Source organism: Hemitrygon akajei, unplaced genomic scaffold (genome assembly GCF_048418815.1).
Source record: "Hemitrygon akajei unplaced genomic scaffold, sHemAka1.3 Scf000046, whole genome shotgun sequence".
Taxonomy (NCBI): Eukaryota; Metazoa; Chordata; class Chondrichthyes; order Myliobatiformes; family Dasyatidae; genus Hemitrygon; species Hemitrygon akajei.
In genome coordinates, this window is record NW_027331932.1 from 4396332 (window position 1) to 4468420 (window position 72089).

At 48.7% G+C, this 72089-nt stretch overlaps 1 protein-coding gene across 1 annotated transcript; it reads right to left on the minus strand.

Annotated features, from left to right (window-relative positions):
• Nucleotides 1-19542: 19542 nt before the first annotated feature.
• LOC140720734 (NACHT, LRR and PYD domains-containing protein 3-like) lies at nucleotides 19543-40678 on the minus strand. Its single transcript, XM_073035564.1, has 14 exons — nucleotides 40459-40678; nucleotides 39316-39768; nucleotides 35277-35373; nucleotides 32950-33309; nucleotides 32208-32374; nucleotides 30231-30402; nucleotides 30066-30131; nucleotides 26806-28540; nucleotides 21970-22056; nucleotides 21644-21814; nucleotides 21318-21488; nucleotides 20993-21163; nucleotides 20670-20837; nucleotides 19543-20505 (listed from the first exon to the last, which is right to left on the minus strand). The coding sequence occupies exons 3-14, from the start codon at nucleotides 35284-35286 to the stop codon at nucleotides 20418-20420; spliced, it is 3366 nt and encodes a 1121-aa protein (XP_072891665.1). The 5' UTR covers nucleotides 35287-35373; nucleotides 39316-39768; nucleotides 40459-40678; the 3' UTR covers nucleotides 19543-20417.
• Nucleotides 40679-72089: the final 31411 nt, after the last annotated feature.

Below are 72089 nucleotides of genomic sequence, written 5' to 3' on the forward strand. Positions count from 1 at the left end.
GGGTGTTTGACGGAGTCGTGGATGTATTTTTAGATGGTGAGTGTTATGCACACAGCGATGAGGTGTGTATAGGTGAGGGGGTGTGTGACGGAGTCATGGAATTATTTTTAGAGGGAGAGTGTTATGCACACGGCGATGGGGAGTGTATAGGTGAGGGGGTGTGTGACGGAGTCATGGATGTATTTTTAGATGGAGAGTGTTATGCACACGGTGACGAGGAGTGTATAGGTGAGGGGGTGTGTGACGGAGTCGTGGATGTTTTTTAGAGGCAGAGTGTTATGCACACGGCGATGGGGAGTGTATAGGTGAGAGGATGTGTGACGGAGTCGTGGATGTTTTCCTCGAGGGAGAGTGTCATGCACACGCCGATGGGGTGTGTATACGTGAGCGGGTGTGTGACGGATTCGTGGATGTTTTTTAGAGGCAGAGTGTTATGCACACGGCGATGGGGAGTGTATAGGTGAGGGGGTGTGTGACGGAGTCGTGGATGTATTTTTAGAGGGAGAGTGTTATGCACACGGCGATGAGGAGTGTAGTATGTGAGGGGGGGTGTGACGGAGTCATGGATGTATTTTTAGAGGGAGAGTGTTATGCACACGGCGATGAGGAGTGTATAGGTGAGGGTGTGTGTGACGGAGTCGTGGATGTTTTTTAGAGGGAGTGTGTTATTCACACGGCGATGGGGAGTGTATAGGTGAGGGGGTGTGTGTCGGAGTCGTGGATGTATTTTTAGATGGAGAGTGTTATGCACTCGGGATGAGGAGTGTATAGGTGAGGGGGTGTGTGACGGAGTCGTGGATGTTTTTTAGAGGCAGAGTGTTATGCACACGGCGATGGGGAGTGTATAGGTGAGAGGATGTGTGACGGAGTCGTGGATGTTTTCCTCGAGGGAGAGTGTCATGCACACGCCGATGGGGTGTGTATAGGTGAGGGGGTGTGTGACGGAGTCCTGGATGTATTTTTAGAGGGAGAGTGTTATGCACACGCGATGAGGCGTGTATAGGTGAGGGGGTGTATGACGGAGTCATGGATGTATTTTTAGAGGGAGAGTGTTATGCACACGGCGATGAGGAGTGTATAGGTGAGGGTGTGTGTGACGGAGTCGTGGATGTATTTTTAGATGGAGAGAGTTATGCACACGGCGATGAGGAGTGTATAGGTGAGGGGGTGTGTGACGGAGTCGTGGATGTATTTTTAGATGGAGAGTGTTATGCACACGTCGATGGGGAGTGTATAGGTGAGGGTGTGTGTGACGGAGTCGTGGATGTTTTTTAGAGGGAGTGTGTTATTCACACGGCGATGGGGAGTGTATAGGTGAGGGGGTGTGTGTCGGAGTCGTGGATGTATTTTTAGATGGAGAGTGTTATGCACTCGGGATGAGGAGTGTATAGGTGAGGGGGTGTGTGTCGGAGTCGTGGATGTATTTTTAGATGGAGAGTGTTATGCACTCGGGATGAGGAGTGTATAGGTGAGGGGGTGTGTGACGGAGTCGTGGATGTTTTCCTCGAGGGAGAGTGTCATGCACACGGCGATGGACAGTGTATAGGTGAGGGGGTGTGTGATGGAGTCATGGATGTATTTTTAGAGGGAGAGTGTTATGCACACGGCGACGAGGAGTGTATAGGTGAGGGGGTGTTTGACGGAGTCGTGGATTTTTTCCTCGAGGGAGAGTGTCATGCACACGGCGATGGGGAGTGTATAGGTGAGGGGGTGTGTGATGGAGTCATGGATGTATTTTTAGAGGGAGAGTGTTATGCACACGGCGACGAGGAGTGTATAGGTGAGGGGGCGTGTGACGGAGTCGTGGATGTATTTTAGAGGCAGAGTGTTATGCACACGGCGATGAGGAGTGTATAGGTGAGGGGGTGTGTGACGGAGTCGTGGATGTTTTCCTCGAGGGAGAGTGTCATGCACACGCCGATGGGGTGTGTATAGGTGAGGGGGTGTGTGACGGAGTCCTGGATGTATTTTTAGAGGGAGAGTGTTATGCACACGCGATGGGGAGTGTATAGGTGAGGGGGTGTGTGACGGAGTCGTGGATGTATTTTTAGATGGAGAGTGTTATGCACACGCGATGGGGAGTGTATAGGTGAGGGGGTGTATGACGGAGTCATGGATGTATTTTTAGAGGGAGAGTGTTATGCACACGGCGATGAGGAGTGTATAGGTGAGGGTGTGTGTGACGGAGTCGTGGATGTTTTTTAGAGGGAGTGTGTTATTCACACGGCGATGGGGAGTGTATAGGTGAGGGGGTGTGTGACGGAGTCGTGTATGTTTTTTAGAGGGAGAGTGTTATGCACGCGGCGATGGGGAGTGTATAGGTGAGGGGGTGTTTGACGGAGTCGTGGATGTATTTTTAGATGGAGAGTGTTATGCACACGGCGATGGGGAGTGTATAGGTGAGGGGGGTGTGTGTCGGAGTCGTGGATGTATTTTTAGATGGAGAGTGTTATGCACACGGGATGAGGAGTGTATAGGTGAGGGGGTGTGTGACGGAGTCGTCGATGTATTTTTAGATGGAGAGTGTTATGCACACGGCGATGGGGAGTGTATAGGTGAGGGGGTGTGTGACGGAGTCGTGGATGTATTTTTAGATGGAGAGTGTTATGCACACGGCGATGGGGAGTGTATAGGTGAGGGGGTGTGTGACGGAGTCGTGGTTGTATTTTTAGATGGAGAGTGTTATGCACACGGCGATGGGGTGTGTATAGGTGAGTGGGTGTGTGACGGAGTCGTGGATGTATTTTTAGATGGAGAGTGTTATGCACACGGCGATGGGGAGTGTATAGGTGAGGGGGTGTGTGACGGAGTCATGGATGTTTTTTAGAGGCAGAGTGTTATGCACACGGCGATGAGGATTGTATAGGTGAGCGGGTGTGTGACGGAGTCGTGGATGATTTTTAGAGGGAGTGTGTTATTCACACGGCGATGGGGAGTGTATAGGTGAGGGGGTGTGTGACGGAGTCGTGGATGTATTTTAGAGGGAGTGTGTTATTCACACGGCGATGAGGAGTGTATAGGTGAGTGGGTTTGTGACGGAGTCGTGGATGTTTTTTAGAGGGAGAGTGTTATGCACACGCGATGGGGAGTGTATAGGTGAGGGGGTGTGTGACGGAGTCGTGGATGTTTTTTAGAGGGAGTGTGTTATTCACACGGTGATGGGGAGTGTATAGGTGAGGGGGTGTGTGACGGAGTCGTGCATGTTTTTTTAGAGGGAGAGTGTTATGCACACGGCGATGAGTAGTGTATAGGTGAGTTGGTGGGTGACGGAGTCGTGGATGTTTTTTAGAGGGAGTGTGTTATTCACACACGGCGATGGGGAGTGTATAGGTGAGGGGGTGTGTGACGGAGTCGTGGATGTTTTTTAGAGGGAGAGTGTTATGCACACGGCGATGAGGAGTGTATAGGTGATGGGGTGTGTGACGGAGTCGTGGATGTATTTTAGAGGGAGAGTGTTATGCACACGGCGCTGAGGAGTTTATAGGTGAGTTGGTGTGTGACGGAGTCGTGGATGTTTTTTAGAGGGAGTGTGTTATTCACACGGCGATGGGGAGTGTATAGGTGAGGGGGTGTGTGACGGAGTCGTGGATGTTTTTTAGAGGGAGAGTGTTATGCACACGGCGATGAGGAGTGTATAGGTGAGGGGGTGTGTGACGGAGTCGTGGATGTATTTTTAGATGTAGAGTGTTATGCACACGGCGATGGGGAGTGTATAGGTGAGGGGGTGTGTGACTGAGTCGTGGATGTATTTTTAGATGGAGAGTGTTATGCACACGGCGATGGGGAGTGTATAGGTGAGGGGGTGTGTGACGGAGTCGTGGTTGTATTTTTAGATGGAGAGTGTTATGCACACGGCGATGGGGTGTGTATAGGTGAGGGGGTGTGTGACGGAGTCGTGGATGTATTTTTAGATGGAGAGTGTTATGCACACGGCGATGGGGAGTGTATAGGTGAGGGTGTGTGTGACGGAGTCGTGGATGTTTATTAGAGGGAGAGTGTTATGCACACGGCGATGGGGTGTGTATAGGTGAGGGGGTGTGTGACGGAGTCGTGGATGTATTTTTAGATGGAGAGTGTTAAGCACACGGCGATGGGGAGTGTATAGGTGAGGGGGTGTGTGACGGAGTCGTGGATGTATTTTTAGATGGAGAGTGTTATGCACACGGGGATGAGGAGTATATAGGTGAGCGGGTGTGTGACGGAGTCGAGGATGTTTTTTAGAGGGAGAGTGTTATGCACACGGCGATGGGGAGTGTATAGGTGAGGGGGTGTGTGACGGAGTCGTGGATGTTTTTTTAGAGGGAGAGTGTTATGCCCACGGCGATGGGGAGTATATAGGTGAGGGGGTGTGTAACGGAGTCGTGGATGTTTTTTTAGAGGGAGAGTGTTATGCACACGGCGATGGGGAGTGTATAGGTGAGGGGGTGTGTGACGGAGTCGTGGATGTTTTTTAGAGGGAGTGTGTTATTCACACGGCGATGGGGAGTGTATAGGTGAGGGGGTGTGTGACGGAGTCGTGGATGTTTTTTTAGAGGGAGAGTGTTATGCACACGGCGATGAGGAGTGTATAGGTGAGTTGGTGTGTGACGGAGTCGTGGATGTTTTTTAGAGGGAGTGTGTTATTCACACGGCGATGGGGAGTGTATAGATGAGGGGGTGTGTGACGGAGTCGTTGATGTTTTTTAGAGGGAGAGTGTTATGCACACGGCGATGAGGAGTGTATAGGTGATGGGGTGTGTGACGGAGTCGTGGATGTATTTTAGAGGGAGAGTGTTATGCACACGGCGATGAGGAGTGTATAGGTGAGTAGGTGTGTGACGGAGTCGTGGATGTTTTTTAGAGGGAGTGTGTTATTCACACGGCGATGGGGAGTGTATAGGTGAGGGGGTGTGTGGCGGAGTCGTGGATGTTTTTTAGAGGGAGAGTGTTATGCACACGGCGATGAGGAGTGTATAGGTGATGGGGCGTGTGACGGAGTCGTGGATGTATTTTAGAGGGAGAGTGTTATGCACACGGCGATGAGGAGTGTATAGGTGATGGGGTGTGTGACGGAGTCGTGGATGTATTTTTAGAGGGAGTCTTATGCACACGGCGATGGGGAGTGTATAGGTGAATGTGGGGGTTTCAGCGTGTTTGGGCTGCGCATGGTGATGCGCACCAATTTGACGATGCACATGGTGATGTTCGCTGATTTGTGTTGCCTTTTCGATCATGGTGAGTTGACGGATCAAAACTCGACATTAATGTCGAGGCTGCCATTTTCTCAATTGTTTTTTATTGATTGTTGCTCCGGGAAAATCTGATGTACAAGTGGCGGAGTCCGCTGGTTTAGGATGCGCACTGAACTTGCGATTGCGCAGTTTTATTTTTGTCGTCGAATATGGGTTGCATGTGGATCTGGGGTTATGCCTAGATTTAGGAGCGTTCTCTAATAAAGGGTTGCAAACTGATTTAGGGGAGTGCTCTGAAAAGGTGCGCACCTTTTTAGGGATAGCAAATTTAGGGTCGTAGTCTCCACGTCTTTGTGAGTGCATATCGATTTGGGCTTCACTGCTCCTCTGACCCAGGGACTGTGTGATGGGACGTTATGGAGTGCGCTTCACTGCTCCTCTGACCCAGGGACTGTGTGATGGGACCGTGTGGAGTGCGCTTCACTGCTGCTCTGACCCCAGGACAGTGTGATGGGACGGTATGGAGTGCGCTTACCTGCTCCTCTGAACCAGGGACTGTGTGATGGGACGGTGTGGAGTGCGCTTCACTGCTCCTCTGACCCAGGGACAGTGTGATGGGACCGTGTGGAGTGCGCTTACCTGCTCCTCTGAACCAGGGACTGTGTGATGGGACGGTGTGGAGTGCGCTTCACTGCTCCTCTGACCCAGGGACACTGTACGACCACGGTACAGGAAACGTGGTGACAGACAGAAAGGTGAAAGGGGGGTAAACAGCCAGAGCCACCTTGTGGCCAAACCGCTCAATAACAGGATACTTTGAGTACTTCTGGATGGGAGGAGAGAGGTGCAAATGATCAAGCAGGGGAAAGTCTCACCGGTCAGGTCCCTGGCACTGACTATGGTTCTGTGGCTCAGAATGGATTTGGGTGTGATGTGGTGAGCTGTCTCGATGGTGTTTCTTTGTTAGGGAAACAAAAAGGTGGTACGGTGGACGAGAACGAAATTTTTCGGTGATAGTGGTCATGATAAGCACCATTATATAGGTAGGAAGAGGGAGCTCGTTCTGCAAACTTATGTGTGTGCTTGTGAGGCCAAAATTATAAAGATCATTTAGTTTAAGAAGTGACTAAAGAGTTAGGTCTTCAGATACGTTCATCATCGGTCTCTCTTCTACGGAAATGCGACCTCTATAGACGGCACGGTTTCATATCAATTCAATTCAATTCCATTTAATTTTAATTCCATCACACAGGAATGACCATGAATACAGCCAGGATCAAGCTGCTAAACAGAACACCAACAGTCCCACACGGCACAAAGCACACATATTGTGTATATTATAGAAAGATAGCAAGCATATGGATGATATCAGTAAAATACTTTCACGCATTATGTACACGCACACACACACACACACCCGCACACACAGACACACACACACACGCACACACACACGCGCACACACACACACACACACACACACACACACACACACACACACACACACACACACACACACGGAATGCAACGGTAATCTACAATTGTTCACAACAGAGATTGTACTCTGCCTAGCGAACACTGGGGGGCAGCACAGACTCCTGCCTGGAGGCAGCCCCTCACCGTCCCCACCTTGCTCAGCTGCTTCATTTTCTCCCATCAGCAACTCTCTCAGTTTACACCTGAACTGGATTGGAACTAATATCCCAGCGGTAATGATTGCCATTAAAAGGGTGGAGTGGTGGTATAAACTAGAGTTGCAGGCAGATGGAAACAAGAACGCCATCACAAATAGTTGAGTGGTTGTTGGGACAGATGTTTTTAAGACCTCAGACAAAGTCAGGAAGGAAACGGTGGAGCCTGCCCGGACTAATTTTCTGAGCAGCATACGTTTCAATGCAGGAAGTATTGTTCGCAGTGCGCTCGGTTCAAGGGTCAACGCCTCTAATCCTGACACTGTAAATATTAGTGCGACTAGAAGCAGGCGGGACAGCACCGATTGCATAAGCTGTGAACGAGACAGAGAACCCTCCCTGTGACACGCAGATGTTCTTCAATGGGGCTCTGAAAGTGTTTCGGTGTCACTGCAACATCCCACGTTTGACACGAACACGCCCTCATCGCGACACTGACACACTGACAGGCTCTGCACCAGAGCAGGATCTCACCACTCAACGATACAAACACAGACTCAGGCCCTGCACTGTAACTCGAAAACACTCCTCCCCTTATGGATAACACCATCCCTCTCCAAAACTCCTCCCCGAATCCATCAAACTCTCCCTCTCCTACACTATTCCCCGTCACGGTCACACAGTCTCCAGAGTGCACCACTCTCGTCTCCCTCACCCATCCCTCCCCTACAAGCAACCCCGTCTCTGTGACCCACACCCTCTCCTGCACACTTCGCCGTCTCTATCATCGTGTACGTACCCATCTCCCCGTCTCCGCGATACACTCCACCCGCTAAACGCTCCCCTTCTTCGTCGCCCCTCCGCTCTCCCCCCACTCTGTGTCACAGGCAACTGAGGGGAGTATGAGGGAGAGATGACTGCTGTTGTTTAACCTCCCCCGTTTCACTGGGTATCTGTCACCAGGATCTGAGCCTCTCCACAACTCTGCATGCACAGGCCGGTCATGTGCTTCCACACCACTTGCATCAGTGTTTGCATTCTCACCACCCTTTCCCTGGCCTCCTCTCTCCTCCCCTTCCTTCAGCACACAATCCGCTCACAGACACACACCATCTCCGAGAGACACACACAGTTCGAGACTGCTGGAAAGCCGAATGCCTGGCTATCGGTGAGTGGGGAGAACGGAGGAGGGACAGGGTTTCGTACTTTTTCTGAGTTTAGAAGAGTGTGCTGCGATGTTGTGGGAGGTACTTTAAATGTCTGACCCGGGAGAATTATGGTATAATATATAGGGAGCTTCGCTGGTTATCTGACCTTGAAAGTGTGTGATGGGACGGTGTGGACAGAGCTGCATGCTTGTTGGGACAGTGTGTCTGACTCCCGCAGTCTGTAATAAATCGTTGCGAGGGAGTGTTACTCAGTGTATGTTTCCAGGAGTGTGTGATGGGATTGTATGGAAGGGTTTTCGCACAGTCTCTGACTCTTAGTCATGGGTCAGTGGATTTCGGCGTTTAAAAAACAAAAACAAGAGGCAAGAAAATGGTGCCTCACAAGTTCAGCTCCAACGGCTGCAATCTGAACACCCTTTCTGTGGCCCCACTCTCCTCCCCTTCCTTCCTCTTTTCTCAGCAAACCATTCCTTCTCTATGATTCCTAAGTGGGTGAGTGAGCAGCAGATATGTACCAATGAAATCGGTATGTATGGAAACGAGGTATTGCAAAGTGAGGTCAGGGATTTAGCTGTTAAATTAAAGGACAGGACCACCACCCGTCCCAGTGTGACAAGATATATGAAGAGCATACAGTTTACCACGTGGCTCAAGTGCTGGTGTAGTTGGGAGATCTCCAGAATTGAACTCGATTTGCGGGGAATGGGATTCAGAGTTTGAGAGCAGACAGCGGAGTCGATATGGAGACAGATGTTGTTGAGACCTCAGAGAAAGTCAGGAATCAGAAGGTTGTGCATCAAGCGACTGGTGCCCTGAGCTCCGTATATTTCAATGCAGGAAGCTTCTGAGAAGCGTAGTTGAGCTCGGGGTATGAATCAACACAGTGAATATGATATTGCAGCCATTATTGAGAATGGGGTGTAGGAGGAGCAAGCAGGACAGCACGATATTTCGGGTTTTCCTATTTTCAGACGGGAGAAAGCGGAAGGAATAACAGGAGGAGAGGTGGCATTACAGTGATGAGCAAATGTCACCACAAAACACAGTCAGAACAGACAAGACAACTTGTCAAAGTGAGTCTTTACGGGTGGAAACATAGAAACATAGAAAATCTACAATACCACAATGTTGTGCCGAACATGACCCTACCTTAGAAATTACTAGGGTTACCCATAGCCTTCTAGTTTTATAAACTCCATGTACCTATCCAAAAGGCTCTTAAAAGACCCGATCATATCCACCTCCACCACCGTTTCCGGCAGCCCATTCCACGCATTCACCACTCTCTGGGTAAAACACTTTCCCCTGACATCTCTCCGTACCTAGTCCACAGCACTTTAAACTTGTGTCCTCTTGTGGCAAACATTTCAGCCCTGGGAAAATGCCTGTGACTATCCACACGATCAATTCTTCTCATCGACTTATACACCACTATCAGGTCACCTCTCACCCTCCTTCGCACCAAGGAGAAAAAGCTGTGTTAACTCAATCTGAGTTCATGAGGCATGCTCCCCAATCCAGGAAAGTTCCTTGTGAAACTCCTCGGGACCCTTTCTTTTTTTTCTAATTTATGTTTTTGCTGAAGTTCATCATCAGTAAAAACATTGTCCACCCACAACGAGAGGACGTGACAGATCCGGATCTCACTGCCTTGTATGAACGGGCGAAAGGTGAAGCTACACGTGCACGTAGAGCAGTGACCCGCAGATGCTGCAGATCTGCGGAAAAACGTGAACAGGAAACGGGATCAGGTCACGGGTGGAGGGACTCCCACCTGAACCGGTGACTCTGTTCCTCTCCCCTCACACGCTGCCCGACCCATCTACCGCATTCCCCACATTATCCACATTTCCATAAGATAGCAGAAGGAGTTTAATGCTGATAAGTGTGAGGTGCTACATTTTGGTCTCCGATATCTCCTCCTTCCCCATCTTCTCCCCCGTCTCCCTGACCCGCTCCTTCCCCTACACTCCTTCCCGTCACCGATATCTCCTCCCTCCCCATCTTCTCCCCCGTCTCCCTGACCCGCTCCTTCCCCTACACTCCTTCCCGTCACCGATATCTCCTCCTTCCCCATTTCTCCTCCGTCTCCCTGACCCGCTCCTTCCCCTACACTCCTTCCCGTCACAGATATCTCCTCCCTCCCCATCTTCTCCCCCGTCTCCCTGACCCGCTCCTTCCCCTACACTCTCCACGGTCCCACCAACACTCTTTCTGCTCTACCCCCCTCTGTCCATCTGGAATTCTGGGGGAGGAAGGGGAAGAGCTGAGGTCTGGTGTTAAAACACCCAACCCGCTCCTCCGGATGTCGATCTCTCGGTTCTGAGCCTCGTCACAGTTCCGTGTGGACAGGCCGGTCTTGCGCTTCCACACCACGGGACTTGGGAGTCCTTGTGCAGGATACCCTTAAGGTTAACTTCCACAGTAAGTTGGCGGTGAAGAAGGCGAATGCAAAGTTGGCATTCATTTCTAGAGAAATAGAGCACAGGAGCAGCGATGTGATGTTGACGCTCTGGTAAGACCTCAATTGGAGTATTGTGTGCAGTTTTGGGCGCCTTATCGAAGAAAGAATCTGCTGACCTTTGAGAGGGTTCGGGGAAGATTTACTAGCATGATTCCGGGAATGATGCTTACCAGGATGCTGCCTGGATTAGAGAGGGTGCAGAGGAGATTCACCTGGATGCTGTCTGGATTAGAGAGGGTGCAGAGGAGGTTTACCAGTATGCTGTCTGGATTAGAGAGGGTGCAGAGGAGATTCACCGGGATGCTGCCTGGATTAGAGAGGGTGCAGAGGAGATTCACCGGGACGCTGCCTGGATTAGAGAGGGTGCAGAGGAGTTTTACCAGTATGCTGTCTGGATTAGAGAGGGTGTAGAGGAGATTCACCTGGATGCTGTCTGGATTAGAGAGGGTGCAGAGCAGATTCACCAGAGTGCTGCCTGGATTAGAGAGGGTACAGAGGAGATTCGCCGGGACGCTGCCTGGATTACAGAGGGTGCAGAGGAGATTCACCGAGACGCTGCCTGGATTAGAGTGGGTGCAGAAGAGATTCACCGGGACGCTGCTTGGATTAGAGAGGGTGCAGAGGAGGTTCACCAGGATGCTGCCTGGATTACAGAGGGTGCAGAGGAGATTCACCAGGATGCTGCCTGGATTACAGAGGGTGCAGAGGAGATTCACCAGGGTGCTGCCTGGATTAGAGAGGGTGCAGAGGAGATTCACCAGGATGCTGCCTGGATCAGAGAGGGTGCAGAGGAGGTTTACCAGGATGCTGCCTGGATTAGAGAGCATGTTCTCTGATGATACTTTGAGCGAGAGAGGGTGTTTCGTTTTGGACCAAAGGCGGAGGAGAGCTGACTTGATAGAGGTGTACAAGATGATCGTGTGGACAGATAGAGACTTTTCCCCGGGGCAGAAATGGTGGTTGTGAGTGGAAATAATTTCATGGTGAATGCAGCAAAGTACGGGGAGAATGGAAAAGTACAGAGGGGAATAAGTATAGACCTTGCGGGTGAGCATTAAACTGGAGCAGGGCAAATTACGAGAGATTAGGCAGGAAGGAGGGAGTGTTAACAGGGAACAGCTGTTTCTGGGCAAGTCCACATCCAACATGTGGAGGGTGTTTGAAGTCGAACACACAGAGGACAGGACAGGAACGTTCCAGTCAGAAGGAAGGACAAGGATGGCAAGGTAGAGAACCAGGGATGCTGAGAGATGTCATGGATGTAGTCCGGAATACAACAGAAAGTAGGTAATGCTTAGGAAGCTAGAATAAAACAGAGATTGGAGGGTGAATATGAAGACAGAAAAGAACTCCAATGAAAAAACAGACGAGGTGAATTAGGAGAGCCATGACGACACAACAAAACTTCTCGGCAAGTATGATGAAAGAGAAACTCAAAGCATTCTATGCAGACATCAGGAGGAAGAGGATAACAAGGGAGAGGGCGCGAACACTCCAGTGCAAAGGGGGAGGCGGGCATTTACCAAAGACATAAACATGGAGCATGTGGAGATCAAGGTAAAGAGTATTAATATGCTGGAGTATTTTGAAGTAATTGAGGAGATAACTTTGGACTTTTAAATAGCATTAAGGTGGATAAACCCCAGGGCCCGATGGGATTATTGACAGAGGTGCAACATCCAGAGATGGAGTCGTCTGTCTCAAGCGGTAATAACAACTTCCCACCTGTCCCCATGGAAAAATTAAAGGATGAAGTATCACAGATAAAATCTACCAATGCTGCTGGCACAGATGGGATTCTTAATGAATTCCTGAAACAGCTTGGACCTAAAGCACTCCACTGGCTTCTGTTCCTTTTGGACAGTGGCCTGAGATCATTAAAAGTACCTAAAAAGTGGAGAAGAGTCAAAATTGTTCTCCTAAAACCCAATAAAGACCCCACAATTCCTAAAAAGTATGGACAGATTTCCTTGCACTGCACCCGCTATGAACTCTACCAGAGACTCATACTGATAAGAATTTCCCTCTTAGTCGAAGTTCTTCTAACACCAGACCGAGCCGGGTTCAGGCCAGGCCGCTCTTGCTGCCGTCAAGTCCTGAACGTAACCCAGTATACTGAGGATGGCTTCGAAATGTGACAAATTACAGGGGCAGTATTCGTTGACTTAACAACAGCATAGGACACTGTGAATCACAGAGGCCTTCTACTGAAGTTATCTAAAATGTTAAAGAATGGAACCACACTGGAAGTAATAAGGACCCTCCTAGAAAATCTTCGACTTCTTGTAGACATGAATGGAATTAAGAGTAGGTGTCCTCCACAAAAGAATGGACTACCATAGGGATCAGACCTGGCACCTCTACTTTTTAATGTTCACACAAAGGACCATCCAACCTTTCCTAACACACGCAGGTTTATCTGTGCAGAGGACCTATGCTTAGCAACACAAGCTAATCCTCCCAAGAAGTTGAAGTACGGCTTACACCAGTCCTCGAGGCAATGAAGCAGTGTAATGAAAAATGGTCTCTGTACCCAAATCCATCAAAAACTCAAGTGTGTGCATTCCCCCTGAGGAATCGAGAAGCAGCTCGGAAACTCCAGATCTTCTGGTGTGGGAAGGAGCTCAAACACCATCCCACTCCGATTTACCTGGGCGTGACACTGGATAGGACGCTCTCATTTGCCACCCACATCCAAATTCTCCCTTGAAAAAAAAATAGCAGGCACCAAATGGAGAGCCAATGCTCACACACTTAGATCAACTGCCCTAGCACTCTGCTATGCACCCGCACAATACTGTGCACCTGTGTGGGGCAGATCAGCCCCTGTGAAGAAAATAGACCCGTTGCTTAACGAAGCGTGCCGAATAATCAGGGCCACACTGCGCCCTGCACCCACTGACACCATTTACAGACTCGCAGGCATTGCTCCCCCAGACATCCGAAGACACACTACAACAAAAATTGAAAAAGGGAAACTGAACTCGGATCCACGACACTCACGACACCATCAGGTGCCAGTTTCCAGCCGCCTAAAATCGAGGAAAAACTTTGCTGCAGCGGAGGAACTGCCTGACGGAACTTCACCCCCTTCCCCAGCCCCGACCCCAGACATACAGGTCTGACCTCTGGCCACAAACATACAGGGCTGACCTCTGGCCACAAACATACGGGGCTGACCTCTGGTCACAAACATACAGGGCTGACCTCTGGCCACAAACATACGGGGCTGACCTCTGGTCACAAACATACAGGGCTGACCTCTGGCCAAAAACATACGGGGCTGACCTCTGGTCACAAACATACAGGGCTGACCTCTGGCCACAAACATACGGGGCTGACCTCTGGTCACAAACATACAGGGCTGACCTCTGGTCACAAACATACAGGGCTGACCTCTGGCCACAAACACACAGGGCTGACCTCTGGCCACAAACATACGGGGCTGACCTCTGGTCACAAACAGAAGCCAGAATCCCACCAAACAAGACAGCGCCAGACCCACAGAAACGTTGCCAGACGGGGACACTGTTGGACAGACGGAGGCGGTGCAATCTCAACAGAGCGAGAGCTGGAGTTTGTAGGACGGGAGACAATACGGTGACAATACGAGGTTTAAAGACCAGCGAATCACTAGAGTGGTTGGCGGTCTGGGGTGACAGGCTATGATGATGACCGCCCATCTCACACTGGCTGGCGGCCATCTTGCGGTGGATAAGATGGACAACCCTCTTGAAGCATCGCCGACTGTCACACCCTTTTGCTCACCGTCCACTCACTTCCCTCCCTATTTGTTCCTTCTCAAATCCCCACCCCTCCTCTGCTTTCCCTCGCTGCCCCCCACACTTCCAGATCTCCATTTAAACATCTGCCTACAGCCATTTTGTGACAGAGTGTGACCCCCTATTACCTCCACCACTGTGTCACACCCTCACACTCACCTTTTGTCACCCTCATTTCCATCCCCATTTGTAAACACCTTCGCTCCCTCCCCTCGCTTTCCCCTCCCCACCACCTCGATGTTGTGCACCTTATGCTGGTTGGCTACCACACTGCGATGCCAAATTTCGCCTTTCCTCGTCGCCCTCTCGCTCTGTTACCCACTGAGCCACTCCCCTACTGAGCCCATCACTCCTGACACCCTCCCCTCTCTGACCCCTTGCCCTTTATCCCGCCATCCACCACATCCTGGGTGGTGAACATATTCTGATGGGAAACCTCGCTCCCCTACCCAACCCCTTCCCTCCGTCGTTGAGTCTCTCCCCTCTCCCTCTGTTGCAACACTCAACTCTGCGTCCCATCAGACCTGACCACGTCCCCAACCCTTCGCTCCCACTTTCCTCCTCGAGCACACGCCTCCCTTTTCTTGCCGCCCAGCTAATTTGCGTAGGAACTATAACCACCCACCCATCCTCCACTGTTGAGTAAGTCACAGCCCCACACTCTCCACTCTGCCCAATCATTCCCCTCCCTTCTGTCCTATTCCTTGACCTCTCTCCCCGTCCCATTAATTCACCTCCTTCTCTGTCCCATTCCTACCCCTCTCTCCTCCTCCCATACCTTCCTCTCCTTCCCTTTTCAATAACTTCCTCTCCCACCCCGCTTCATCACTTACCGTCCCTCCCCATTCCATCACTAAACCTGCCTCCCCGTCCCATCACTTCCCCTCCCTCCGTGTCCGGTCACTTCCGCCACTCCCCGAGCCATCACTTATCCTCACTCTCCATCCCATCACTCCCGATCCGTCCCAGTCCCATCTCTTCCCCTCCCTCCCCGTTCCATCACATCCCCTCACGCCACGTTTCATCACTTCCCCTCCCTCCCAGTTCCATCTCTTCCCCTCCCTCCCCGTTCCATCACATCCCCTGCCGCGAAGTTCCAGCACTTCTACTCCCTCCCAGTTCCAGCACTTCCCATCCGGCCCCTTTCCACCACTCCCGCACCCTTCCTGTCATTTCATTCCTCCTCACCCCGCCTTCATCTTATCCACGTCGGCCACCAGTTTGTGACAGGAACTTCCGCCCCTCCCCTTTTCGTCCCCTATTGAGTCAGTGACTTCCCCACGTTCACCGTCCCATCACTCCTCATCATCCCAAACCCCCACCCCCCTCCCCTAAACCCACATGTATGTGCGAATATCTGAGATATATACATTCTTGCATTTAACGACAAAGTTTTTAGACTGAAAACATATATGCAATACCAAAGACGACATAAAACACAAATTAAAGTGCTGGTATCGCAATCAGTAACACACTCGATCCCGAAATTGCATCCATGGGCACCGCCTGTTCCTTCGCCATAGATTCTGTGTGCGACAGCGGCCATTGTAAGTCAGCGCCTCACTCCATCCCTGGCGGCCACGTTAACTGACAATGTGCTGTGTGGACACAGGGAATCTCTCAGCCCGGGGACACGGAAACCATAAACCTCTCTCACACGCACCCCCTCCCCGCAGCTTCAGGAAGGCGTGCCGAAGTTCCTGAAGTCTGATCATATCCGCCATGTCCGCAAGAAGTCAGAACCTCGTCAGTTTTACAAAGTCGTCAACATCCACTCGACCCTCGACTCTCCTTGTAACCGATAAACCATTGGCGTTCTCGTCAAATTCCGTAAACGCAGCCCTGAGTTCTGTTAAACTCGGAATTCTGGCGTCCACCAAAATTTCCAGGTTCACAGACCCGTTGGAAATGAACTGGAAGGGATCTCATTGGAAGGCAGATGGTGCGAGTGAATGGGAAGGGCTGGGACCCATTGGGAGTGAATGGGAAGGGTGGGTCCTATTGGGAGTGAATGGGACGGGCTGGATCCCATTGGGAGTGAATGGGAAGGGCTGGGTCCCATTGGGAGTGAATGGGACGGGCTGGATCCCATTAGGAGACAACAGGAAGGGCTGGGTCCCATTGGGAGTGAATGGGACGGGCTGGATCCTATTGGGAGTGAACGGGAAGGGTTGGGTCCCATTGGGAGTGAAAGGGAAGGGTGAGTCCTATTGGGAGTGAATGGGACGGGCTGGATCCCATTGGGAGTGTACACGAAGGGCTGGGTCCTATTGGGAGTGAATGGGAAGGGTGGGTCCCATTGGGAGTGAATGGGACGGGCTGGGTCCCATTTGGAGTGAATGGGAAGGGTGGGTCCTATTGGGAGTGAATGGGACGGGCTGGGTCCCATTAGGAGACAACAGGAAGGGCTGGATCACATTGGGAGCGAACGGGAATGGGTAGGTCACATTGGGAGTGAACGGGAAGGGCTGGGTCACAGTGGGAGTGAACAGGAATGGGTAGGTCACATTGGGAGTGAATGGGACGGGCTGGATCCCATTAGGAGACAACAGGAAGGGCTGGGTCCCATTGGGAGTGAATGGGACGGGCTGGATCCTATTGGGAGTGAACGGGAAGGGTTGGGTCCCATTGGGAGTGAAAGGGAAGGGTGAGTCCTATTGGGAGTGAATGGGACGGGCTGGATCCCATTGGGAGTGTACACGAAGGGCTGGGTCCTATTGGGAGTGAATGGGAAGGGTGGGTCCCATTGGGAGTGAATGGGACGGGCTGGGTCCCATTTGGAGTGAATGGGAAGGGTGGGTCCTATTGGGAGTGAATGGGACGGGCTGGGTCCCATTAGGAGACAACAGGAAGGGCTGGATCACATTGGGAGCGAACGGGAATGGGTAGGTCACATTGGGAGTGAACGGGAAGGGCTGGGTCACAGTGGGAGTGAACAGGAATGGGTAGGTCACATTGGGAGTGAATGGGAAGGGTGGGTCCCGTTGGGAGGGAATGGGACGGGCTGGGTCCCATTTGGAGTGAATGGGAAGGGTGGGTCCTATTGGGAGTGAATGGGACGGGCTGGGTCCCATTAGGAGACAAGAGGAAGGGCTGGGTCCCATTGGGAGAGAATGGGAAGGGTGGGTCCTATTGGGAGTGAATGGGACGGGCTGGATCCCATTGGGAGTGAATGGGAAGGGTTGGGTCCCATTGGGAGTGAATGGGACGGGTTGGGACCCATTGGGAGTGAAAGGGAAGGGCAGGGTCCATTGGGAGTGAAAAGGAAGGGTGGGTCCCATTGGGAGTGAATGGGACGGGCTGGGTCCCATTGGGAGTGAATTGGACGGGCTGGGTCCCATTGGGAGTGAACACGAAGGGCTGGGTCCCATTGGGAGTGAAAGGGAAGGGTGGGTCCCATTGGGAGTGAATGGGACGGGCTGGGTCCCATTGTGAGTGAATGGGAAGGGTGGGTCCCATTGGGAGTGAGCACGAAGGGCTGGGTCCTATTAGGAGTGAACACGAAGGGCTGGGTCAAATTGGGAGTGAACACGAAGGGCTGGGTTCCATTGGGAGGGAACACGAAGGGCTGGGTCCCATTGGGAGGGAACGGGAATGGGTAGGTCACATTGGGAGTGAACGGGAAGGGCTGGGTCACAATGGGAGTGAACAGGAAGGGTTGGGTTCCATTGGGAGTGAAAGGGAATGGTGGGTCCCATTGGGAGTGAATGGGACGGGCTGGGTCCCATTGGGAGTGAATGGGACGGGCTGGATCCCATTGGGAGTGAATGGGAAAGGTGGGTCCCTTTGGGAGTGAACACGAAGGGTGGGTCCCATTGGGACTGAATGGGACGGGCTGGATCCCATTGGGAGTGAATGGGACGGGCTGGGTCCCATTAGGAGACAACAGGAAGGGCTGGATCACATTGGGAGCGAACGGGAATGGGTAGGTCACATTGGGAGTGAACGGGAAGGGCTGGGTCACAGTGGGAGTGAACAGGAAGGGTTGGGTTCAATTGGGAGTGAACGTGAAGAGGTGGGTCACATTGGGAGCGAACGGGAATGGGTAGGTCACATTGGGAGGGAACGGGAAGGGGTGGGTCACATTGGGAGCGAACGGGAAGGGGTGGGCACATTGGGAGGGAAAGGGAAAGAGTGGGATCCAGTTGGAATGTTCGGAAGACGGGAGAGAATGGGTGGGGGTGCGTCCCGTTAGGGATGCAAATGATAGCAGTGAATGGGAAGGGGTCGGGTTTACTGGGAGTGCGGACTGTGAGAATGAATGGGAAGGGGTGGATCATTCTCGAGCAGACAGTGCTCGGACGATGGCAGCGAATAGGTAGACGGTGCATCCCGTTAGGATTGCGGGTGGTGGGAATGAATGAGAGAAGATGGCCTTTGATTGAGAGCGAGGCCTGTAAGAGTGGACGGGAAGAGAAGGCGACCCGTTAGGGGTAGTGACGGTGAGAGAGAACACATAGGATTGGGATCTCGTTTGTGCGACGGGACGGTGTGGATGAAGATTCACTCTGTGTCTGACCCCGGGAGTGTGTGATGGGACGGTGTGGAGGGAGATTCACTCTGTGTCAGACCCCGGGAGTGTGTGATGGGACGGTGTGGAGGGAGATTCACTCTGTGTCTGACCCCGGGAGTGTGTGATGTGACGGTGTGGAGGGAGATTCACTCTGTGTCTGACCCCGGGAGTGTGTGATGGGACGGTGTGGAGGGAGATTCACTCTGTGTCTGACCCCGGGAGTGTGTGATGGGACGGTGTGGAGGGAGATTCACTCTGTGTATGACCCCGGGAGTGTGTGATGGGACGGTGTGGAGGGAGATTCACTCTGTGTCTGACCCCGGGAGTGTGTGATGGGACGGTGTGGAGGGAGATTCACTCTGTGTCTGACCCCGGGAGTGTGTGATGGGACGGTGTGGAGGGAGATTCACTCTGTGTCTGACCCCGGGAGTATGTGATGGGACGGTGTGGAGGGAGATTCACTCTGTGTCTGACCGCTTGAGTGTGTGATGGGACGGTGTGGAGGGAGATTCACTCTGTGTCTGACCCCGGGAGTGTGTGATGGGACGGTCTGGAGGGGGATTCACTCTGTGTCTGACCCCGGGAGTGTGTGATGGGACGGTGTGGAGGGAGATTCACTCTGTGTCTGGCCCCGGGAGTGTGTGATGGGACGGTGAGGAGGGAGATTCACTCTATATTTGACCCCGGGAATGTCCGACCTTCGTCAGTTGAGACGCTACTGTGTCAGTGTGAGGTGCTCCGACCCACTGTTACAGTGCACAGGATGCGGGGGGCAGCAGAAACCTCAAACAAACTCAAGTCCGACACCAAGGCAGGAAGTTACAGCGGTTTATTAATTTCATCATGATAAATGGAAATTAAACAGTATGTGAGCAGCTGACTTGCGGGAATAAATTAGCTGTTGTAACGATGTACTACATACAGAGCGAGAGACAACGACACGCAGTCGGTAAGTCTGTTCCAGACCAGTTTATTCAAACTTCACGGGGCTGGCATTTAATCTCTGGCTATTTGTGAGCCGGTGCGCCTGCGCAGAAAGAGGGTCGCCACACTGTTCCCAACTCACTCACAGTCACTCACAACTAACTGACCGGCGACAACGGGTGACCGGTAGATTAATCAGTCCCGTTTCTCACCGTCGCTCTGCATCGCGTAAGTGATACTTATAAAATCAGACTTCAGGGCGGTGTCCGGGTTCGCTGTGGATCCAAGGTTATTGCTGAGGTATTTGTCAATTTAACATCATTGTATCGGCCGGACAGCCGAATGCACCGTCCTCGGCAACGGGAGCAAAAGGATTCTCTCCCGGGACACCGGTGTCCCAGACTGAGCCCCGGCCCCCCCGGTCTCCTCCTGTCCGGGTAATTCCCCGGGGTGTCACGCGGGAGAGTCTGGAACCCGCACATCCGGCGGAAGCTGCGCCGCTGGACAACGGGCGGAAATACGTCACTGCGGGAAAGCTTCCGATATCCCCGAGCTCGAGACCGGAGCCGGTTCCGTTAAAACCGTTGGGAATTACCCCCGGCGCGCGGCCATTAAAGGTAAGGGCGGGATTTAAAGGGGAGGGGGAGTTAAAGGGGAGGGGGGATTTAAAGGGGAGGGGGTGTTAAAGGGGAGGGGGTCGTTAAAGGCGCGGGCGGGGAATCGGCTCCATCACGCGGACGGGGATGTTCACACATTCAGATGTTCACAGTTCCACAGTCAGTCCGGATCTGACTCCCTGTAGAGGTCTCAGTTCCTTCTCCCCGGTCTCAGTGAACCGATTCCCCACCAGCCTGAAACAGATGGGAGAATAAAGATGAAATAAACAGATTACACAACAGTGTCAGTAACAGGGGACCGGCGTTAATGTTTCAACAACACTCACAGACAAATATCACCAGAAAACCCGCGGATCCGCTGACATTTTATCACATTGGATATTAACCCAAACACTCACCCGATCCGCTCCAGACTCGGGAGTGTCAGTATGAGGCGGCGGAGAGCGGGGACAGATCGGTCTGTCAGCGAATTTGATCTCAGGTCCAGCTCCGTCAGTGATTTGTTTGTACTGAGAGCGGAGACAAGATCCTCGGCCCCAGAATCTGTGAGACCGACACTCTCCAGCCTGTAGATGAGAGAGAGTGAGGGTGAAGGGTACAGAGAGACAGGAGACGGTACAGATCCTCAGTGTTTATCAGTAACACAATTACTGATCTCATTATTGTTCAGTATCAGACACCCAGTGATTGTAAACACAATCTCCCACAGTCTGGTACTTACCACAGTTTCTGCATTTTACACTCCGGGTTCCTCAGAGCCCCAGACACCAGTTTCACTCCTGAATCTCCCAGTTCATTATAACTCAGGTTCAGCTCCGTCAGTGATGGTTTTGTACTGAGAGCGGAGGCGAGATCCGCGGCCCCAGAATCTGTGAGACCGACACATTTCAGCCTGGAAATGAGAGAGAGTGAGGTGAAGGAAACAGAGAGATAGGAGATGTTACAAATCCCCTGTGTTTATCAGTAACACAATTACTGATCACATTAATGTTCAGTGTCAGACACCCAGTGACTGTAAACACACTCTCCCACAGTCTGGTACTTACTCCAGTTTCTGTATTTTACACTCCGGGTTCCTGAGAGCCGCAACCAACAGTTTCACTCCTGAATCTCCTAATTTATTATAACTCAGGTCCAGCTCCGTCAGTGTTGGGTTTGTACTGAGAGAGGAAGCGAGATCCTCTGCCCCAGAATCTGTGAGACAGACACCACTCATCCTGGAGATGAGAGAGAGTGAGGGTGAAGGATACAGAGAGACAGAAGACGGTACAGATCCCCAGTGTTTATCAGTAACGCAATTATTGATTACATTAATGTTCAGTGTCAGACACTCAGTGACTGTGAACACAATCTCCCACAGTCTGGTACTTACACCAGTTTCTGTATTTTACACTCTGGGTTCCTGAGAGCCGCAGACACCAATTTCATTCTTGAATCTCGCAGTTTATTATCACTCAGGTCCAGCTCCGTCAGTGATCGGTTTGTACTGAGAGCAGAGGCGAAATCCTCCGTCCCAGAATCTGTTAGACCGACATTGTTCAGCCTGGAGATGAGAGAGAGTGAGGGTGAAGGACACAGAGAGACAGGAGACGGTACAGATCCCCAGTGATAATCAGTAACACTATTACTGATCACATTAATGTTCAGTGTCAGACACCCAGTGACTGTAAACACAATCTCCCACAGTCTGGTACTTACCACAGTTTCTGTATTTTACACTCCGGGTTCCCCAGAGCCGAAAACACCAGTTTCACTCCTGAATCTCCCAGTTCATTCTCCCCAAGTCTAAACACAAAGAGACAACTTGATGAAGAAAGTGATACAAACCGAGGGTCTGAGGGAATTTCTTTCACGCGGATATTTCAGGAAACATTAAACCCTTCCGTAAATCACTGATTGGATTTCCCATCACTGTCAAAGTCTCTCACTGCCCAGCTCCAGGGTATTCACCCAATGTCAATAATTTAGTCTGTTGCTGTGACCCTGTGAACCCCACATATTCCGTCTCATTCACCATTGGCAAGAAAAGTGAAGTGGGATGGGGAACTGAGTTCCCTCAGGTCGAAGGGGGATAGAAAAGAGAGATCCTACGGGAGAAATGGAACGGGAAGGAGAGATCCCACAGGAGGAAGGCGGATGGTGAATGGAGATCCGACAGGAGGAAGGTGATGGAGAAGAGAGATCCAACAGGAGGAAAGGGATGGGGAAGAGAGTTCCTACAGGAGGAACGGGGATGGGGAAGTGAGATCCTACAGGAGGAAGGTGGATGGGGAAATATGATCGCTTGGGAGGAAGAGGGATTGGTAAAGGAGATCCTTCACGAGGAAGGGGATGGGGAAGGAGAGATCTCACAGGAGGAAGGCGGATGGGGAAGGGAGATCCCACAGGAGGAAGGGGGATTGGGGAAGAGGTCCCATAGGAGGAAGGCGATGGGGAAGAGAGATCCCACAGGAGGAAGGGGCTGGGGAAGAGAAATCCCACAAAAGGAAGGGGGATGGGGAAGACAGTTCCCACAGGAGGAAGTGGGATGGGGAATTGAGTTCCCTCAGGTCGAAGGAGGATAGAAAAGAGAGATCCTACGGGAGAAATTGAATGGGAAGAGAGATCGCTCAGGAGGAAGGGAATGGGGAAGAGAGATCCCACGGGAGGAAGGGGATAGGGAAGAGAGATCCCACAGGAGGAAAGGGATGAGGAAGAGAGATCCCACAGGAGGAAGGGGATGGGAAAAAGGGTTCCTACAGGAGGAAGGGGATGGGGAAGAGAGATCCTACAGGAGGAAGGTGGATGGGGAAAAATGATCGCTTGGGAGGAAGGGGGATGGGTGAAGGAGATCCTTCACGAGGAAGGGGATGGGGAAGAGAGATCCCACAGGCGGAAACGGAGGGGGAAAATTGTTCCTACTGGAGGAAGGGGGATGGGGAAGAGAGACCCACAGGAGGAAGGGGGATGGGGAAAAGAGTTCCTACAGGTGGAAGGGGGATGGGGAAGAGAGATCCTAAAGGAGGATGGGGGATGGGGAAAAATGATCGCTTGGGAAGGAGGGGGATGGGTAAAGGAGATTCCACACGAGGAAGGGGATGGGGAAGAGATATCCCACAGGAGGAAGGGGGATGGGGAAGCGAGATCCCACACGAGGAAGGGGATGGGTTATCGAGATCCCAGAGGAGGAAGGGGATGGGGATGAGAGATCCCTCAGGAGGATGGGCATGTGGAAGAGAGATCCGACAGTAAGGGGGATAGGGAAAGTGATCCGACAGGAGGAAGAGGGATGGGGAAAAGAGATCCCACAGGAGGAAGTGGGATGGGGAAGAGAGATCTAGAAGTACGAAGCTGAATCAGGAAGAGAGGTACCACAGGAGGAAGGTGAATGGGGAAGAGAGATCCCACAGGAGGAAGCGTGATGTGGAAAAGTGATCCCGCATTAGGAAATTTGGATGGGGAAAAGAGATACCACAGTTATGGCGGGATTGGGAAGAGAGTTCCCACAGGTAGAAGGGGGATAGGAAAGAGAGATCCTGCAGGAGGAAGGGGGATGTGGAAATGAGATCCCATAGGAGGAAGGGGGACTGGGAAGACGGATCCCACAACAGGAAGGGGGATGGGGAAGAAACATCCCACAGGAGGGCGGGGATGCGGAAATGAGATCCCGCATGAAGAAGTGGGATGGGGAGAAGAGATTCCACAGGAGTTGGGGGATTTGGGACGAGAGATCCCACTCGAGGAAGGGGATAGGAAAGAGTGATCCTGCGGGAGAAATGGAATGGGAAGGAGAGATCCCACAGGAGGAAGGCGGATGGTGAATGGAGATCCAACAGGAGGAAGAGGGAATTGGAAGAGCGATCCCTCAGGAGGAAGGGGATGGGGAAGAGAGATCACACGGGAGGAAGGGAATAGGGAAGTGAGATCCCACAGGCGGAAGGGGATGGGGAAAAGAGTTCCTACAGGTGGAAGGGGATGGGGAAGAGAGATCCCACCGGAGGAAGGGAATAGGGTAGAGACATCCCACAGGTGGAAGGGGATGGGGAAAAGAGTTCATACAGGAGGAAGGTGGATGGGGGAAAATGATCGCATGGGAGGAAGGTGGATGGGGGAAAATGATCGCATGGGAGGAAGGGGGATGGGTAAAGGAGATCCTTCACGAGGAAGGGGATGGGGAAGACAGTTCCCACAGGAGGAAGTGGGATGGGGAACTGAGTTCCCTCAGGTCAAAGGGGGATAGAAAAGAGAGATCCTACGGGAGAAATGGAACGGGAAGGAGGGATCCCACAGGAAGAAGGCGGATGGTGAATGGAGATCCGACAGGAGGAAGAGGGAATGGGAAGAGAGATCCCTCAGGAGGAAGGGGATGGGGAAGAGAGATCCCACGGGAGGAAGTGGATAGGGAAGAGAGATCCCACAGGAGGAAGGTGATGGAGAAGAGAGATCCAACAGGCGTAAGGGGATGGGGAAAAATTTCCTACAGGTGGAAGGGGATGGGGAAGAGAGATCCCACGGGAGGAAAGGAATAGGGAAGAGAGATCCCACAGGTGGAAGGGGATGGGGAAAAGAGTTCCTACAGGAGGAAGTTGGATGTGGGAAAATGATCGCTTGGGAGGAAGGGGGATGGGCAAAGGAGATCCCACACGAGGAAGGGGATGGGGAAGAGAAATCCCACAGAAGGAAGGGGGATGGGGAAGACAGTTCCCACAGGAGGAAGTGGGATGGGGAACTGAGTTCCCTCAGGTCGAAGGGGGATAGAAAAGAGAGATCCTACGGGAGAAATGGAACGGGAAGGAGAGATCCCACAGGAGGAAGGCGGATGGGGAAGAGAGATCCCACGGGAGGAAGTGGATATGGAAGAGAGATCCCACAGGACGAAGGTGATGGAGAAGAGAGATCCAACAGGCGGAAGGGGATGGGGAATAGAGTTCCTACAGGAGGAGCGGGGATGGGGAAGTGAAATCCTACAGGAGGAAGGTGGATGGGGAAAAATGATAGCTTGGGAGGAAGAGGGATTGGTAAAGGAGATCCTTCACGAGGAAGGGGATGGGGAAGGAGAGATCTCACAGGAGGAAGGCGGATGGGGAAGGGAGATCCCACAGGAGGAAGGGGGATTGGGGAAGAGGTCCCATAGGAGGAAGGCGATGGGGAAGAGAGATCCCACAGGAGGAAGGGGCTGGGGAAGAGAAATCCCACAGAAGGAAGGGGGATGGGGAAGACAGTTCCCACAGGAGGAAGTGGGATGGGGAACTGAGTTCCCTCAGGTCGAAGGGGGATAGAAAAGAGAGATCCTGCGGGAGAAATTGAATGGGAAGAGAGTTCGCTCAGGAGGAAGGGGATGGGGAAGAGAGATCCCACGGGAGGAAGGGGATAGGGAAGAGAGATCCCACAGGAGGAAGGGGATGAGGAAGAGAGATCCTACAGGAGGAAGGTGGATGGGGAAAAATGATCGCTTGGGAGGAAGGGGGATGGGTGAAGGAGATCCTTCACGAGGAAGGGGATGGGGAAGAGAGATCCCACAGGCGGAAACGAATGGGGAAAATAGTTCCTACAGGAGGAAGGGGGATGGGGAAGAGAGATCCACTGGAGGAAGGGGGATGGGGAAGAGAGATCCACAGGAGGAAGGGGGATGGGGAAAAGAGTTCCTACAGGTGGAAGGGGGATGGGGAAGAGAGATCCTATAGGAGGATGGGGGATGGGGAAAAATGATCGCTTGGGAGGGAGGGGGATGGGTAAAGGAGATTCCATACGAGGAAGGGAATGGGGAAGAGATATCTCACAGGAGGAAGGGGGATGGGGAAGCGAGATCCCACACGAGGAAGGGGATGGGTTATCGAGATCCCAGAGGAGGAAGGGGATGGGGATGAGAGATCCCTCAGGAGGATGAGCATGTGGAAGAGAGATCCCACAGTAAGGGGGATAGGGAAAGTGATCCGACAGGAGGAAGGGGGATGGGGAATAGAGATCTAGCAGTACGTAGCTGAATCAGGAAGAGAGCTACCACAGGAGGAAGGAGATCGGGAAGAGAGATCCCACAGGAGGGAGGGAATGAGAAAAGCGATCATGCAGGTGGAATTGGGTAAGGGAAAAGAGATCCCACAGAAGGAAGGGGGATGGGGAATAGAGATCTAGCAGTACGAAGCTGAATCAGGAAGAGAGGTACCACAGGAGGAAGGAGATCGGGAAGAGAGATCCCACAGGAGGGAGGGAATGAGAAAAGCGATCATGCAGGTGGAATTGGGTAAGGGAAAAGAGATCCCACAGGAGTAGGGGGGATGGGGAAGGGAGATCCCACAGGAGGAAGTGGATAGGGTAGAGAGATCCCACAGCAGGAACATGGGTGTGGAAGAGAAATCTGAGAAGAGGAAGGGTAATGGCTGAGAAATCCAACAGGAAAAGGGGGGATGGGGAAGAGTGATCGCACACGATGAAGCGGGTGGCATTTGCCACAATACATCTCAATCTGATTTACTGCAGTTTTACCCAAATCCGTTTACTTTGCAACAGCACAATAGAACAGTGTCACAGTTCTGAGTGAGAGATAAATCAAGTTACCTCAACTCCTGGCACTTGTGCAGCCCGGGTCCCAGCCGCTGGATTCCTTCACACTGAATGTGGCAGTACTCCAGGTTGAGATATTTTATTGTATCACAGAGTCCGATGGCATGAGACAGGACCGCGCAGTCAATAGGGGTCAGTGTCATTCCACTGAATGAAAGTGTTTTCAGAGATCCCAGTGCGTCCTGAGCCAGTCCACGATTCTGAGACTCAAACAGGTAGTGCAATGTGTTCAGGAGTCTCCTTCTACCAGTGTCACCCGTGTTTCTACTCTGGCGTTTAACCTCCTCCTTCACCCAGTCAATCACCCGGCAGGTTGTTTGATGAGGAAATGGACCCAGAAACTCCTCCAGGCCCCGAGCTGTCATTGGGTTGGAGAGACCCGCAACAAAACGGAGAAATACCTCAAATCGCCCATCTTTTGCCTTGTGGGCTTCATTGAGGAATTTCAGGATATCCTCGGGATGTACAGTCAGGAATTGTGCGACTGCAGCTACAAACTCTTGGATGGTGAGGTGTGGGAATGTGTACACCACCCTGTGGGCAGAATCCTCTCTCTCCAAAATCTCTATCAGGAACCCGGACAGGAACTGGGAAGGCTGCAGATTGAACTTGATCAAATCTCCGTCTGCAAACACAATCTTCTTCTCTGACACTCCTCTGTAGGCCATCTGACCAACCCTGAGTAACACATCACGGGGTATCTCAATCTCACGGCCATGATTTTTCAGGATATTGTAAATATAGTAGGAGTACAGTTGAGTGATGGTCTTGGGAACTCTGAGCGGGTCCCTGACTCTTTGTGTGAAGAAGGGGCCCAGTGCCAGAGCGAGGATCAAGCAGTAGGAGGGGTTGTAGCTCATGGTGTACAGGATCTCGTTCTCCTGCACGTGTTTGAAAACAGCTGCTGCCACAGTCTGATCTTCAAAATACCGGATGAAATATTCCTTCCGTTCCTCACCAACCAATCCCAGGATTTCAGCCCAGACACCGATCTTCGCCTCTTTCAATAAATGTAACACAGTGGGGCGGGTGGTCACCAACACTGAACACCCTGGGAGCAGCTTGCCCTGGATTAAACTGTACACAATGTCAGACACTTCACACCACCTCTCGGGATCTGGGCACTGGTGCTTGGGTTCTGTATCTCTCCGACTATCTGCAAAATTGATTCTGTGCTTGAATTCATCCAAACCATCGAATATAAACAGCAATCCCTCTGGATTCTTCCAGACCTCTCTCAGGATATTCCCAAAGTAAGGATACTGATCCAGAATCAGTTCCCTCAGGTTTATCCTGCAGTTAATAGAGTTTAAATCCCGGAATTTGAAACTGAAGACAATCTGGAATTGTCGGAATATTTTCCCCACGGCCCAGTCATAAACAATCTTTTGTAACATTGTTGTTTTCCCGATTCCTGGCACTCCGGCTACTGCTGCAGAACTCCCAGATTTGGATTTACTCCGGGAAAAACTGATGTGGAATAACTGTGCAGTCTGTATTTTTTCTAACGCTCCACGGAAATGTTTCTCTCTGTAATCCTCGTGGTCTCTGCCTCTTGCCAGCAGCTCGTGTTCCACCAGTCTCCGATCTCGAAGAGTAGAAATGACCGTGAGCTTTGTGTATCGATCATCCAGCTGGAAAACCTTCACCTTCTCCCTCATCAGGATCGTGTTCACTCTAAGCGTTTCAGTTTGTGCCCGCAGAGTCTCCTTGTGTTTCTGTTGAACATCTTCATGGGAACAAAAACATATTCAAAATGTTAACTAGCTCAACTGACAAAGAACTTTATTACTACATTCCAATATTCAGTGTTTGAGATTACATGAATTAATTCAATGTTTCCAAGGATATTAGGACAGAAAGTAAATTTCTGTTCACAGACACAGGAACTAACAGCGATGATTGTCTCAGAAAAATGTCCAATCCTGATATTCTGACGCTAATTACTGATGAAGGTGAACGTTCCCCGGATATCCTATTGCAATCCTGACTGCAGTGCTGTTACATAATTTCACTATATTTAAACATTGTTTGCATCATTAACACACGGTGTTATTGCTGACCTGGTGTGGAAATATGGAGAGCAGGACCCTGTGCATTTTGGCAAAACTGCACTCTGGGGAGTAACAGGTGTCCACTGCAAACACCAATGGTATCAAAACAGGAAGAGCGTCAACATTTAGAGAAGGCAGGATAATGGGGTTGAGAGGAATTGCGGAGCAAATTCACTGAGCTGAATGGCTTAATTATCTTCCTAAGTCTGATGGTTTTATGGTGCATCTAGAGTATTGTGTTCACTTCTGATTGTCCAGCACTGGGGATGATTGGAGAGGGTGCAGAACAGGTTCACCAGGATGTTGCTTGGATTCGGTGGCATGTGAGGCAAGTAGAGCTTTGAGAAACTTGGATTGTTTATTCTGGAGTTTGAATAGAGATCTGCCTGATGTTTATAAGATTGAGAGATAAGATTTGGGGTCGAGAGCCTGTATTTTGCTTTCAACTTAGGATTGATGGCTCATACCAGAGGGCATTTGGTAAAGGTGAAATGGGGTAAATTTAGAGTACATGTGGGCAGATTTTTCACAGGGTTGTGTGTGCCTGGAATTTACAGCCTGGGTCGTGTTGGAGGCAACTATGTCATAGATGCTCCAAGAGATACGTGAATGTGCAGGAAATGCGAGGGTATGGTCAGTAGCATAAGAGAGGATAACAAAGTGTTTCTTTTGTTCTTTCCCAGATATATAAAGAGTAAAAAAAGTAGAGGGTTGATATCGAACCGCTGGAAAATGAAGTTGTAGATTTAGTAACGGGTGCAAAAGGAAATGTCAGACATACTCTGTGGAAGTCACTAGCAGAATTCCAAATTGTAAAGAGCATCAGCGGACAGAATTGAGTGCAGCTGCTATTACGAAGGAGAAGGTGCTTCGGAATCTGAAAGGTCTGAAGAGAGAAAGGTCACCTGGACTGGGTCATACAGTGTATCAGGAGCCTGTCTGGGGTGTGTGGGGATACCCAGAGCGTTAGGACCCGGAGTGGAGGGTTCAGCAGACACAAGGACTGGATTAATACATTAACAGCTGGAACAGCTGGAAAAATACACTTTACAATGTTCAGGCTGCAACGAGAGATGATCTGAATTGCAACCTGAAACCAGAGATCGCCGAATGATTGATGGTGGATTTTCGTTCCCAGAATCCGCCAAGTCACAGTCTAACATTTGAGATGTGGTTTGAACAGAGCATTTCATCACTCACCTGTCAGTTCAGTGGGTAACTGAGACAACCCTTGTGCGATGTTTATGTATTCCTCTGGGTAAGGACCTGTTTAAATAAAAAAAAGAGTTCATGAAAACAGAACTAAAATAATTACAACTATTTAGTTCAATGTGCCTTTGTGTTGAGTGCTTGTTTTTAACATACCGAGCTCCTGTATCTCCCTCAGTATCCTGTCCAACTTCGGTAACTCAGTCCTCCACATCACAAAGGATTCCCACATCGCCCTCCGGACAAGGGAGCCTTTGCCATTCACCAAACTGAGGAAGAGTCTGGAACTCTCTGTCCGGTTTCCCTTCTCTGTCAGTTCAGTGACTTTCTATAAAAGCAAACAATTAATTTATTGTGGAATAGATGGACAGACATGGCGAATCTCACAGTTTAATATTCATCCTGGATTAATGAGCTGAGGTGAATTTGACCGACGGTCCTGATAAGATGAAAAATTAATTTTAGACTGAATGCCTGTTCAACAGTCCAGATATGCAGCCCTTGCACTTATGTCATACAACGATATGACTATTACAGCACAGTAACACCGTCCGTGCCGAGCGCTTACTCTCACCTAGTCCCACCTAACTGCACTCAGCCCATAACCCTCCATTCCTTTCCTGTCCATATCCATATCCATTTTTAAATGACAATATTGAACCTGTCTTTGCCACTTCTACTGTAAGCTTATTCCACACAGTTACCACTCTCTGAGTAAAGACGTTCCCCCTCGTGTTACCCCTAAACTTTTGCCCCCAACTCTCAACTCATGTCCTCTTGTTTGAATCTCCCCTACTCTCAATGGAAAAAAGCCTATGCATGTCAACTCTATCTATCCCCTCATAATTTTAAATGCCTCTATCAAGTTCCCCACTCAAACTTCAACGCTCTAAAGAATAAAGAATTAACTTGTTCAACCTTTCTCTGTACTTAGGTGCTGAGACCCAAGTGACATTCTGGTAAATCTCCTCTGTACTCTCTGTATTTTGTTGACATCTTTCCAATAATTCGGTGACCAGAACTGTACACAATACTCCAAATTTGGGTTTACCAATGCCTTGCACAATTTTAACTTTACTTCCCAACTTCTATACTCAATGCTCTGATTTATAAAGGCCAGCATACCAAAAGCTTTCTTCATCAACCTATCCACATGAGATTCCACCATCAGGGAACTATGCACTATTATTCCAAGATTACTCTGTTATACTGCATTCCTCAATGCCCTACCATTTACCGTACATGTCCTATTTTGATTAGTCCTACCAAAATGTAGCTCCTAACACTTATCAGCATTAAACTCCATTTGCTATCTTTCAGCCCACTCTTCTAACTGGCCTAAATCTCTCTGTAAGATTTGAAAACCTACTTCATTATCCACAGCGCCACCTATCTTAGTATCCTCTGCATACTTAGTAATCCAATGTGCCAGCCCATCATCCGGATCATTAATGGATATGACAAACAACATTGGACCCAGGACAGGTCCCTGAGGCACACCACTAGTCACCGGCCTCCAACATGACATACAGTTATCCACCACTACTCTCTGGCATCTCCCATCCAGCCACTGTAGAATCCATTTTACTACTTCAATATTAATACCTAACAATTGAACCTTCCTAACTAACCTTCCGTGCGGAACCTTGTCAAAGGTCTTACTGAGGTCCGGCACACTGATAAATACAGCAGGTGTGAGAGGAGAAGGTGACTCTGAACCTGCAGTTCCCAGTGCTCTCCACCTGAACAGCTGAAACAGATCTACTGAAGACAAAGGTCTGAATGAGGTCCGGTACCCTGATAAGTACAGCAGGTGTGAGAGGAGAAGGTGACTCTGAATCTGCAGTTCCCAGTGCTCCCCACCTGAACAGCTGAAACAGATCTACTGAAGACAAAGGTCTGACTGAGGTCCGGTACACTGATAAATACAGCAGGTGTGAGAGGAGAAGGTGACTCTGAACCTGCAGTTCCCAGTGCTCCCCACCTGAACAGCTGAAACAGATCTACTGAAGACAATTCAGAGATCAAAGTCTTTAATGCCAGGTAGAACTCCTAGCAAGTACAGGAGATTAATATTGATCACTATTCCCTTTGATACCAGAAGTTCAGTGACAATACTCTAAATACACTCACCTCATTTTCTTCTCTACTGAAATGTCCCTCCTTTGTCAACATCCAACCGAGTCGTTCAACTTTCTCTTCAATTGCATGTTTCAGACTCTCCCTGTAGAACTTTGTCAGTTGGTACAGTCGATACTCGCCCCCCTCTGCCAGGAGGTCGGAGATTGTAAACTCTGGCTCTGCGAATATAAAATGGGAATGTAGTCACAAACTCAAATATCGCTTGTCTCCACTGCTTCACCAAACTCAACAAACCAGTCATCTCTTGAACCTCAATGTTTACCTGCTTTCAGCTGGAAACACGTATTTTGCCCTAATCTCCAACACTGGCCTTAAAAAACCGACCCATCAATGCGCTGTGCTAGACGTTCCCAGAAGGAACCCATTCACCAGAAACCTGTCTCTCCCACGGTCCCTCCCACTCACCGATTTCAGTTTAAAATGGGCAATATATGTTGGGACTGTCAATGATAGTCGCTTTCCAGAGATACTCTCTCTATCCTGGCGAATACATTTCCCAGAACTCATATCCTGGAAATACTCTCTTATCCGGAGAGCTGCATTTCCTCCGATACACATCCTGGAAATCCTCAGAGCAGGTCGGACATTTCCTGTAGTGCGGTAACCGGTGCCACACTACACCGCATGCACCACGCCCACACTTTCCCCTCTCTGACCAACCCTCCAACAAGGAATCACATTTACCCACTTCCCACGTCATTTTGCGAACACATCACCCTCATGCTTCACTCACCCACTCCCTGTTGGGCACTTGACAATTCCGTGTTTGATGAGTTTCCGAGCTGACAGGCAGTCGCCTCACTTGTGCTGGTTCCAGGGCCCTGCTCAGTGTCTCTGACGTCACTGTCTCTGGGCTGACAGGCAGTCGCCTCACTTGTAGCGGTTCCAGGGTCCTGCTCGGTGTCTCTGACGTCACTGTCTCTGGGCTGAATTTGCTCTTCCTCCTCTGCGGCCGGACCGCATTCCATTGGGACATTGCTCTCAATCTGACCCTGCTTTGGAACCTTGCTTCCCGTGTCCCGATCATCTTCCCTCGATGAGCTGCCTGGTAAGAGCCTCTTGTGTACTTTCTGTACCGGATTTAATTTCCCACCTGCAGTAAATGATGAATTGCAGGTTTAGAGTGATTTATGCTCGAACAAGGATTCACAACGGGTGTCTGCAATGGAGCCGGGACTCCGGCTGACCGGATTTGGAGAGGGACTGTGCTGGTGAATGTAAACCACCCTTCATGTTAGGTCACTATCCCGATAAGCCAGTGAGTGGACACATCCACTCCCAGAAAAAGAAATGGATAAACACAGTAATACTGATCACCGACTACGCATTAGCTGAACACACCAATAATCAGCGGTTATTAATGGATCGGCATCAGGTGATACCGGGAATTATCACTGGGATTATCTCCCACAAACATAAATCTCCCTGGATCACAAACTGTCAGTCACCTGTATCACTCACAGACAAGCCACTGGATTACTCGTGGTCCGATCCTCCAGATCAAACGTTCTCCGGTTGCTTTGTCACACACTGTCTTGTCCCCTGGGTCAAAGACTGACCACTGCCTTGAGATGGACAACGTCCAGTCCCCTGGGTTACAGACTGAACATAACCTTGAAGCCCATGATGCCTGGTCCCCTGGGTCCCATCCCGTCTCCTGGATAATAATTGTCATGTAGCAGCATTGGCAAAGGGAGAGTCTTGCGTACATTTCTAGCAGCTAAAAGGCTCGCTGAGAGAGCTTTACAGTTGCTAATCTACAGGATGGACGTGATTCAGCTTGAAGAAGTGTCGAGGATATTGACAAGACCGTTACCGGATGGGGTTGTTTGTTATCTGGTTCGGCTGGGACAGTTTGCCCCGGAACACGGGAGCTTGAAGGGTAAACTTGCACACGTAAAACAGAATCTGAATCAGGTTTATTATCACCGGCATGTGACATGAAATGTGTTAACTTAGCAGCATTATTTCAATACAGTACGTAATCTAGCGGGAAAAATAATAATGAATAAAAATGAGAAAGATGATGATGATGATAATAATAATAATAATAATAATAATAATAATAATAATAATAATAATAATAATAATAATAATAATAAAATAAAGAAGTAAACCAATTACGTGTATTGAATAAATTAAAGAAACGTGCAAAAACAGAATGATTGTATATTTTTAAAATAAATGAAGTAGTGTCCAAAGATTCAATGTCCATTTAGGAATGGGATGGCAGAGAGGACGAATCTGTTCCTGAATCACTGAGTGTGTGCCTTCAGGCTTCTGTACCTCCTCCCTGATGGTAACAGTGAGCAAAGGTCATGCCCTAGGTGCTGGATGTCGTTAATAATGGACGCTGCCTTTCTGAGACACCGCTCCCTGAATATTTACAACTTCCGGCAGCTTCACTCGGTCCTGTGCAGTAGCCCCTCCATACCAGACAGTGACAGACCGATGCAGACCACAAATGAAGTGTCTCCTGATCCTCAGCCATTTCCAAGGCTGGCAATGTTCTCGGCTCGGCTACAGAAAACTGAGTTCGGAAAACTCCCCTCATCTACTTTGCGCAGCGAGGGGGGAGTTGAGAGCTGCCCTGACAAAACATGAAATGTTGTATTATCGCACAATCTCTGAAATCCAGGAAATGCTCTTGTCACCTATCTCTGAATTTTGTAAATGAAAGTTGAAGATGTCTTTCACCTCTAAACAGGCCCTGATGTGCAAAAAAAGCCCTGAACGTAGACTTTTACATAACAAACAGCACCGCTGTCACATTCCTGTTCGTGTTTCACTCTCAACCTGCTGATTCAGGGTCTCCGGCTCCTTTCACTCAGGTGAAGCTTTGCCTGGTGAGTGGAGTCATTCGACCATTACTGGTGTCAGGTCCCTGCGCTGGAACTGTTGGACCGATCGATTATACAAAGTCATTTTACCAGTGGGATCAATGGCACTGCTTGATGAAACTTTTTCTCTGCCCTGTTAGCGCCTGTGTAAGCTTCTTCATCTGAACTATTGTGCACCAACAGGGCAGAAGTTTAGTTATAAAGATCCAGGTGAACATACCTGTAGCCATTCTGATTCTGACTGAAGGTTGTTGATTGTCGTCGTCTTGTTTACACTCTGATCCCGGTGCAGGACAGCCCAGCCTGCTGGTGATAACCTGTATTACACACAACAAGCAGACAGTGAGTCAGAGAGAGTTGGATTACTTTGCAAATGTGACAGTACAGCCATTCTCTGTATCAGAGCCGCAGTTCGCATCAACTCCCAAACCATGTCTGTATGTCTGTCCAGTGATATCTAGAGCATCCTTCCGATAGAGGCACAGAGAAACAGAGCACAGATACGGACCCTTCAGCCCATCGAGACAATGCTGACCACAGTGTACACTGAGATGGTCCTAATTTTCTAAGTTGGGCCCGTTTCCCTCCTGGCCTCTTCCTTCTATCTTCACATGCCAACTGCTTCTGGAATTATACAATTGTGTCTGACTCATCCACTTCCTCTGGCAGTTCCCGCCACATAATCACCAGCCTCTGCATGAAAACGTTGCTGCTCGGGTTGGTTCTGGAATCTATTTACCATCCTCTGCCCATTTAGATCCCCTATAAGCTACGATAATATTCACCGTGAGTACCATCTACTAATTGTCTGTCATCGGCGAAATTTCTGGTCAAGCCTTGTGCACTTGCATTGTAATCATTGCTATCAAATAACGAATATCAAATGTCCCAAACTGTAGCCTCGCGGTACACCACTAGATACCCGCCTCCACTCCAAGGAGAAACCTTCATCCACCACTCTTTGCTTGCTAGCTTCAAGGCAACTTTTGAATCCAACTAGCTCTCTCTCTCTGTACGGCATGGGACGTTATCTTCCAGACCAAGCTGTCATGAGGCAGCTTGCCAATGTACAATACCCACTCCCCCACCCGCATTGACAATCATCTTCAAAAATCTTAAAAAAGTATTGTTGAACACAACTTTCCATGCACAATGCCATGGTGACTCATGATCGGTCTTTGTAGAACTATGTAGATATTCTGTGTGTGACTGGTCCATATTGTGGAAAATTGTCTCCGGCACCTCACTTTTTTTGCTTATTTAGGGGTACCAGGCAAGGTTGTCCTCTTAGTCCATTATTATTTGATATTGCGCTGGAACCTTTGGCAATTGCTATTAGAGAATCACCTAACATTGTTGGCATTAATCGCGGGATGGATATCCGTAAGTTATCATAATATGCAGACGACTGGCTATTATACATTTCTGATCCTGAGAAATCCATTACTGCAGTTATATCATTGTTGGTTCAGTTTAGTAATTTTTCCGGGTATAAATTGAAACTTAAGAAGAGTGAATTGTTCCCCCTAAATAGGCAGGTTCCAATTTACAGAAATTTGCATTTTAAATTAGTTACTGTTTATTTTATATACTTAGGGATTAAAATTACAAGAAAAAGCATAGGATTTTTTTTACGGTTAATTTTTTACCCTTAATTGATCACATTAAATATTTGTTTACTAAATGTTCACCATTGTCTTTATCATTGATAAGTCGGATTAATGGTTTTAAGGTGATTTTTTTACCTATGTTCTTATATATATTTCAAGCGGTACCAATTTTTATTCTGAAATCTTTTTTTGACAATGTTCATTGAAAAATTTCTTCATGTATTTCAAGCAGAATTAAAATTCTAGGTTAGGTAATATACATTTACAGAAGTTAAAAAAGGAAGGTGGATTGGCATTGCCAAATTTTAGATTTCATTACTGGGCAATTAATATCCCATATTTGATATACTGGTCAGCGACAGTTCGCCGGTAGTGCGCACACATGCGTACCCTTCTCATCTTCTTCCGAGCCACTACTATTGGGGATGCATAGGGGCTTCGAGACTCAGTGATGATTCCAGTTTCCTTCAACTTGCACAAGTGCTCCTGCACGTCTTCCACATCTGCTGGGGCACGTCGCCGTGACCTCTCTCTGAACGGGGTGTCCTCAGTCACTCGGATGATATGGCGAGTGCTCTTGGAGCAACCCACATCGAATTCGCCAAGAGAAAAAAACATCTTCCAGCTTCAAAGTCTTCTCCGCCAGCCTGTGTTTCTGCTCCGGTGACACAGGAGAATCCCCAAAGTTAAAGGCCTCAGCGGTCAGCTTTCCTCTGTTTTCCAATCCTTCCCCCCTAGTGGGCCTCACAGGGGCGCTAGACATTACCGTCACCGGGAACAAATGCGCCAGCGGGATCCCTCTCTTAAAGGTGATTTCACCTGCCGTGGTGTTCCTGACACTCACGGCCATCCGCCTCGCAGGTACCACCGCTGGCCTCTGCACTTCCGGCCTCACGAGCACCCCCGCCGGAAATCGTGTCTCCCCCTCGAGATCGTGGCTAACAGGGCTTTGCCTGCCGGCACTCAGGGGAATCTGAGGGTCCCCATCACTAGTGCCACCTCCCCTGGCCGTATAACTTTAGGCCTCACCTTCGTACACCACACCGTCTCTCGTTTGCACTCAGGATGCAGCCCTAGGGGGTCAACCACTTCTTAGAACACAGCTCGAAACACTGGATGTACCGAGAGTGTCTCCAGAAAGTTCTCCAGCGCCTTCTCCTTACAGGCTCCCAGGAGCCGTTTACAAGAGGGGAGTTAGTCCCCACCAGAAGGGCAGTGACACCTGTTTCCACCGGGTTCGGCCAAACCAACACCGGCTTCTCAATGGCTTCAGACACTCCCACATCGCCCTCGGAGAATTCCAATATCACTGACAGGAATACGGGTTATCACCCTCACTCACACCCCAAATCGCCAGTGCCTCAAATGGGGTTACTGACAAGTGCTTTAGATATTTGTTGTAGAACGGCCGGTAAAATAAGGTCACCTGAGATCCTGTGTCGAGGATGGCTTTTGCGTAAACCCCCTCTATCCGTAGGCACACGCTGGAACGGGGTCCCACCAGCCCAGCCGGAATAAAGGCTTGGGCTTTCGGTGGTCCCCTGGCAGATTTCTGGGAACGTGTTCCTCCAGAAACTCCAGTCCGTTCACTCACTGACACTCTCCTAAGTTTCCCGACTCCTCTCCGTTCTTACTCGCCCGGGGGCTTGCCCACCTCGGGACGTCTTGTCTCTCACAATCCCTCCAAAAGTGTCCCCCTTCCCCACAGCTGTAGCACACCCCTGACTGTTCACATTCCCGCCGGAAGTACCCCTCTTTCCCACAGTTATAGCACACGCTACCAGCCGCCCCTCCTCTCCCGGGACGCCCGCCACTACCAGCCCACTGCGCTGGTCGTCCCCCGAAGGTTTACTCTCCCTGTCCTTCCCCTCAAACAGAGGGGTCCCTACTCCCCTGGGACCCCTTGGGTTTCTCGGTCCTCAACCCGGCCATCACTTCCTGCACCGTTGAGGATCGCCCCCGGTGGCCCGACCCCTTCTACGACCCAAGGTGCTCTCTTCCTTCCTGTACTACAGTAAATAACGTTACAGTAACTCTGGAGTTTGACATTTACTATCTGGAGTCAGATCTTTACCGGAAATATAAAAGAAATCGGCTACTCAGCCCATCCATCGTTCTGCCCCGTACAATAAAATCATGGCTTTCGCACCGAAATGTCGCCTGCCGCCTGTCTCTTTCTGAAACCGGTCACCCCGCCCACCAACCCCATTTCCCACCACCGCCTCCACACCACCCCCCCTTGTTTACTGTGTGCCGTGGCCTTGAACAGAATCAAAATCTTTGCTTCTACAGGATGTCGAGCGGATCCGTTGGAAGCACCCAGAATAAACACAGTCTCAAAGGAAAAGATAACATGCATTCATCTGAAATGACAAGCTTTGGAAACGGGAAACGTGTTGTCCAAACAGATTTTTCACACGCTTGCTTTGAAATCGGAACCCTTGGTTTCAGATCAGTTTTTAATAATGGCATAAGCTGTGAAAAATCTCAGTAATGCTGACAAGGAAGTGTAGGATCACAAATCATATCGCCGCCGGAAGGGGGTTAAAATGGAGCGAATGAGTTATTGATCACCGATGCAAAACACAGATCATGGATCGATTTGAAATAAAGATCGGAAACAAATATCAGAAGCTGAATTATTCTCACCTGAATTCGCTAAGAATATTCAGTCTCCGTGTGGATATATTTTCAAGTCGTTTTCTTCCAGCTTCATAGCAGACAATCGGCCGAGGAGCCGGTGCTGCTGTTCTGTGAGACTCACAGCGCGACTTTCTGTGTGCAAGTTGCTGCCCGTCCGCAGGACGGATTCCGACACGCAGACATTCCTTGGATCAGGCAGCGGCGTTTCTGCTGAAAACAAATCCAAACGGTTCAACATTCCTCCCCTCCCTTCAACTGTCAGCAAAGCAGGCTTAATGTTGTAGTCAAATCTTACTGTTCCAGGGGGATATCAATAAAACGAGGTGACAGAGGAAAGAAAGTTCCCCAGTGTCAGCAATCTGAATGCCGACTTGTCACAATCGCTATCAGACTTTGTGAGTTTCCAGTATTCTAATTCATCTCAACACCAAATCAGCTGTGGTTTTAATATCTTTCTTTCTAAGAAAAATAAAAATAATAGAATTAGCCGATCTGCCGCATTCTTAACTGAGACAATCCAAACAGTAAAATCTCACGTTTTCTCTGTTGTTTTGAGTAGTTAGTTTTAGTGTGTGTGTGTGTGTGTGTGTGTGTGTTTGAGTGAGTGTATGTGTGTGTGTGTGTGTGTGTGTGTGTGAGTCTGTGTGTATGTGTGTGTGTGTGTGTGTGACTGTATGTGTGTGTGTGAGTGTGTGTGTCTGTATGTGTGTGTGTGAGTCTGTGTGTGTGTGTGTGTCTGTGTGTGTGTGTGAGAGTGTATGTGTGTGTGTGTGTGTGTGTGTGTGTGTGTGTGTGTGTGTGTGTATGTGTGTGTGTGTGTGAGAATGTGTGTGTGTGTGACGGAGAGAGAGAGAGAGATAGAGATGAGAGGGAGAGGGAGGGAGAGAGAGATCAGAGATGGAACCCAGCCCCGTGGGACATGTCGGATATCACTGTCGGTGTGAAACGTTCTACAGTACTGACTCAGTAGAAACCAACAGGACAATGTTTTGATTGAAGGTAACGACATCGCTTCTCCTAATCCGTTTGGTCAGTAATTAATTCGTTAACTTGAACATTTCAGAGCTCCTTCGTGCCATTGAATTCCCTCCCGGTCCGAACCCCGCTGTGAACGCTCCCTGGTTCTGACGAATCGGAGACAACACTTACTGCGATGTTGAAACCGGACGGAGTTCAGTGCGGTCCCGGGTGAGCGGTGTGCTCACCATGTACAGAGATTTCAGTCTAAGCTGCTACCTCCGAGGCTATTTGTTTATACAGTGTCCGTCGGGCATTACAGATACACTGGTCCGATTGAGCTGGAATAAGCGTACATGGCCGCATTTCTGGTGCGCGCACCCTCTGCGGTCCGGGGTTTGTCCGACAGCGGGGGGAGACGGAGCTGGGGGCAAATGGAGGAAACACAGACAGGAATATCAAAGGCAGCGCTAACCGTCTCTCGCGGACGCGGGTAGTTTCTGTCTGAACTTCCGCGTAGGTCAAACAATTTCCCTCCTTGCAGTTCCATCACAACCAATGGGGCGGAGGTTCTGTGTTTAATTCAGCGAATCCCAGTCCGAGGATTTGATCCATCTCGGGTTCTGGGAGGCTTTCCAGCTCAGGACGAGTTTCAGCTGAAACATCCCTCACCTGTCCCGGTTCAGGGAGTCGCCTTTCTGCTGAACTCAAACAAACACGTTCGGCAATTTGCCCCCACAGGATTTCTGGAGGGCCGCAGTTATATATTTTCCGAGAGCTTCGCGATTCCGGAGAGTTTTTGACGTTGGTAACATTAAAAAATTATTAATTTCCCATTCGCGCAGCTGTCGCAACAAGAAACCTGTGACCCACGGTTGACATCAATTCACAAGGAACGGTTGTTGATCCACATCCCGTCAGACACGTTCGTGGAGATTCTCCCTGTTAAAAGTCGCCTATTGCGTTCGGCTCGAAGTTTGCTGAGGGAGCGGGTGATGGACAGATTACAAGTGGGCCTGGAGGGACTGAAACACGGAGGAGTGCAAACACCCTGGGGACTGGGGTGTACATCACTCATAGTAGATGTTGGTTTTCCAGTTCATGTTGGAAAATATCTCCCGGCAGAAGTTTAGATTGACGTCCGGGAGAGAGGAGAGCGAGGTGAAAGTGAGGATGGTAAGGAGGGATGGTTGAGGATGGTGCGGAGGGATGGTTGAGGATGGTGAGGAGGGATGGTTGAGGATGGTAAGGAGGGATGGTTGAGGATGGTAAGGGGGGATGGTTGAGGATGGTGAGGAGGGATGGTTGAGGATGGTAAGGAGGGATGGTTGAGGATGGTGAGGAGGGATGGTTGAGGATGTTAAGGGGGGATGGTTGAGGATGGTAAGGAGGGATGGTTGAGGATGGTGAGGAGGGATTGTTGAGGATGGTGAGGAGGGATGGTTGAGGATGGTGAGGAGGGGTGGTTGAGGATGGTGAGGAGGGATTGTTGAGGATGGTGAGGAGGGATGGTTGAGGATGGTGAGGAGGGATGGTTGAGGATGGTGAGGAGGGATTGTTGAGGATGGTGAGGAGGGATGGTTGAGGATGGTTAGGATTGAATGAACTGCGAGTGGAGTGAGCGGATAATGAGCTTTAGGCTCATTTAGGTTGGGAGACTGTAGGTCTGACACGGTGGTCAGCAGCACAGGAGCGCCGCAGGGAACCGTACTCTCTCCGGTCCTGTTCACCCTGTACACATCAGACTTCCAATATAACTCGGAGTCCTGCCATGTGCAGAAGTTCGCTGATGACACGGCCATAGTGGGGTGTGTCAGGAATGGACAGGAGGAGGAGTATAGGAAACTGATACAGGACTTTGTGATATGGTGCAACTCAAACTACCTGCGTCTCAATATCACCAAGACCAAGGAGATGGTAGTGGACTTTAGGAGATCTAGGCCTCATATGGAGCCAGTGATCATTAATGGAGAATGTGTGGAGCAGGTTAAGACCTACAAGTATCTGGGAGTACAGTTAGACGAGAAGCTAGACTGGACTGCCAACACAGATGCCTTATGCAGGAAGGCACAGAGTCGACTGTACTTCCTTAGAAGGTTGGCGTCATTCAAAGTCTGCAGTGAGATGCTGAAGATGTTCTATAGGTCAGTTGTTGAGAGCGCCCTCTTCTTTGTGGTGGCGTGTTGGGGAGGAAGCATTAAGAAGAGGGACGCCTCACGTCTTAATAAGCTGGTAAGGAAGGCGGGCTCTGTCGTGGGCAAAGTACTGGAGAGTTTAACATCGGTAGCTGAGCGAAGGGCGCTGAGTAGGCTACGGTCAATTATGGAAAACCCTGAACATCCTCTACATAGCACCATCCAGAGACAGAGAAGCAGTTTCAGCGACAGTTTATTATCGATGCAATGCTCCTCAGACAGGATGAAGAGGTCAATACTCCCCAATGCCATTAGGCTTTACAATTCAACTGCCAGGACTTAAGAACTTTTTTTTTTAAAGCTATTATTAATGCTTTTTGAGTTAGTGATTTAGATGCATATCATATTATTACTGAGATAAGTATTGTATGTAATTAGTTTTTGCTACAACAAGTGTATGGGACATTGGAAAAAAGGTTGAATTTCCCCATGGGGATGAATAAAGTATCTATCTATCTATCTACGTATTCGACGACGTTGGATGGTCGGGCGGCAAAAGTACCGAGCACAAAATGGCCGCCACCCAGGATGAGGTGGACGGCAAAAAGGTCGGAGCGAGGGCAGAGGGAGCTGCGGGTATCAGGAGTGACGGGACTGGGAGAGTTGGCCAGTGATTCACTCAATCGTGGTGGAAAGGGGAATGGGGTGGTGAGGTTGTGGGAAATGGCGAAGTTGCCGCCCGCTGAGGATAAGATGTATCACGAATAAGGGAATGGGAGAGAGAGCTCTGAGTGACGGGATAGCGAGGTTGTGTGTGTCTCACGCCATGCTGTATGCAAACTGTGGAACGCGCGTGGAGAAAGTTTGCTCTGAGGAGAAGCTGGCAACCTTATCCCGTCTCCAACCCCCATCCCGAGTTTTTGCGCCCTCTCAGACTGCAGGGTCGGTCAAGTTCAGGCTGTGGTACGGGAACGGTGTTGTCAATGGGCCAGCAAATGCAGGAGTGGGGTCGGAATTGCTGGAGAAATGAAGACGAGGCCTACGGGTGCGAGCTGGTCAGCATCGAGCCTCGTTAACTTTTGTAGGGGAACAAGGTGTGGTGAAAGGGGGGGGGGGTGAGTTCAGAGATAGGGCAGCAATGCTTGATAAGGTAAGGAGGGGCAGGTGGAGAAAGGGTAACTAGAACCATCTTTACCCTTTTGCCTTCCCTGTCTCCTTCGCCATACCTCTTCCTGCCCCTCTATCTCTCCCTCAGCGCTCTTGCTCTAAGCTTTCGAAATAATCCTTGCTCAGCACTCCTCTCTCATTTGAACGTCTTTTCACCCCTTCCTTTACTCTCGCCTCTCTACTCCCTTTTCTTCCCCTTCCATGTTATTTCTCCTAAACTTCCATCAGCCCTCTCCTCCCCCCAAAACCCCCACCTGTCCCCACTCCCCATGTTCCGGCCTAACGCCCTAATTTCCCTCCTGTCACTCAGCTCTGTGAACGGCCAGAACTCTGAACCTACCAGTCCTTCCAAGTGAGGTAACACGTCACCTGCGAATCGGCTTGTGGTTATCTCTTGTATCCTGTCGTCCAGATGTGCCCTCCTCTGTATTGCCGAGATTAGTCTTAAATGTCATGCGGGAGACAATAAAAAAACAATTTGCAACTTTATTTATTCAGCATGACGACACCGTCTATAAAAGTGAAGCAAAGCGACATCAACTTCATAGACCATATACCGATTATAGAGAAAGAGTTGTTTTCTGCCTGAGGCACATTAGGTTGGATTAATCCGCCGGGCCTGACAAGGTGTTCCCTAATACTCCGTGCGAGGCAAGTGCAGAAATTTCCTGGTCATAAGGGGGGAGGGGGCGTTGAGACTGCACCCAAATGCAGAACGCAGACACTGAAGTACTAGGAACAGGGTGGGACAAAGCTAAAGGACCGGGCAGGTCGGAGTTCTCGGAGTTCGTGGAGTTCCTGGAGATCCTGGGGTTCTTGGAGTTCCTGGGGTTCCTGGAGGCTTGGGAATCTTAGAGGCTTGGGTAACACGAGGCTGGAGTCCTAGGTTTTTTGGGGATTTTGGAAACTTGGGTTTCTGGAGTTCCTGGAGATTTGGAACCTTAGAGACCTGGAGTGCTTGGAATCTATGGTTGCTCGAGGCTAGAGTCTTGGGTTCACTGGAGAATTGGAGTTCTTGGGTTCCTAGATCTAGCCTCCTCGGCGGGCTACAGAACTCCTGGGCAGGACGCGGGACTCCTGGGCAGGAAGCGGGACACAACCCGACGGAGGTAAGGAACAGGAAGGGACAAAATGGGACATTGGAAAAAATGTTGAATTTCCCCATGGGGATGAATACAGTATCTATCTATCTATCTATCTATCTATCTATCTATCTATCTATCTATCTATCTATCTATCTATCTAAACCAACTGCAGGGCAACCGAAACCGGCATGGCTTATCCGACGGAAGCGAGGGGCAGGAAAGGAGCTTGGTCAGAGGTGGATTCAAGAGTTGAGGCGTCCGGTAACCTCGGCGGGCTACGGAACAGCCAAATCCATAACTCACTGAAAGAACTCGCCTTCCACCGGCGGGTTACTCCAAGTGGAGTCTGACGGTACGACCCCGCATCTACACTCAATCCCAGAGCCACTTACATTCACAGCCAGCAAGATGAGCATCAGGTGAAAATGTTCGAGTCCAACCGAACCAAGATGAGCATAAGGGGCAAATGCTTGAGTCCGAGCCGAAACGAGGGACATTCGGAGTACCCGGAGTCCGCGGACCGGACCGTGAACCGGAATGCAGACTTCAAACCGGACCATGACATTCCAGGTCCCTATCACGGATATTTACATCATCCTTAAAGACAGGTGAGCTACTAGGGAATTGTAGAATTCTCAATGTTGTTCCCCCGTTCAAGCAAGAATCTAAATATAACCCAGGAAATTAGAGGCCTGAAGTCAGTAATGGGAAAGTAATTGGAAGGTATTCTGAGAGACGGGATATATACGTATCTCAACAGCCATGGACTAAATAAGGATACTCAGCATGGACTCTTGAGTAGTAAGCCATGTCCAATCAATCTTATCGGATTTTTCCAAAAGGATGTCTGGAAGGTTGATGAAGGCCAGGCAGTGGATGTTGTTCATAAGGACGTTGCAAGGTATTTGACATGGCAGGTTCGTCTCGAAAGTTCATTTGCTCGGCATAGAATACTATTCTGATCTTCAGGAGAGCCAAGTTTGTCCCTTGCAATTATTTTGTCCTTATCATATCTGTAGAATTCCCAAGGGATCCTCCTTCATATTATCTGCTGGGCTAACCTGATTCCAGTTTTTTAGCTCTGTTGATTTTTTTCGTTAGTGTTCTCTTTCATTCCCAACACTTCATAAGTGCTCCATTTCCCCCCTTTCCGAAACCTGCGGTTAAACTCATTTTTTCTTAACCCGTACCTCCATATCTTTTGACACCAAGGTTCTCTGAACGTGTTACAATTCCCTTTTACTCTGACAGGGACGCGCATGCTTTTCACTTTTGAAGGCCTCCCATTTATCAGGCACACCTTCGGCTGAAAAAAGTTCTGTCCAAATCCAAACTTCCCAGATCTTTTGTGATACCATCAAAATCGTACTTTCTAACGTTCAGGATCTCAACCCGCAGACCAGCGTTAATGTTTCCATATTTACATTGAAATTCATTATATTAGGATCACTCGATGTAAAGCGTTAACTTTCAGAAAGTGATTTCACCATCCCTGTCTTACTCCCCAATAGGAGTTCAAGTGTGGCACGTTCTCTCTCCGAGACTTATCTGTACTGTTTAAGAAAACTTTCCTGGACACATTTGACAAACTGTACCTCATCTAGTCATTTTAAAGTATGGGAGTCTCCGTCACTATATAGAAAGTTAAAATCATCTTCCATTAAATCCTCATCTTCTTGTAACATTCTGCGATATCTGCACAATATTTTTCCTCTGAACTTCTAGGACGGCTGGGCTCTGAAATATCGCTCATTAGTGTTTTCATACCACTGTATTTTTCTCAGTTCCGCTCTGCAATCCTCACTACACGGGACCTGACCGAACACTGCTTTGACCTTTTCCCTCACAGTAAGGTCATCCATCCCCCTTTAATCGCGTCTAAACCAAGAGAAGCCCGGAGTACTGGGCTGCCAGTTCTGGCCCACCTGCATCGCTGGTGGAAACAACATCACCATTCCGTGCATTGGCCCTTGCCCTGGGCTCATCTGGCTTTGATGAAAGCAGTGGGGAGACCAAGTCAACGGGACTCGGCAGACTAACAGCTCGGCACGGAGACCGGCAAAGCTGCAGAGTAAAACACCCGGTGCAGGATACGGAGACGAGAACATGTGTGCCGTGGCATATGGGTCATCGTGTAAGATAGACCATCGATGTAGAGAACCGGAACTGTGCGTGATAAAGCGCCAATTGTGCGATACCGTGACAGGGAAACATAATCTCAGCTTGGATTTGTTCGGTGGCGTGATCAGCCAGGATTAACATCTTTGGGAATTGAATAAGTAGTGTTGATCCATCAATTCTAACCAGACCTCCATGTGTCCGCCCTATTCTATCACCTCACCCTCCTCATCACCTTCATCCATCCCTCCCACTTTGTTGCCTCTCACTGCCACCCGTCTCTCCTGAACGCCACTCTCATTCACCCCTCCTCTTCTCACAACCCCCTCCAAAGCCCAGTTTCATCCCTCCGCCACCTCTTTCTCAATTATCGCTCCCTTGTGCTCACCCCTTCGTCCTTCTCCCACTCCTTCTCTTCTGCCTCACGCCCCGCCCTCTCCTCTACAGCCTTGTCGCCCAAATCTGTCAGCGCCCCCCCCCCCCCACCTTCTCCGAACAATCGGGTCACCCATCACTGCTCTTCATCCATCTCTTTCATCTCTCTCTATCGATTCGCAAAACTCTCACCTTTCATAGCTGACCCTCGCTCACACCCATTCAAACACACCTGCTCGAGCACACACCTCCTTCCTCATCCCTCTCTCACAGAACCCTCCTCAATATTCTGCATCCCTTCTCCCCCTCTCTCAACTCGTATCCTTCACACACCAACATTCCTATTCCCTCCTTGCTTTCCCCGTCTTTCACCTCTCTTCTCCCTCACTCCATCTCACTCACCCCTTCGCTCTCTCCCCATTTCCTTCCACCATTCCTTCCCGATCGCTCTCCTCAATCCCTCCCCATCTCTCGCTCCCTTCTTACCCCAACTCTCCTGACCTCTCCCCCGCTCCCCAATTCTTCCGCTCCCCTGTCTCGTCCTATTTCCCCTCTCTCACTCTCCCACACATTCTACCTTTATTGTCTCTCCTTTTCACGCCCTCTCCCCTCTCCCGCTTGCTCCCACTGCCCCTCAACCTCACTGTTCTGTTCTGTCTCACCTAGTTCTGTGCTTGTCTCTCTCACACGCTCCCCTATCCCTCACGCTATCTGTTCACCATAACCCTCTCTCTGCTCACCGCCCAGCCCTCTCTACTTCACACTCCATCTCAAACACTTCCCTTCATCCTGCCCCACTCCTCGTCCATCCCGCTCTCTACCTCTCCCTCTCACTCACTCTCACACTTCCTCCTATACTACATGCCCTCTGCATCCTTCACCCTCATAACTGACTTTCCAAATAATTACCCCTTCTGCATCACGACACCACACTCTCAAGCTGCCGCTTACCGTCCCTTCCACAACTCGTTGCTTACCTTCAGACTCGCCTTACTCCTCAGCCACATGTCACCGCCCACACAATCACTCTCACTTCACACTTTTCCTTCACTCTCACGGTAAAATTTCGCTGAGAACCGTCCCATCAACTTCTCACGCACTCACCTTCCCCCTCACTCTCACTTGCCTCTCACGGGCGTCCTCACCATCACTCCCCCTCACCTTCCTCCTGGCCCTCTCCCTCACTCTACACAAACTCTAAACCTCACCCTCAAACTCACGCTCACAATTACTCACCGTCTCCCTCAAAGTCACTCTCACACCCATTTTCCCATCCCCCATATTCACCCTCTCCTTCCCTCACCATGAACCTCAGCCTAACCCTGACCCTCAATCTCCCGCTTACTCTGACACCCGCTCCCACCTCCTCATCAGGAGCATTTAACAGGTAAATGGCAATTGTAACTGGGAAAGCTGTGTGTTCCATACGCTAGATAATGTTTTTTTTTATATTAAGGAACGTTGTTGTTCAGATACAATGGTCTTATTTATCTAAAAGGAAAAGTGAAAAATATTTCAAAGCAACTGCAGACGATTGGAGTTTGATATAAATTAGAACGTCGGTACAAATGATCGCTCCCACAACAGAAATGATTAGTTACAATATTAAAGCGACTTAGTTCACATCTAAATGTAAATGTGTTGTGGAACTGATTAGACATGATTTCAGTTGGAAAGACGCTCCCTGTTCTGGGAAATGTGCCCGGACACGCAGTTGCTCACACACAGACACTGAGCTCCGATTTCACGGAACAACAACCCGTACCTGACTAATCAATCAGTCATCTGTCCTCCTCTCTCCCTTCATTTCCAGTCACCATGAAAGCCATCGGACTCAAACATCGACTTGTTCGCTTCCATGCATGAATGCTGCCCGACCTACTGAATTCCTGCTGGATTTTGTGCATTGACATGGTTAGGAAATTTCCCCGAGAGGGATCTTGAGGGCCAGAGAGCGGGGCGAGTTGAAAGGCACGACTTGAAAACGTCAACAATGTCACAATATTCCCGGGAAATTGAGATCAGAATAACTCAGCTGCTGATATCCATTTGATATCTTTATTTCCAAGCAACCCATTTCTGTGCTTTGTCTCAGTGATCAACCAATTATCAACTCTGTTTTCAAACCCTTTCGACGGTAAAGATGTTTCTGTTCCTACAGTTTCCTGTTCACACGGTTGATATTCTCCATCTGTTATGCTATGATGAAAAACAATGTCTGCAGAGAGGGTTAAGCATTTCAAAGCAAAAGCTTCACAGCCAGAGCCTGATCGGTTTTCAAAATGTCTTATTTCAGATGGCTACATCTGGATGCATTCTGAGTGATTGTGTGTGTTTATAATTTCTCACAACTCCAATGCAAGCAAAGTTTTCGATTACACTCAAGGACCAGATGATCGATAAACGTGGGGTGAACAGTTGCATGGAGCTGGGCGTGCTGAATACGGGATAAAAGTGCAAATGTGAGAAGCACAATTTAAATCAGGCTACTGTCAGGAGTAGCGGATTTATGGGGCCGAGTGGCCAACGGGGCACGGAGATCTTTCACAATTGACTTAAAGTAAAACAATCCAATGTCTGTGCGCGAAGTCACGTGCCATTTTTTTTTCCTGATTGATCCCAAAGTTAATATTGATCCAATCCAGCTTTTTATATCCGAGCTGGTAACGAATCAGCATCTAGGAAGGAGATTGAAATTCTGACTGAGTGGTGCCACAACAAGCACCGCTCACTCAGCGTCAGCTGGAGCTCATTGTTGACTTCAGGAGGAGGAAACCAGAGATCCATGAGCCAGTCCTCCTCGGTGGATCAGAGATGGAGAGGGTCAGCTATGTTAAATTCCTCGGTGTTACTATTTGGAAGATCTATCCTGGGCCCAGCTTGTAAATGCAGTTACCTAGGAAGTACGCCAAGGCCCCCATTTTCATAGGTGTTTGAGAAGATTTGGCATGAAACCTAAAACTTTGACAAACTTTTAATGATGTGTGGTGGAGATCAATTGGCTGGCTACATCACAACCTAGATAGATAGATAGATAGATAGATACTTTATTCATCCCCATGGGGAAATTCAACATTTTTTTCCAATGTCCCATACACTTGTTGTAGCAAAAACTCATTACATACAATACTTAACTCAGTAATAATATGATATGCATCTAAATCACTAACTCAAAAAGCATTAATAATAGCTTTAAAAAAAAAAGTTCTTAAGTCCTGGCAGTTGAATTGTAAAGCCTAATGGCATTGGGGAGTATTGACCTCTTCATCCTGTCTGAGGAGCATTGCATCGACAGTAACCTGTCGCTGAAACTGCTTCTCTGTCTCTGGATGGTGCTATGTAGAGGATGTTCAGGGTTTTCCATAATTGACCGTAGCCTACTCAGCGCCCTTCGCTCAGCTACCGATGTTAAACTCTCCAGTACTTTGCCCACGACAGAGCCCGCCTTCCTTATCAGCTTATTAAGACGTGAGGCGTCCTTCTTCTTAATGCTTCCGCCCCAACACGCCACCACAAAGAAGAGGGCGCTCTCAACAACTGACCTATAGAACATCTTCAGCATCTCACTGCAGACATTGAATGACGCCAACCTTCTAAGGAAGTACAGTCGACTCTGTGCCTTCCTGCACAAGGCATCTGTGTTGGCAGTCCAGTCTAGCTTCTCGTCCAACTGTACTCCCAGATACTTGTAGGTCTTAACCTGCTCCACACATTCTCCATTAATGATCACTGGCTCCATATGAGGCCTAGATCTCCTAAAGTCCACCACCATCTCCTTGGTCTTGGTGACATTGAGACGCAGGTAGTTTGAGTTGCACCATGTCACAAAGTCCTGTATCAGTTTCACATAGAAAGTAATGGATACGGCCCCATCCATCACGAATAAAATCCTCCTCATCACTTAGCACACCTACATGAAACGTTGTCGCAGAAAAGCATCATCTATCATCAGAGAACCGCGCCATACAGCCCATGCTCTCTACTTGCTGTTGCATCAGGAGGAAGGTACAGAAACCTCAGGACTCACACTACCAGATTTATCGATAGGTATAACCCTTCAAACATCATGAACCAAAGGGAGTTAGCAATTAGCAATAAAGAGATCCAGAGCAGGCAGAAGACCAGAGCGAGGTGCCCATGAAGAGGAGTAAGCTCCGAGACGTAGCCTGCGAAAGAAGAGTTCAGCGTCATGGCGTACGCGGAATTCGGTGTGGGCGAAGCGAGACAAAGGTGAGGCCCTTACTGAGGACAGAGCGCTCTGCCTCAGAGAGTTGAAGGTCGGAGGGAATGGTAATTACCCGGCACGAATGAGAGATGGTATCAGAGGGGGGAGGGAGGTGGTGGTGTCGGTGATCGCATGTGTAGGCATTATGTCTCCATCAGACACTCAGTGAGTGTGCTTTAAATTTGCAATTTGCAGGGATGAAAGCAAAGTGTTTGGGGCCCCATTTAACCACTGATTCTGACTCAGTTAGAGGGTTAATTTTGCTGTAAGGAAGCAACATTAATGGAAGCAGACCCAGGAACTTCATCAATTGCCAGTTGTTTAGCAGAAGGATCCAATTTGTATGTTACCTTGTCAGAAACAGATATTCATAGTGGTGACGAATGGGTGCAGTCTGGTTTACTTCAGGTTGGAGAGGGGTGTGGAGTTTTGAAGCCAATGCCTTGCGGTGCCACGATCGTTAATTTAGCATTTCCGGAGTGGTAAATCACACAGTACGGAAACAGACCTTAGTTTGGCTATACATTTTCCACTTACTGTCTACACTGGTCCCATTTATCAGCACTGGGTTCATAGTTCCCTGCTCCTCGGCAGTTTCAATGCTCATCCACTTCGTAAATGTTGTGAAGGGACCTGCCTCCATCACCACCTTGTGCAGTGCGGTCCAGAGTGAAAGTTCACTTCCTCAGATCCTTCGAAACCTCATCGTTCTCTGCTGAAATCTGTGATCTTCGTCACACCCGTCCCATGATCGCGGACTATATTTGCATCAGTGAGGCCTTTGATATGGTACAGCATGAAGAGTTGCTTGGGAAGTTAGATCATTTGGGATCCAGGGCAAGTGACTAACTGGATTTTCAATTGGCTTGATGGTACGACGCCGAGAGTCATGGTGGGAGGCTGATTATTGGACTCGAGGCCCGGCCCAGTGGTGTTCCTCATGGTTACCCCAATTGCTACTTGACATCTAGATCAGCAATTTGGTTGTGTATGTACAGGGCATGGACAGGTAATGTGGAGGAAATAAGTTCAAACAATTACTTTTTTCGGAAGATAATAAATTATAAGACTCCCCTCTGTTTCCTTCTTCCTACTTAGCCTCCCACTCCCTCTCCTGGCTTCTTCCTCCTCCCCCATCGTCCAAACGCCTTCCCTCTCCAATCCATCTTCCCCGCCCTCTGCCTCAGAGATCTCAGATTTGGGGTGAATAGTGAATCGTTTAAGGGAACCCGAGGGAAGCTTCACTCAGGATGATGAGAGTACGGAAGAGGCTGATTCTGATATTTAACAAACATTTGATCACTACAGGAGGTTTGTGGAGGGGGAAATTGCAGGTTGATCAAACCAGTAAGTAAAAGGTCATCATGGACTAGATGGGCCGAAAGTCCCACTTCCGAGCTTCTGTGCTCTATGACTCTAATAATATTCTGACTTGCAGTTGCTACTGTCAATGCGTTGCTGCCAAAGACTGACCCGATAAATTTGCAGAACAGTTGAATAGGCTGCCCATTGATTGTTCCCCTTCTCAAAGTCATTGGGATATCCCAGGACTGAGAAGATATTGTCTCCTCCATTATCTTTCACTCAGTTTGTCACGCAACAAGTTCATTGTTTACAGAAAGTCACCGAGCTCATGGAGCAGGGAATCTCACTAAGCGATTCCACGCACTTCTTCAGGTTTGTGATGGAGTAATTTTCCAATTCCAAGCCGTGATGTGGGGATCCTTTGTGGAAATGAGCAATGGATAAACTAAGATGGACAAAATGCTGAAAGACGTTCTGGAGCTTGGTATGTTGAAACAACACACTGAACTGAAAATTGCATTGAGACATTGTAGACGTAACAATGTTATAGAACATAGAGTTAGAAGATAGATTAGTCTGGCACAGGGACAGGCCAACAATGTTTATACCTCCTTCGAATGCAAGTAAATTAGTAGTCAACAGGCCATCGATGCGAATCCATTGCGCATTCAAAATATCCGTTTACCTCCACTTTCCTAAAATTTTATGTGCCTCTTAAAAATCCCTGATGTATCTGCTTTTACCATGACCACAGGCGCTCATTCCCGGCACCCCGAAATCGTGTAAACGAACTTGCATTTCACACAGGTGTAGCCTTTCTCCTTTGAACTTAGTCCTCTGACATTAAATGCATATTCTTTGTTATTACACATTTCAAACACTCAAAAAAAGATGCATTCTACCTGCTCTATATATGCCTCTCATAATCTTATAAACCTCTATCAAATTTTACCTCACGCTCCCCCGGTGCAGAGAAAACAACCCGTTTGTCCAATCACATGTCCTCTAATCCCGGCAATATCCTGGTAAGTGTCTTCTGCACTCTCTCGAATACCTCAACAGTTTTCCTAGAGTGAGGTAACCAGATTGGTGAGCAATAATCCAGATGTGGGCTAACTTGAGTTTATTTCAGGTGCAACATAACTTCCTGACTTTTAAACTCAATGCATCGAGAACCAAAGTCAAGAATGCCATACACCTTCTTAAACACCTCAAAAACCTGCATAGCCAATTTCAGGGAGCTTTGAGCGTGAATTCCAACATCGTTCTGCTCATTAACAACTGGTAAGCGTCTTGCACTTAACAGTTTACTATCTCACAACACTGACCTACCGAGGTGCATCTCCACACATTTGCCTGGGTTAAACTCCATCTGCCATTTCTCTGCCCATGTGTGCAAATGATTGACAGTACATCCCGCTGTATCCTTTCCCAGTCATCTGTGCTATCCATACCCATGTACATTTTCAGACAGGTCTGTTGTGTACATCACAAACTGCAGAGGTGACAGTACTGATCCCTGCGGAACAGCACTAATCATGACCTCCAGGTAGAATTGACCCCTTCAATCACCACCTTCTGTCTCCAATGGGCAAGCCAGTTCTGAATTCAAACAGCCAATTCATCATCGATCCCACGCATTTTATAATCTGGATGAGCCTCCCATGTGGAAACTTGTGAACTGCCTTTCTGAAATATGTTGAAATAGCAATCATAGCACTAACTTCCTGAATTATCCTCGTCACGTTCTCAATAAAATCAATCAAGTTAGTAAGACACAGTTGTCCCACAGAAGGCCCTGCTGGCTCTTCCGAAATAGGTAATGGTTTTTCAAATACTCATAAATCCTATCTCTCAGAATTTTCTTCAGTACCTTTCGTGCAAATAATATACGACTTGCTGGTCTATTGTTCCAGGATTATTCCTGGATTCCTTCTTGAATAATGCAGCAACATGAGCTTCTCACAAATCCTCCTGGACCTCGCCTCTGGCTATGGAGGTCACAAAGATATTGATCAAGACCCCAGCAGTTTCCTCTCAATTACCTGGGGTATATTCCATCAGGCACTAGGGATTTATCCCACTTTCTGCTATTTAAGATACCCTGCACGACCACCTCCAAAACATCAAAATTCCTGAGCATATTAATACTTCGGGCACTTGTTGGCCAGAGAAATCTACCGTCTGATCAAGGACAGGGGAAGCATCAAAGCCAGCTGTCTTTGCCCCCCCCCCTCCATTTTGTGGACTATGAACTGGTTTTTGCTCTGAGATAATCTAATCAGAGCAGCGGAATGTGGAAACAGGAAGCTTCAGGTAATGATCTTCTAAACCTGAGACCATTCTCAAACAAGTAACTATTTGTTCTGTACACGGTGTGGACACTGAACTGATTCTTAACTCTGGGATAATCTAATCAAAGCTGCGAAGGTTTCACAGGTACATTGAATGTCAGAGAGATGTATACAACATACATCCTGAAATGCTTTTTCTTCGCAACTATCCCCGAAAACAAAGGAGTACTCCAAAGAGTGAATGACAGTTAAATGTTAGAACCCCAAAGCCCCCACACATTTCCTCTTCTCCCCACATGCCTCCCACGCCTCAATCGCTCTATCATCTCACTCAACCCTCTCTCCTCGCTTCCCTAAACATTCACCTCTGCTTCATTGCAACCCATGTACGCATCCATCCAAATTCGCCCCCTCAAACACACGTTGCTGCCTCATTCCTCTCTCACACAATCATCCTCTACCCTCTCTTCTCCATGTCTCCATCTCTCTATTGGTACCCCTCGCACCACCTACACTCACCATTCCTATCTCTCTTCATTCTCCTTTCCCTTTCTTTCACATCTCTTCTTCCGCTCGACCTCCCATGCCCCATTCACTGCTCCGCTTTCCCTCCTCCTTCTCCCTCCATTTCCTCCCAAACACTCTCCACTGTCCCTCCCAATCTCTCCCCACTCCTTCTCTGTCCCTATCCTCTTTCGAAATCTCACCACCATTTCCCCTCCCCTCCATCTCTCCCCTCGTTCCACTGACTTCTTATATTCCCTCTCTCCACGTCTTACCCCTCTTTTCCACCTCTCCCCCGCACTCTTTCCAACTCAAGGGCACTCTCTCTCTCTCCTACTCTCAACCGCTCGTTCCCTCTGGTGCCTCCCTCTCATCTGATTCCTTCTTTTCGCCTTTGCCCCCCTCTCTCACACTCTCCCCTATTCCTCATGCTCTTACACCCCCTGTCTCTACACTCTATACGTCACACTCAAACTCAACCCTATTCCGCCCCCCTCATCCTCCTTCAACCCTCCCGCACCCTCTCTCTACCATTCCAGGTCAACCACTTTCACCTTCCCACTGGTCCTCCTCCATCCCACACCCTCACCCTCCTCCTCCCTCCGACACTGATCCACCAACTAATTTTCCACCTCTCCATCCCGCTCTACTACCCTCGCACCCTGCCTCTCACCCTCACATTCCCAAACCATCAGTTGCCCTCTGACTCGCCCGAATCTTCCCCACGCTGCCCCCCAAACTCACCCTCACACGCCCTCTTTCCCAAACTCTCCCTGTCACCATAAACATAACCTTTCCGTCAACGTTCCCCACATCTCCATTTCGTCCCTCATGCTCGTACACATATTGACTCTTCCACGCCCCCCTCACGCTCCCTTTACACTCCCCGTCGCCCTTTCCCTCTCTCACCTATAACACTAAACATCTTAAAACCCACCCTCAAACCCACGCTCACATTTACTCTCACCCTCTCCTTCATACTCTCTTTCACACTCACTCCCCCCATCACCCACACTCACAGGCTTTCTCTCTCCACTCACAATAAACCGTATCCTAATCTTCACCTTCACTCCGTCACTCCTCTCACACTAACCCTCACCCTTGCATCTACTGCATTTTTAATGTAAGTGGCAATTATAACTGGGAAACTTGCAGGCTTCATGATCTAGATAATGTTGTTGTGTTCAAATGTTAAGGAATGCTGTTTTTGAGATGCCATCGGCTGATTTACTTAAAAGGAATCTTGAAAAATGTTTTTGAAGCACGCAGGTATTACCAACCAGCATAGCCCGTATACAATGAATGTGATTTGATGGAGGCGTCAAAATTAGATAAAAAGCTTTTTGCCACACTCACCGTCCCGCTTTCTCTACGTCACACTCCATGTCAACCCTCTCACAATTTCTCTCATCATTCCTCAACCCTCCCAGCAACCTTTCTCTACCACTCTAGCTCAGCCACTCTCAACCTCCAACATCCTCCTCCACCCGATGCCCTCTCCGTCCTCCTCCCTCACATCCTCCAACTCACTCTCCACATTTTCCTCCCACTCGTCAACACTCTGACCCTCCCATTCTCAACCAGTCCCTGCCCCCAGAGCGGCCCTAGCCCACACCCACTCGCCCACCGTCTCACGCTCACTCGCCCTCTTTCCCACACTCTCCCTCTCACCATAAACACAACCGTCAAACGCATCATCAACTTACCACACACCCATCCCGTCAAATTTCCCTTCATCCCTCCTTTCCCCCTCACGTTCGTCTTCACCTTCAATCTTCCACACTCTCTCACCCTACCGTTACACTTACCGTCGCCCTCTCCCTCTCTCCCCTAACTATATACCTCACCTTAAACCTGACCCTCAAACTCACGCTCTCAATTTCTCTCTCCCTTTCTCTCACACTCACTCTTACATCTCTTCCGCCATCCCCCACACACTCACCCTCATCTTCTCTCTCCCCTCACCATAAAACTTAGCCTATTCCTCACCCCACCCTTACATCGACAGTATTTAAAATGTAAGTGGTAATTGCAACTGGGAAGCTTGCAGTTTCCACATTCTAGATGATGCTGTTTGTTTTATATATTAAGGAATGTTATCGTTTAGTAGCAGCAGGCTGATTTACTTGAAAGGGATCGTGAAGAATATTTGATTGAGGAAACAGCAGATGATTGGAGTTAATATAAATTAAATACACGATATTATTTTAAATTACGTTGAGGAATGAATTGATCGTCTGTGTAGCAGAAATGCCTAAATGCAATATTAAAGTACTTTAGTTCACATCTGGATGTAAATATTTTGTGAACAGATTAGACATGATTTCAGTTGGAAAGCCGCTCCCTGTTCTCAGAAACGTGCTCGGACACGCAGCTGCTCACGCACAGACCCTGAGCTCCGAGTCTCACAGAACAACAACCCGCACCTAACAAATCAATGAGTCATCGCGCCGCTTCGCCCTTCACCATGAAAGCTATCGGACTCAAACACCGACTGTTCGCTTCCATGCATGGATGCTGCCTGACCTATTGAACTCTTGCTGGATTTTGTGTATTGCCATGGTTACGAAGTATCCCCGAGTGGGCTTGTGTGGGGCAATGATAGCGGCGTGTTGAAAGACACGACTTGAAAACATCAGCAATTCAGAATGTTCTTGGGGAATAGCCAACGCCTGCAAAGTTTAATTCAGTTTAGTGTCAGGAGTAGCGGGTTTGAGGGCCCGAGTGGCCTACGCGCATTAGTATATAGACAAGGAAATCTGTGACCATTGACTTAAAGTAACCCAATCAAATGACTGCGCGCGAAGGCACATGCCAACTGTTCGTTGCATAAACAGAGACTTCATATTGAACTAATGAAGCTTATTATATCCGAATTGGTGACGAATCAGCATATGGGAAGGAGGTTGACCAAGGAGATGATGACAAATTCAGGAGCCGGGCAATCAGAGATCCGTGAGCCAATCCTCATCGGAGGATCAGAGGTGGAGTTCCTGAGCGTTATTATTTTGAAGACCTCTCCTGGGCCCAGCATTTGAATGCAGTTCTCTAGGAAACACACCAGTGCCGCTGTTTCCTTAGTAGTTTGCGAAGATTTGGCATGACCTCCAACATTTTGACAAACTTTTATAGATGTGTAGTGGAGAGCTCATTGTCTGGCTTCATCACAACCTGGTATGAAAACACCATTGCCCTTGAATTGAATGTCACTTAGACAGTAGTGGATACGGCCCCATCCGTCATGAATAAAATCCTCCTCACCATCGAGCAGATCTACAGGAAATGTAGTCGCAGAAAAGCATCATCCATCATCAGAGACCCGCTATACAGCCTGTGCTCTCTTCTTGCTGTCCATCAGGAGGAAGGGATAGAAGCCTCAGGACACACACAACCACATCCAGCAATAGTTATTACCCCTCAAACATCGGGCTCTTGAACCAAAGGGAATAAATTCACTTACCCCGTCATTTAAAATCTCCAACAACCAATGGTCTCACTTTCAATAACCCCTCATCCCATCTTAAAGGTACAAATGATCGCTCCCACAACAGGAATGATTAGTTACAATATTAAAGCGACTCAGTTCACATCGGAATGTAAATGTTTTGTGGATCCGATTAGACATGATTTCAGTTGGAAAGACGCTCCCTGTTCTGGGAAATGTGCTCGGACACGCAGTTGGTCACACACACAGTCCCTGAGCTCCGATTTCACGGAACAACAACCAGCTCCTGACTAATCAATCAATCATCTGTCCTCCTGCCTCCCTTCATTTCCGGTCACCATGAAAGCTATCAGATTCACACATCCACTGTTCAGTTCCATACATGGATCCTCCCTGACCCACTGAATTCCTGCCGGATTTTGTGTATTGCCACGGTTGCAAAATTTACCCGAGAGGGATCGTGAGGGCCAGTGAGCGGGGCGAGTTGAAAACGTCAACAATGCCACAATATTCCCGGGGAATTGAGATCAGAATAACTCAGCTGCTGATATCCATTTGATATCTTTATTTCCAAGCAACCCATTTCTGTGCTTTGTCTCAGTGATCAACCACTTATCAACTCAGTTTTAAAACTCATCCGGCGGTAGAGATGTTTCTGTTCCTACAGTTTCCTGTTCACACAGTTGATATTCTCCATCTGTTAGGGTATGATCAAAAACAGTGTCTGCAGAGAGGGTTAAGCATTTCAAAGCGAAAGCTTTACAGCCAGTGCTTGATCGGTTTTCAAAATGATTTATTTCAGATGGCTCCATCTGTACACATTCTGGGTGATTGTCGGTGTTTATAATTTCTCACAACGGCCAATGCAAGCAAAGTTTTCGATTACACCCAAGGGCCAGATGATCGATAAACGTGGGGTGAACAGTTGCATGGAGCTGGGCGTGCTGAATACGGGATAAGAGTGCAAATGTGAGAAGCAAAATTTAAATCAGGTTACTGTCAGGAGCAGCGGATTTGTGGGGCCGAGCGGCCAACGGGCCACGGAGATCTTGCAGAATTGATTTAACGTAAACGTCTTTGCGCGAAGTCACGTGCCTTTTTTTTATTGATTGGTCCCAAAATGAATATTGATCTGATTAAGCTTTTTATATCCGGGGTGGTAAGGAATTAGCATCTGGGAAGGAGATTGAAAGTCTGACTGAGTGGTGCCGCTCACTAAGAGTCAGCAAGACCAAGGACCTCATTCTGGACCGCAGGAGGAGGAAACATCGAAACATAGAAAATAGATGCAGGGGTCGGCCATTCGGCCCTTCGAACCTGCACCGCCATTCAGTATCATCATGGCAGATCATCCAACTCAGAACCCTGTACCTGCTTTGTCTCCATACCCCCGATCCCTTCAGCCACAAGGGCCATATCTAACTTCCTGTTAAATATAGCCAATGAACCGGCCTCAATTGTTTCCTGTGGCAGAGAATTCCACAGATTCACCACTCTCTGTGTGAAGAAGTTTTTCCTCATCTCGGTCGTGAAAGGCTTCCTCTTTATCCTGAAACTGTGACCCCGCATTCTGGACTTCCCCAACATCGGAAACCATCTTCCTGCATCTACCCTGTCCAATCCCTTTAGAATTTTATACGTTTCAATATCTCCCCTCAATCTTCTAAATTCCAATGAGTATACGCCTAGTCGATCCTCTCATTCTTCATATGAAAGTCCTGCCATCCCAGGAATCAATCTTGTGAACCTTCTTTGTGCTCGCTCTATGGCAATAATGTCTCCCTTCAGATTAGGGGACCAAAACTGCACACAATACTCTAGGTGCAGTCTCACCCAGGCCTTGTAGATCTGCAGTAGAACCTCCCTGCTCCTGTACTCCAATCCTTTTGCTATGAATGCCAATATACCATTTGTCTTTTTCACCGTCTGCTGTATCTGCATGCCCTTCTTCAATGACTGGTGTACAATGACAACCAGGTCTCTTTGACCTCTTCTTTTCCTGATCGGCCACCATTCAGATAATAATCTGTTTTCCTGTTCTTGCAACCAAGGAGGATAACCTCACATTTATCCACATTAAATTGCATCTGCCATAAATTTGCCCACTCACCCAACCTATCCAAGTCACCCTGCATCCTCTTAGCATCCTCCTCGCAGCTAACACTGCCGCCCAGCTTCGTGTCATCTGCAAACTTGGAGATGCTGCATTTAATTCCCTCGTCTAAATCATTAATATATATTGTAAACAACTGGGGTTCCAGCACTGAGCCTTGCAGTACCCCACTAGTCACTGACTGCAATTCTGAAAAGGTCCCGTTTACTCCCACTCTTTGCTTCCTCTCTGCCAACCAATTCTCTATCCACATCAATACCATACCCCCAATACCGTGTGCTTTAAGTTTGCACACTAATCTCCTGTGTGGGACCTTGTCAAAAGCCTTTTGAAAATCCAAATATACCACATCCACTAGTTCTTCCCTATCCACTCTACTAGTTACATCCTCAAAAAATTCTATAAGATACGTCAGACATTATTTTCCTTTCACAAATCCGTGCTGACTTTGTCCGATGGATTCACCTCTTTCCAAATGTGCTGTTATCCCATCTTTGATAACCGACTCTAGCATTTTCCCCACCACCGCTGTCAGGCTAACCGGTCTATAATTCCCCGATTTCTCTTTCCCTCCTTATTTTAAAAAAAGTGGTGTTACATTAGCCACCCTACAATCCTCAGGAACTAATCCAGAATCTAAGGAGTCTTGAAAAATTATCACGAATGCATCCATTATTTCTTGGGCTACTTCCGTAAGCACTCTGGGATGCAGGCCATCTGGCCCTGGGGATTTATCTGCCTTTAATCCCTTCAATTTACCTAACACCACTTCCCTACCATCATGTATTTCCCTCAGTTCCTCCATCTGAATGGACCCTCGGTCCCTTACTATTTCCGGAAGATTATATGCGACCTCCTTAGTGAAGACAGAACCAAAGTAGTTAATCAATTGGTCTGCCATGTCCTTGTTCCCCATGATTAATTCACCTGTTTCTGACTGTAAGGGACCTACATTTGTCTTAACCAATCTTTCTTTTCACATATCTATAAAAGCTTATACAGTCAGTTTTTATGTTCCCTGCCAGCTTTCTCTCATAATCTTTTTTCCCCTTTCCTTATTAAGTCCTTAGTCCTCATCTGCTAGGCTCTGAATTTCTCCCAGTCCTCAGGTGTGCCGCTTTTCTTTTCTAATTTATATGTTTCCTCATTGGACCTGATACTATCCCTATTTTTTCTTGTCAGCCACGGGTGCACTACCTTTCCTGGTTTATTCTTTTGCCAAACTGGGATGAACACTTTTTTTTAGTTTACCCGTGCGATCTTTAAATGCTTGCCATTGCATATCCACAGTCAACCGTTTAAGTATCATTTGCCAGTCAATCTTGGCTAATTCACGTCTGATACCTTCAAAGTTACCCTTCTTTAAGTTCAGAAGCTTTGTTTCTGAATTAACTATGCCACTCTCCATCTTAATGAAGAATTCCACCATATTATGATCACTCTTACCCAAGGGGCCTCGCACGACAAGATTGCTAACTAACCCTTCCTCATTGCTGAATACCCAATCTGGAATGGCCTGCTCTCTGGTTTTTGCTTCCTCGACATGTTGGTTCAGAAAGCCATCCCGTGTACATTCCAAAATCCTCTTCCTCAACACCCTTGCCAATTTGGTTCACTCAATCTATATGTAGATTGAAGTCACCCATTATAACTACTGTTCCTTTGTTGAACGCATTTCTAATTTCCTGTTTAATGCCATCCTCAACCTCACTACTACTGTCAAGTAACCTGTAAACAACTCCCACCAGCGTTTTCTGCCCCTGAGTGTCTGCCCCATACTGTTATGCAGCTCTATTCATATCGATTCCACATCCTCCAGGCAAACGTCCTTCCTTTCTATTGCGTTAATCTCCTCCATAAGCTCTCTCCCTGTGAGGCAACTTTCGGGGATCAGTGGACATGTATCCCCAGATCCCTCTGCTTCTCCGCGCTACAACTTATCCTAACAAGTAATGGTAGAGATCAGGAAGATTATAAGATTAGCAGGAAGGAACTTAGGAAGGAAATTAGGAGAGCCAGAAGGGGCCATGATGTTGTGGCCATTACAAAGGCTTGGATGGCTGAGCGGCAGGAATGGCTACTACATGTGCCAGGCACAGATGCTTCAGAAAGGACGGGGGAAGTCAATAAATGTGTGTCTGTCGATCATAGATAGTGACACGGCTGCAGAAAAGGGGGAAGTTATGGAGGGAATGCCTACGGAGACTCTGTGGGTGGAAGTTAGGAATAGGAACCGATCAATATCTCTACACATAAACTGAATCTGAATATGAATCTACAGGACGTAGACCATCCGGAAGGAACATGGACATCGAACAGCAGATAGGAAGACTGATTCTGGAAAGGAGTAATAATAACAGGGCTGCTGTACTGGGAGTCTTTAATTTCTCAACTATAATTGGCATCTCTCTAGATTGGGTTGGAGTTTGTTCTGTCAGTTCAGGAAGGTTTCTTGACACAACATGTCGACAACCCAACAAGAGAAAAAGCTGTACTTGATCTGGTATTGGGAAGTTAACCTGGCTAAGGGTTAGGTCTCACAAAGTTCCAGGATTTTGGAGATCATCATCACAATTCTCTCTCCTTTTCCATAGCATTGAAGAGGGTTAGGAACAGACAAGTTAAGGGAACGTTTAACTGGAGTAAGTTGCAATATGAGGCCATCGGGCAGGAACATGCAAGTATGGCAGACTTAGAGGAAACTCACTCCACACCGTCGCATCACACACTCCCGGGGTCAGTCACGGCAGGAAGCTCCCCCTGTGGCGTAACCGTTACGTCACTCCTTTTGGGGACTGGAGCTTCTTCGCTCGTGCTATGAACGCAGAGTGAAGCTCCCCTTGTGACGCCGCAATAACGCAGTCCCGGGTCCAGACGCTAGGTGTCTCTCCCGCCACACCGTCCCTTGACGCACTGCCCGTGTAATGTCACTAGGTGGCGCGCTCGCCACGTCTCCTCGCTCATTCCCGAGATCAGCCACAAACTGCAGCCACCCGTCTCTCTCTGCCTTGTGATTAGGAGAAGGGGGAAGTGGGGATGTTACCTCACCCTTTCTGCTAGTCAGAATTTGGCAGATTTCAGTCTTGATTTATTTGAGAGTTCTGTACTTCATTTCGAGGTGATTGAATTTGCCTCGGAATCAGTTTGTGTTTCATGTTGAACAGAGAGATCGGTGCTTACGACCGAGAAGTTTCTTTTCAGGACGAACAACTTGTTTTCAAGGATGGAGAGGTTGATTTCGAGGACAAACAGTTTGCTTTCGAGGATGGAGACGTTGTTGTTGTTGGCCGAAACATTCTTGTGACAGGTCCTTAGATCCAGGCGCGAATCTCGGACGTCCTGGATTCAAGGGTTGAGTTCGACTCGTGGATTTGCAGTCGACATGGGGGCTGGGTCTTGTTCATATGCTGATATTTTTCCAAAAGACTGGTACTTTTTGATCGGAGGAGATCAAACACTGACGGATCTGTAACACTGAGGGAGATGGTGAAGGGGTGTCGGCGTCACGGTGAATCGTGTTTTGGTGCCACAGTGAGCGGTGTGTCGGTCTCACTTTGAGGGGTGTGAGTGGGAATAACAGGATCCTTTTCTGGTCGGCTGCCAGTGACTGGTGGTGTGCCCCAGGAGTCGGTGTTGTGACCGCTTCTGTTTATGCTGTATAGCAATGATTTAGATGATGGAATCACAAGTTCACAAGACAAAGGAGCAGAGGTAGTCCATTCGGCCCATTGAGTCTGCTCTGCCACTCCACCATGAGCTAAACTATTCCCCCGTCTAGTTCAAATTTCCGTCTTTTTCCCCATATCCCTTGATACCCGGGATAATTAGATAACTATCAACCCCCTCCTTAAACACCCTCAATGATCGGGCCTCCACAGCTGCATGTGTCAACGAATTCCATAAATCCACGACCCTCTGGCTGAAAGAAATTCTCCCCATCTCTGTTTTAAATGTGTACCCTCTAATTCTAAGACTATGGCTTCTTGTCTTGGACTCAACCACCAAAGGAAACAGCCTTTCCACATCTACTCTGTCCAACCCTTTCAACATTCCTTATTTCTTGTAAGAATTTCATCCAATTCTGCTCTACAGTCCCTCCATCTAGTTTACTTTTCCAAACAACTTGGGGCAGTTCCTCTCTCATACCACTGTAATTTCCCTTGTTCCTCTGAAATAACAATACACCTGATACCAGATTCTCCTGTAAAAAATTGAAACTTAACTCAATCATATTATGATCTCCATTTCCAAGGGGTTCCATTATCTCTAGCTTCCTAACACACCCAGGTTAATTACACAGCACAGAATCCAAAACGGCCGATCCCCTGGTGGAAAAGCTGCTCCAAAAAGCCATCCCGTAAGCATTCTACAAAATCCCTCTCCTGAGACCCAGTGTATTCCTGACTTTCCCAATCCACTTTAATATTAAAATCCCCCATGATTATCGTGACATTTACCTTCTGAAACTTTTATTTTCCAATTTCCATCTGTAACTTGTAGTCCATATCCTGGCTGTTTGGACGCCTGTATATAACGGCTATTAGTGTCTTTTTACCCTTGCCATTTCGAATCTCGACGCATAAGGACTCTACCCCTTCTGATCCTGTAGTCCTTCTTTCTAGTGATTTGATACCATTGTTTACCATCAGGGCCACGCCACCCCAAACTAATCAAATTGCTCACACTCCGCCCAATTGATCTATGCGTCCCAAATTATTCCTAGTGCCGCACTCCCTCCCCACAGTGTCCGTTCCCAAAGTCCTCCCACTGACGCATTTTCTCCCCACAGACCTGCGTCAGTCCCCAAGCAAATCCAACTGCCCCACGAACGCTCCGCAGACCTTTCCCTGTCCCAAAAATGCTCCCAATGCCTCAACTCTCCTCACAGCCCTCGGCAGTCCGCAAACTAATCCCACTGAAAGCGATGCTCCCGCAGACTGCGTCAGCCCCAAATTAAAGGCACTGCTTCTTGGAACCTGGATCAATCCCCAAACTAATCCCACTGAAAGCGATGTTCCCGCAGACTGCGTCAGCCCCAAATTAAAGGCACTGCTTCTTGGAACCTGGATCAATCCCCAAACTAATCCCACTGAAAGCGATGTTCCCGCAGACTGCGTCAGCCCCAAATTAAAGGCACTGCTTCTTGGAACCTTGATCAATCCCCAAACTAATCCCACTGAAAGCGATGTTCCCGCAGACTGCGTCAGCCCCAAATTAAAGGCACTGCACATTCTCTTCTTGGAACCTGGATCAATCCCCAAACTAATCCCACGAACCACTCTCTTCTCAAAAACTTGTAAAACTCCAAATCTCAGTAGGATTTGCATTTTGCAATCCAGTACGAATTGCCATGGTGGCGGACAGATTTGTTAACAAAATTCAGTGAATTTAAATTGCTATCATTAATGATTGAGATCGAGCAAGATATACGGAACAACACTTTCTTTCTGACATCGAGGGTGGGTGATAGGACGGTGTGGAGGGAGCATCACTCTGTGTCTGACACCGCAGGTGTGCGATGGGAGGGTATGGGAGGAGGTTCACTCTGTGTCTGACCCCGGGAGTATGTGATGGGACGGTGTGGAGGGAGTTTCACTCTGTGTCTGACCCCGGGAGTGTGTGAAGGGACGGTGGGGAGGTAGAATTATTTGACGAGATTTCCTGTCGGATGGATAAAATTGACTTTCAGAAAGCCTTTGACAAGGTGCCAGACATTTTTCTGTTTACTAAGTTGAGAGCCTATGGTATTACAGGAAATTTACAACGTGGTGAGAGTTTTGTCTGATTGGTGGGAGGCAGCGAGTGTAATAAAAAGGAACCTTTTCTGTCTGGCTGACAGCGATTGGTGATGTTCCGAAGGGTCGGTGTTTTTATGCTGAATATAAATTATTTAAATGATGGATAGATGGCATTGTGTCCAAGTCTGCAGGATGATACGAAGATTCTTTGTGGGGCATGCAGCGTTCAGGAAAAAGGCAAGATGCAGAAGAACTTAGACAGATTATTAGAATGTTCATTGGCAAATGGAATACAATGTTGGAAAATGCATGGTCGTGCACATTGGTTGTAGAAACGAATGTACGGACTATTTTCTAAACGGGGAGAAAATCAAGAACAAAGAGATGCAATGGGTCATCTTCTTCCACTGCGCAATCGCATCTCTGAACGCACGAGAACTGACTCCGCATTTTTCCGGTATTTGTTAATATCTGTAATTTACATTAATTTTACATCTTCGTGCCGTACTGATGTTGAAAATAAAACTCCAGGCAGTGAGAGTCTCAGGTAATAAATCAAATAACGATTCCGTTGCAAAACGTCCGATCCGATTGGACAGGACACTTGGCCCACTGGTCCTCACTGGTCAGGACACTGAGTACAGGTAACATTCTAGCAAATCTCCTCTGTACGCTCTCTATTTTGTTGACGTATTATGGGGTGCGTAACGTGGTGGCTGGGAGATCCCCAAAATCAGTAAGGTTGGTGATGATGGATGGGAGATCCCCAGTGTCAGTAGAGTTGCTGATGACGGCTGGGAGACAATGGCCGCTGTTCACAGACCTGGAGGTCCTGCCCTTTAACTTAGCGCTTAACTCCTGAACTCCCTTTGCAATACGTCATCACTCGCCCTACCCATGTAATTGTTATCCACATAGGCATGAACTTTGCTGTTGACACTGCAATATAAATACTGAGGACTCAATCCACGTTATCCCAGATCCTGACTCTCAGGAGGTCACATACCATCCGGGAATCTCGTTCTCACCAAAATAATCTCCCGTCTACTCCGCTAACAACTCGTTTATTAACACTGCACTCCTCTGTACCCTCTTCCCTCCTGAGCCTCACTGTCGGACTCAATAACAGAGACCCCGTCGCTGAGGCTTCTCCCTCCCCTTGTCATTCTACAAATGTCATCCCTTGCGATCTACCCCAGCCTGATTTCCCCAATCTACATTAATATTGATGAACCCCTCTTTTACTGGGCGTCTGTGTTAGCGGCTCAGTTGCCCCTCACAATAACCACTGGACTCGGAGGAGATTGACCCACCTTTCACTGGCTTCATGTGTCTAAGGTGTATCCGACTGTGGTCCCACCAAATCGGAGAGATTGGGAGCTCTCGCCCACCCTAACTCTGGTTTGTGTGAATGTTATGTGATTTATAGTAATGCAGACACTGCTTCTACAGAAAGACCGTTACATGAAATGCCCTGCAATATCAGCAGTAAACCTTTAACCCGGGCGTGACATTGCAAAAAAAAAAACCACAATAGTCATAATATTGCCTTTTCTGAGTGTCGTTTCTACCTTCAGTTGTCCTTTCCCGTCCACGTGATGTTTGCTGCTCATCAGAGTCTTTTTACCATTCCAGTTTCTGAACTCGACCCACAAGGACTCCCCGTGTTCCCATCCCATGCCACATCTCTTGAATGATTACAGTTTTATCTTTAACAATAGAGACAACCGGAACGCTCTGTCCACCTGCCCGTGCTTTTGAGCTAAATTCCCAACTGCGATATTCCTCCAGCCCCAACTCTGTGTTGCCCTGAATGTCATACTTGTAAAACTCTGAATGCGCGTCCTCTGTCCTCTGTCTTATTCAGTATAGTGCGCGCATTCGGGTATAACACCTTCAGTCCTGTGTTTAACATCTTTTCCATTTTGCCTCCATGTGGAATTCTTTCTAAGCAATTGTTATCGAAGGGACTGGGGTAATCGATTTCTTTCCTGACAGTCACCCAGTTACCGGTTTCCTGAAAGATAGGGGTGTCTACCTCCCTGCCCATCTTATCGATATCTTCCCCATTCTCCCGTGTGAACCGTAGCTGTAACTCCAGTTCCATGATATGGTTTGCATGGTGATGCAGTCTGATGCATCTCACGCAGATGCAGTTAGTAAGCAATTACTCCCTTCCCCTACAAGGGGCACTGAGTTGTGGGAAATACATTTCAATTACTCTAAGTCTCAGAAAGTGAATCAGTAAAGGGATTCCTGAGTGAAGGGAGATAACAGTCTCGGATTAAATGGGTCGTGGGGGCAGCAGATACAGCATTGCCCGACAACGATCCGGACGGCAGGGTAGCTTCGCAGTCAGTGTGACGCTTCTTCATGGCCAGCGCCCCAGGTTCAATTCCCGCCGATGTCTCTAAGTTTCCCCAGTGGACATCTGGATTTCTACCTGACGTTCCGGCTTCTTCCTTAATGGCAAAGACCTATGAGGTTAATAGGTTAATTGGTCATAGGGCTGTCATGTGACGGCGCGGGCCAGTTGGATCTTTTGCCCCGATGTTTTTCTCAATGCACATAATTTATATAATTATTAATATTAATTTAAAGAAATTTTACAAACATCGTAATTAAGCCCCACTGAATTCAGCTTTCCCCACTTCTCCCAGCTCCCCCACATTCTAGAAACTCACCGACCTCACCCACCCTTGACCAGTGCCTTTGAAAAGCAGAAATGCTCGGATACATGAAATTGCAAATAAGCAGCGGGTTTGGGTTTGGGTATTTGATCCTCCACAATATTCCGCGTGGGAATATGAACTGGAGGTGGCAGTGTTTTATTTTATACGAGCTCGAGATCAACCCGGCACGGATGGAGAGCACCCTCGGGAGCGGTCTGTGACTGGGTCGAACTCGGGAACCTCCGTTCTCGAGCCCGGCGCCGAACTCACTGCGTCACCGGCCGACCTGGTTCGACCTGGTTTGTCCACATCTGTGGAGAGATGGCCGCTGATCATCAGCGCCACTGACTGCCAACGTTTCCGGCGCTCCAAGATGCCACCCTCGCTTACACACGCACCGCGTTCCCCAATGACATGTCGACAGTTTAAATGAAGAAAGAACTGGACAATGAGACCCACAGAAGGTTATTAACATTTAGAGAAGATTTTATTTCATTACTTCAGCAAGAGCAAATCGATGGCCCAGATCCATCCAAACAGACTCTGGGGTTTGGAGCTCCGGCTAAAAGCGGGACACCAGTAGGGACTCCTCAAACCTCGAAGTCGCTGCCCTGCAAGGCCCTGACTGAAGACAGCTTGTCATTCCACCCGAAATCAAAATAGTTTTGCCATTCGTCACCCTGGAAGGTGATGAGTCGCGGCCCGCTCTGGTTGGTGTGCATGTACAGAATCCACACGCCTTGCTTCACCTTATGGGAAGAGACGAAGTCGTTGAAGCCGGATCTCGACAGATCATCCGTCGTTTCCAGAATATTGCGGCTCGGGCCCTTGTAGTTGACGTCTCGGTACAGATCGATCTCCGGGTTGATCAAATCCTCCTTCACCAGGCGCAAAGATGTAATCTTCTTATCCAGATCGCCCAGGTTTCCGTGGTCTCCTGGACCAAACACCTTGAAATGCCCCTTGTGATTGCTTTCGGCATACACCACCCAGTGCCGGCCAATCACTCTGACCGAGCGGGCAGTATTAGTGAAGTTCTCAACAGCAAGATCTTTCACATCGTCCAGAAATTGCTTGTCCTGCCCTTGAAAGTCGGGCTTTTCGTACAGGATGATTTTACTCATCTTCCTAGAGCGCCGAGTTCCGTCCACGAGCTTACAGAGGAACAGCTGCAGCGTGAGCGGATTCTCGGGTTTAAATCTCCCCAGTGTTCGGTCAAACAACCAATGGCAGCCAGCAGCCAATCACGCTTTGGAGGAGCGGCCCTCTTTGGGAGGGGCCATACCTGAGAATCAAGGTTGTTGTTTCGAAGGGTTGGTGAAGCGTGGGTGGGGTCCGATTCGAGTAGCTGGGATGTCAGGGCGGTGCGAGATGAAGGAATATGGGCAGACAGCTGGAGGTGGGACTGATCCTTACGATGATGCGGACTGCTCAGAGCATCAGCCACCAGAGTTTTAACGAGGTGCTGGGGTCCCACCGAAGATGCAGGCAGGCAGATTTGTTTACTATGTACTGTAGCAGCAGTTATGATCGAAATGACAATAAACGTGAATTGATTTGAGGTGCCGTGACTTGACTATACATGAAAAACATCAGCAGACCTGGCACTGATCGCTGCAGTTCACCACCGGTTAGAGCGACAGCCGCCTGCTACCACTCTCTGCTTCCCGCACTAAGCTAAGGTGGATGCTTTCTTCCAACCATAGAACCACAGGACATTGCAGCACAGAAACAGGCCGTTTGGCCCTTCTTGGTTGTGCCGAACCATTTTTCTGCCTAGTTCCACTGACCTGCACCTGGCCCATATCTCTCCATACCCCTCTCATACGGGCACCTGCCCAAGTTTTTCTTAAATGTTAAAAGTGAGTCCACATTTGCCGTTTCATCTGGCAGCTAATTCCACGCTCCCACCACTCTCTGTGTGAAGAAGCCCCGCCCCCGAATGTTCCCTTAATTTTTTTCCCTTTCATCATTAACCCACGTCCTCTGTTTCCTTTTCTCCCCGAGCCACAATGGAAAAAGCCTGATTGCAGTCACTCTATCCAACCCATCATAAATTTATACACTTCTATCAAATCACCCCTCATTCTCCTACACTCCAGGGAAGAAAGTCCTAACCTATTCAATCTATCCGTTTAACTCAGTTTCTCCAGTCCCAGCAACATCATTGTAAACGTTCTCTGCACTCTTTCACCTAATATCCTTCCTGTAATTCGGTGCCAAAACTGCACATAACATTCCAAATGCGGCCTCACCAGTGCCTTAGACAACCTCGCCATAACATTCCAACTCTCATAATCAATACTTTGATTTATAAAGGCCAAAGTACCAAAGGCTCTCTTTACTACCTTATCTACCTGTGACGCCACCTTTAGGGAATTATGTATCTGTATTTGCAGATCCCTCTGTTCTACAACACTCCTCAGTGCCCTACCATCACAGAGCTTAGCGGTCCCAGAACAGATCACTTAGGCCTCCATTCGGATTATCACCCTTCTACAACCACTCGTTGCCTTCTGTGGGGAAGCCAGTTCTGGATCCACAAAGAAATGTTTCCATTATTCTCATGCCTCCTTCCTTTCTCAATAAGCCTTGCATGGTGTTACGTTATCAAAGGCCTTGCTGAAATGCATTTGCACAACATCTA

Excerpts from the sequence above, each read along its gene's own strand:
- LOC140720734 (XM_073035564.1), bottom strand. Across the intron at positions 28,541-30,065 it reads GTTACCCACTGAACTGACAG|ATGTTCAACAGAAACACAAG; the intron begins GTGAGTGATGAA and ends GTTCCCATGAAG. Across the intron at positions 22,057-26,805 it reads CACAAGTGCCAGGAGTTGAG|ACTTGGGGAGAATGAACTGG; the intron begins GTAACTTGATTT and ends CTTTGTGTTTAG.